This window comes from Pan troglodytes, chromosome X, assembly GCF_028858775.2.
Source record: "Pan troglodytes isolate AG18354 chromosome X, NHGRI_mPanTro3-v2.0_pri, whole genome shotgun sequence".
In the NCBI taxonomy this organism is placed as follows: domain Eukaryota; kingdom Metazoa; phylum Chordata; class Mammalia; order Primates; family Hominidae; genus Pan; species Pan troglodytes.
Genome location: NC_072421.2, coordinates 127,779,606 through 127,851,694, shown reverse-complemented (window position 1 = coordinate 127,851,694; position 72,089 = coordinate 127,779,606). Strand labels below are relative to the sequence as shown.

At 40.6% G+C, this 72,089-nt stretch overlaps 3 protein-coding genes across 7 annotated transcripts in view; 1 reads left to right on the top strand and 2 right to left on the bottom strand.

The window, feature by feature from the left end:
• The window catches only part of RBMX2 (RNA binding motif protein X-linked 2), an 11,098-nt gene extending 10,045 nt beyond the window's left edge, over positions 1-1,053 (bottom strand). Inside the window, exons 1-2 of one of the 2 annotated variants that reach the window (XM_016944012.3) lie at positions 937-1,053; positions 602-717 (exon numbers count right to left, since the gene is read on the bottom strand). In XM_016944012.3, the coding sequence (XP_016799501.1) occupies positions 602-717; positions 937-941 (121 nt within the window). In that variant the 5' untranslated portion in view covers positions 942-1,053. The remainder of the gene's footprint in view (positions 1-601; positions 718-936) is intronic. The other variant, XM_063804644.1, reaches the window with a different exon arrangement.
• Positions 1,054-17,131: 16,078 nt separating this feature from the next.
• Positions 17,132-22,999, top strand: GPR119 (G protein-coupled receptor 119). Its single transcript, XM_521262.6, has 3 exons — positions 17,132-17,213; positions 17,372-18,537; positions 20,421-22,999. Exon 2 carries the CDS (start codon positions 17,526-17,528, stop codon positions 18,531-18,533), a length of 1,008 nt encoding a protein of 335 aa, XP_521262.3. The 5' UTR covers positions 17,132-17,213; positions 17,372-17,525; the 3' UTR covers positions 18,534-18,537; positions 20,421-22,999.
• Positions 23,000-29,632: 6,633 nt separating this feature from the next.
• On the bottom strand, positions 29,633-63,258 carry SLC25A14 (solute carrier family 25 member 14). 4 transcript variants are annotated; one of them, XM_016944008.3, is made up of 11 exons: positions 62,989-63,083; positions 62,621-62,858; positions 57,695-57,788; positions 56,280-56,427; positions 53,624-53,718; positions 52,238-52,323; positions 44,239-44,334; positions 38,234-38,358; positions 37,310-37,445; positions 31,348-31,428; positions 29,633-30,084 (listed from the first exon to the last, which is right to left on the bottom strand). In XM_016944008.3, the coding sequence occupies exons 2-11, from the start codon at positions 62,684-62,686 to the stop codon at positions 30,043-30,045; spliced, it is 969 nt and encodes a 322-aa protein (XP_016799497.1). In that variant the 5' UTR covers positions 62,687-62,858; positions 62,989-63,083; the 3' UTR covers positions 29,633-30,042. The 4 variants fall into 4 exon arrangements, with proteins under 4 accessions (XP_016799497.1, XP_016799496.1, XP_016799495.1 ...); XM_016944007.3 differs by having other exon boundaries at positions 62,612-62,858; positions 62,989-63,074; XM_016944006.2 differs by having other exon boundaries at positions 62,585-62,858; positions 62,989-63,059.
• Positions 63,259-72,089: the final 8,831 nt, after the last annotated feature.

Below are 72,089 nucleotides of genomic sequence, written 5' to 3'. Positions count from 1 at the left end.
AAGAGTTAAATAAAACGATGTATATAAAGTGCTTAGCACAATGTTTGGTACAATAACCTCTTTGAAGCATCAAACTTGTACAATTACTGATTGTGATATAAAGTGAATACAGTAATGGTAACGTGGCCATGGACTAGAAAGCAGGAGCTAGAGGAGCAAAGTGAATTCTGGAAGGGAAGGGGAATGGGGGAGGGTGGTGGTAGCAATATGGAGCTGTGGCTAAGACCATGAGTTCTAGAATGCTATAGTTCTGCCTGTTGCGCTTACTAGCGATGTGACCTTAAGGAAGTCCCTTAACTTCTCTGCACCCCAATTTCCTCAGCAGTATAATGGGTCAGAGGGTGAGAGAGAAATAACAACAGTCCCTGAACCTTAGCACAGCAAATGGCAAACAGTAACTCTCATGAGCACTGATTTGGCAGGGAAGGAAAACTAAAAATGGGGCAGAAAAGAGATGTAACACGGATTCCCGGGCAGACAGCAGATGGATATGAAGGTGGGCGATGAATGTAAGCAGGAGTGAAGGGTGAAAATGCCGAAATAGTCGGAAACCGAGCAGGAGAATCTGGAGAGCACTGCGGAAGAAAGATGTGGCCCTCACCCAGGAAGATCCAGGCGCTGTCCTTGTACTCGGAGTGCCAGGACACCTTATCGGCCACCCCAAGCTGGACCTCTCGTTCATTCAGCTCGTTGATCAGCTTCACCTTAGTTAAAGGGCTTCACGGTGGCGGGGGGGGGGTGGGGAGGGTAGGCAGAAAAGCAGACAAGTAAGTGCGAACCGGCCGGAGCTGAGGAAGAGCAAAACTAGGGGACGAGCTGTTCCAGTCCCCGCGCCGCTCCCGCCCCTCGGCCCCGCAGACGCTCTACCACACCAGCCCCGGTGGACCACCCCCAGTGGCCCGCTGCTCCTTCCTCAAAAGGAAGCTGACGCCTTACTTCATCTCCTCGGGTTCGGGCTCAGCACTCAGGAATCAGCGCCCGGGAAAGGCAGCGCAGCGCATGCGCGGCCCCGGCGCCAGTGGCCAGTCGATCCGGTGACCTCGCGCCGGAAGAGCCGGGGCGTACCGGGGCTTGGCGCCTGCGCACTAGCAGCCTTCCGCGCTGCGTGCGGTTACCTCTTGGAGAGGTGGTTTTTCTCTAGTTTTTCGCTTTTTCTTCTCTGTGAAATGGGGTAAAGGCACAAGCCTGGGCTGTTGCAGGACCCCCAGCTCTTGAACGATATCTGAAACTGGTTAGATTAGCTATAAATATTTGCTGAGTGAACGGAACAAGCAGCCTGATGTGGCGACTTTAGTCTCAGCCCTCGCTCCCAGTCCAGAGTCCCACTTGGACCTTCGCTCCTAGTCAGTTGCTAACGCACAGACCCATCAAAGCATCCCTGTCATGGCAGAAAAGTGAAGAAGATAGGTGAAAAGGTAAATCTTCTGTTGTCCTTATCCCAATACATAGGCAACAGACCAGTGTGCCTCTATAGGCTGAATCGAATACCTACACATTTGCATGAGAGCTGCTGCCCTTACTCTTTTCCATAGGCTCTCTCCTAGTTGAGCAGGAGGCAGAAATTAATATTGTTAAATTAATAGCTAACAATTGAGCAGATGATGTACTATACGATGCTAGAGTATGTACTAAGCAATTTACATGTATTGTCTCTCCACCCTCACAACAACCCAATAAAGCAGAGAAAATTACAATCCCTAGCTGGGCACAGCAGCTCAGCCTGTAATCCCAGCACTTTGGGAAGCTGAGATAGGAGGATTGCTTGAGCTCAGGAGTTCGAGACCATCCTGGTCAACATAGCAAGACCCTGTCTCTAAAATAAAGGGGAAAAAAGCGGGGCCAGGTGTGGTGGCTCATGCCTGTCATCCCAACACTTTGGGAGGCTAAGGCGGGTGGAGCACCTGAAGTCGGGAGTTCAAGACCAGCCTGGCCAAGATGGTGAAACTCTGTCTCTACTAAAAATACAAAAATTAGCCAGGCATGGTGTCACACGCCTGTAATCTCAGCTACTCAGGGGGCTGAGGCAGGAGAATCACTTGAACCTGGGAGGCAGAGATTGCAGTGAGCTGAGATCGCACCACTGCACTCTAGCCTGGGCAGCAGAGTGAGACTCCTTTTTATTTAAAAAAAAAAAAAGAAAGAAAAGAAAAAAAATTTCCACCCTCATTTTGTAGAGGAAGAAATGAGGCTCAAAGGAATAAATTAACTTGAAAGGTATTCTACCTGCACCCGTCAGGTCAGGTTGATTTAATCAGTCCTTACTGAACATCTAGATTTGTCCTGTACAGCTAAGGTCTGTAGACAGGAGTATCAGGGTGGGTCCTCTGCCTTCAAGGAGCTAATATTATAATTAAGGGGACAAGATATATTTGCTTGATAGATTTCAACCAGAAATATCTAGAAACCAGTGGAAGAGATTATTAATGTATAATATGTGATTTAACCCATATTGACAGTTTGAATCCATTTTGCACGTGTCCACAGCAATACCTGCTCTTGGACTATGATGTTCTAAAAGTGAAAGTCCAGAGCTGTGCGGCCTAACTCAGAGCACCAGATATTAGGTCCTTCATAAAAGCATTTTGATGATGATAACAACTGTACCCTCAAGTGGCCCACCATGTAACCAATGTCCTGCCAAGAAGGAGAACAGAGGCTGCCCACCAATGACAGTTCCTCCTCATTCATTCTGTGTCTGTTCCCCCCTCCCCATTCCAACCCAGCTATTCATTAACTTTGTAAAATTATCTTGGCAATGAAAGCTAAACAGTGACAGATTGCACATGGAGTTTATCTGCTCCTAGGAATCTCAGGTTGCTTAGTTGTGGGTTGAAGTAGCCATTGCAGAGTGGTAAACTAGCATGCAGCATTATCTTGCTGACTTCTTCAAATGGCTGTGAAATGAGAGAGTTAAGACTATACCTGGGGATTAGTCATCAGTGTTCCGAGAGAAGCTGGAGCAAAAGAGTAGAATAAGACCAATTTAGATTGAGAACATGAGAAGGCTATTATTACTATGCAGCTGGTAGGTTCAGCAGAGGTATTCTGAAGGTGAGAGCGCTGAATATTGCTCCAGTTTTCCTGGAACTGAGAGGTTTCTGAGACTTCTGACTTTTGGAGCTAAAATTGGCAACCCCAGAACAAACCATGATGGTTGATCACCCTAGGAGATCCTGAAGTAAATAACGAAGCAAGGAAGTCGGATTTTCCATAGATGTACTTGCATTTGGCAGGAATTGGTAGGTAAGATGATGCCTAGAGATATCCATAAGTCTGAGTTGAAAAGAGGTGGGGATGCAGAGGACCCTCTGAACCTAACATCTGAAAGTAGAACGAGGGTTTGGCATCCAAGGTGGCTATAAGTGATCTCCACCAATAGCATCCATTTAGAAAATATTCTATGCAGTATTTAGTTCTAGCTTCTGAGGGTAATGCTAAGGTAGTCAAAGGCAGTCCCCACATTCAAGGAAAGGCTGAACTATCTAGCCAGAGTCATCTCCCGACTTCCCACCACCACACCACACCCCCAAACAGTTTTTCCTCCAGACTTCCCTATTTTGGGCAATATTATCACCATTTTCCTGGTTGCCCATACTCAAAAACATGGGTTTCATATTTCAGTCTTCCCTATTCTTCACCTCAACATATCCATTCACTCACCAAGTCCTAACAATTGTACTATTGAAGTATCTATAAAATGTGTCTCTTCCAGTCACAGTCCTATCTGAGCCATTAGTACATGCCTCCTAGCTCTTTCAGTACTCTTCTAGCTGCCCCAGCCCCTACTCTCCATTCTCTTCTGTCACTGCTCCCCCACTAAAAAACTCAACTTAAGCCAGGCTCCACTTCTATCCATTCCCTCGAAGGCCCCTTTCATCATCCCACCTAGGCACCTCTGCTGAGAGAGCCTCATAGCCCTGGACCACCCTCCTCTCTCTCACTGAAATCTGCCCAAGCCCCAAGCCCCCAACAAGTCATTCATCATGCAGGAAACCTTTCCTGATCTTATGTGCCCACAGTGATGGCTCTCACTTCTGAACTCTGTAACACTACAGAACTCCTTTATGTTCTTCTCCCATAAAGACCATGAAATCCTGGAAGGTAAAGAATCTGCATTTATAAGCCCCTCAGAACCTCAAGCCTCGAACATTTTCCTATATACATAGAATGCAACCAATATACTTACTGGTTAATGAAATTGAAAAATCACACAACTATGATTACCTTTAGGAAAACAGATGAGGGTAGGGGTAGAGAAGACTTTATTTTATTTTCCCTTTGTTCATTTCTATATGGTTAGAATTTTCCTTTTTTTATTTTTATTTTTATTTTTATTTATTTATTTATTTATTTTTTGAGACAGAGTCTCACTCTGTCGCGCAGACTGTAGTGCAGTAGTGCAATCTTGGCTCACTGCAACCTCCGCCTCCCAGGTTCAAGCAATTCTCCTGCCTCAGCCTCCCAAGTAGCTGGGACTACAGGCGTGTGCCACCACAGGAAGACAGCGAGGAAGCCATGTGAGTGTCTGGTAAAACAATATTGTTCTGAGACACTCTTTTGAGTGTATTTCAGAAACAGAAAGGAGGCCAGTGTGGCTGGAGAGGAGTAGGCAAGGGGGAGAATGATAGATTTTTGTTTATTTGAGAAAATCTTACTTAGTACCTACCATGTACCTGACACTGTTCTAGGTACTTTACATGTATAAATTCATTTACTTCTTGCAACAACCCTATGAAGCAGATATTATTATCCTCACTTGGTAAATGAGAAAAGAGAGGCACAGAGAGGTTAGGTTGCTTGCCCTAGGTCACACAGCTGGTAAATGGTAGAACCAGGATTTGAATCCAGGTCATATAGCTCCAAAGTCTGCACTCTTAACCCCTATACACAGGATAAGTTGAGGTAAGGAGAACAGATCAAACATGGCCATGCTGGGTACTGGCTTTGGAATTTACTCAATGTGAGGTAGGGAGTCACTAAAGAACTTTGATCTGATGTACATTTTAGTAGGTTCACCTTAGCTGCTGTGTTGATAACAGACCAGGGAGGGGGCAGGGGGTGCCTACAGTAGAAGCAGGAAGACCAGTTTGGAAGCTCTACAATAAATCAGACGACGGATGATGGTGATTTGTCTCCAGCAAAGAAGATGGTGTTCCATGCTGGTATTGTTCCGAACTAAAAAAAAAAATGTATTTTAAATAAAAATAAATAAGAACACACATGACACCAACATAAAGGCACATCCTTTGTTTGTCAGTGCCCAGACACTGGCCTAGATGCTGGGGATACTACAGTGAATAAGACCACATGACCCAGTACCTGCCCTTGAGCAGCTCACGGTGTTACAAGATAGTTACAGATATAAATAAGTACTTTGTATTCAAGGTGATGAATGTCGTATTGAATGTATGAGTGAAATACCTTTAGAACCAGCTGAGGGATAATTAATTCTGATGCTGGGGGTCAGAGGAAGCTGGGGGTGGAAAGTAGATTGTCAGGGAAAGTCACATAGAGTCAGGTGACTGTTGAGCTTGGCCTTGAAGGCAGTCACATGTAGATGGAAGACGCAGGATGGGTACCACACAGAAACAGCATTTCAAGCAGTGGAACCACCAGAGGCAAAAGCATCAAAGTGTGAAAAGCATATGATGTGACCAGGGGATGGGATGGGGCAGAGTGGTAATGGCTGAAGATAAGGATGGAAGAGTTCTGGCCATTTTGTTAAGGGCCTTGTAGATGAAGCCAAGAAGTTCTGATTCTAGCTAGTAGGCAATGAGAAGTGATCATATAGCTTAATCATTCAGTCATTCAACCAGTCAACCAGCTGACCACTTTTGTTGAGGACTTGCTATAGGCAGACACTGCTTTAGGTGCTGAGAATATAAAGGTGAACATGCTCACCCTATAAGGAAAACATATATGTGGGGACAAAAACATAATCCGAGCATGTTTCTTTGAGCCTGGGAGTGACATGGTCAATTTTCTCTTTGATCACTTTGGAACCAGTGTGGGGGATGGATTGAAGGCATGCAAGTCTTGATGCTGGGAGATCAGTTAGGATACCAGTTGGCTGTGATGAGCAGGAGCAAACAAATTCAACAGATTTCATAGCCACAACATGCTGATTCAAGTAGATGTGGGTAGTGAGGAAACATCTAAGGATGATGCTTAGGTTTCCAGCTTGAGACACTAATTGGGTGTGACACACTTTGCTAAGGTAAAACAGGCAAGAAGACTGGTTTGGAAGAAAACTAATGAATTCAATTGGTAAATCAGTTAAAAATACTGGAGGAGTCAATAAAGGAGACTGAGAAGGAGGATGACAGAGGAAGATGAAAAAGCAGGAGAACGTGTATTCTAAAAGAAAAGGGGAGGGGCCCGGTTGTTCACATCTGTAATCCCAACACTTTTAGAGGCCAAGGTGGGAGGTTTGCTTGAGGTTAGGCATTCGGGACCAACCTGGGCAACATAGTGAGGCCCCCATTTCTACAAAAAATAAAAAAAAAATCCAGGCATGGTGGTGTGAGCCTATAGTCCTAGCTACTTGGGAGGTTGAGGTGGGAGGATCACTTGGGCCCAGGAGGATGAAGCTGCAGAGAGCTGTGATTGTGCCACTGCACACCACCCTGGGTGACAGAGCAAGACCCTGTCTCTAAAAAAAACACAAAATTATATTAAAGTAAAAGGGAGTGAAAGGTGATCATTATTGTCAAACACTGCAGAAAAGTTCTCTTGGTAGAAGCACCTTTAATTTTTCAATGTTTTCACCCACTTATTTCAATTGATCCAAAACAACATCACCATCAGGAAAACTGATTTGAGAGGACCCATAAATCTAACCAGCATGCCATCGTGTACTTACCTTCTCCCATGCTGAAGACTTAAGTGTCGGATGGAAGCAAAACACAAGTCTAAAAGAATGGATGTGGGCCATACTTTCCTTGTGTTAAGAAAGAAGATTAAGTGTATGTGTTTATAAAGTCTGTTCCTTAATTGTAGGTTGCCTGGGAATAAGAAAATAAGAAATGATGCATTGTATTAACAGAAGATCTTATCAACTCTTCCAGGGATATTGACTTAAGATACATGCATGATCTTTAGGGAGTCTGTGAGGACCCTGAATTTGTGTGTACGATGTGTTTACATGTGAACATGTGCATTTTTAGAAAGTCCATAGCTCCCATAAGATTCTAAAATAGTTCCATAGTTCAAAAACAATAGCTAAGGACAATTGATTTAGAGCATCTAATGATTACCTATGAATTACCGTCAGATAACTGAGAGCAGTTTGCAAAGCTTAGCAAGCAGGTGTTGTAGTAGAATTCTCGTGAGTTATGTGAGTCAGAGATAGATAAATTGAAAGCACAGTTGCGCTGCCTTGAGCTCCCCCATGGCTCAGCACAGCTGCTTGCTCCCAGCAATCTGATGCTTATGTAGACTCTTGAGGGATTGGAAAAAGAATCCCAAACTCTTGAGGAGGAGGAGGCCAAGTTGCCTCCAGGGGTTAGTATGACTTCTAAAAGACGCACAACAGATGTCTTTTACCACCTGCCTGTTATTGTTCACCTTTCCTCCACTGCCTAAGCCAATGCAGCGATTTTCCATACCTCAAGCAGCACAACTTTCAGAAGCTGCCAAGATTCTTGATGAGCTGATTAAAAAGCAGAATCTAGTTCCAGGGAAGAAAGGGAGAAAGTAGAGAAAAAAAGTGCTGGAGGAGCATATGACTCTAGTTCTGGTAGAACCCACCTGTAATCACAAATCACATTTACTCTAAATTCATAATGTGAAGTTCCCATTGGCATGCGGGCCTAAAGGGCATGCTGGCTGGACTGAACCAAATGGGACAATCAGACCTGGTGGGAGGAGAAGTAGCACTGGGCAGATCTAACTGGAGCTGAATGTAAAAGTATTTTTCAGGGATAACAGGAACCTACCTAGAGCAAGAGTTCCCAAATGGTCATCGCAATTTCACTTAGGTAGGTCAGTCCTCCCAAGCCAATGACTAGTGCCCACTCCCTGTTCTCCAAAAGATTCCTTGCACGGGCAGCTTTTACCCTCCTCTTATTCATTTTCACTGTTCTGAGCCAGAGTTTTCCTGGGGTGCTCTGTTGCCTGAGGTGAAGAAGCCAGTTACCGGGAGTGCTAGATGAAACACTGATCCAGGGTATAGGAGATGGTCTACAAATTAGGGAAAGGAATGAGTGGGCCACAGCTCAAAGAAGCCAGATCACTGAGACATGACACTGTAAAGACCAGAGCACATGAGTGCTCGGGGACAAGCTGACGGACAATGCTAAGCTTCTAGAGAAGAAGCACAGGATGGGTCTGTCTTGGCTCAAATCACAATGATGTTGCATGAAGGCTGGCAGCATTCTACCCTGGAATGGCAGGAGGTGGCATCCTTTTTGAGGGTGGATGCAGGTTTTCAAGGCTATAGGATGATGCCACACAGCTTGCATTCCATCTCTGGTCAGCAACTTACATTCTGGAGAGAACAGGTGGGACACATAGAGCTTGGCAGACCTGAGTTCAAATCCCAGTTCTACCACTTGCTAGGTATAGAAACTTGGGCAATTTAATTAGCTTCAATTAACTTTTTTGTGGTAGCCTTCCCAAGTTATGAAATGGTGATAATATCACCTCTTAGAGATCTTGCAAGGATTGTGATAAGAGGTGAATGTTACTAATATTAATAATAATATTATATTCTTTTCACATTCCAAATACTCCCAGCCATTGTTACAAACCCCCTGACCCCTTCTGCAACCCACAAATCTTACCCCCTAGTGAACGAAACCAGTTCTTCCTTAGGAAAAAGGTGGAAATCGCTTTCTGAGAGTTGGAGGGCTGCTATATAAAACTCAGCCTAGCATGACCCCCTGACTGGTGTCTTTCTTGAAGAATACACTTCAAGAAAGATTTGCAATGAAAAAAGCTAGAAACATTAATTGAATATATATTTTCTCCCCTCACCCCACCCCATTCCACAAGCCATGGACATCGGCCAAAAAGGTATGTGTGTTTTTACTCAACTCTATTCTGCAGGGGACGGAAGGATTTCAGCCTACTAGTTGTAACTATATAAATCCTTTTTTTAATGGAGCAAGAAGGTTCTGAGTCCTGAGTGACAAATGAAAATGTCTTCAGGGACCATGCTAGGTCCCTGAAGAGCTACTCTGGCTTGCATGAATCCCAGATAAGATGCAGCAAATTCAGAGCAACCCAGAAGTGCGAAAAGTGTCCTATTTATCCAGCTAAACAGGAGCAGAGCCTTTCCAAGGATTACTTTCTCCCTGCAGAGTGTGCCCTCTGCTGGGCTTCCTGGCCACTGGCATTTTGGCATCTCAGGCCAACAATGCTGCTGTTTCCTGGCTATGTAGGAACACTTGTAGTATTGCAACCAAATGCCTCTTGGGCAGTAACCACCGCCAAGCAGCAATATAACCAGGACCTAGTTTTTGAATTGTCTCCACATACTAACCCTTGAAACCAATGTATTAATTTCCTATTGCCGCTGTAACAAATTACCCCAAACTTTGTGGCTTAAAACAACACAAATCTATTATCTTCCAGTTCTCGAGGTCAGAAGTCTGAAATCAGTTTCACTGGGCTAAAGTCAGAGTGTTGGCAGGGCTGATTCCTTCTGGAGGCTCTAGGACAGGATTCCTTGCCTTGCCTTTTCTGACTTCCAGAGGCCTCTTGAATCCTTGGCATGTGATCCCTTCCTTGCATCACTCCAACCACTGGCATCTGTCATCACATCTCCAAAACTGCCCACTCTGATCTCCTGACTCCCTGTTGTAAGGGCCCTTATAACACTGGGCTCACAGGGATGGTATCACTGGGTTCACAGGAAAAATCCAGGATAATCTCTCCATCTCAAGATCCTCAGCTTAATCACATCTGCAAACTAGCTTTTGCCAAGTAAGGTCATGTATTCATAGGCTCCAGGGATTAGGATATGGACATCTATGCAGGGGGCATTATTCAGCCTACCACACCCAGGCTTCTGCAACATGGAATACCAAAAAGACCATTGGACCAGGAGTAAGGAGAACTGGATTCCAAATCCCAGCTCTGCCACCCCTTTCTAGTTGGGTCACCTTGGGCAGGTCCCTTTATCTCTCCAAGCCTCAGCTTCTTTACTTATGAAATGGAGATGAGATAATAACCCATAGCTCACAACATGTTATTGAATGTATGAAAAGCTCTTTCCTATCATAGTAACTAACATAGAATAGGCACTCCATAAACCTGCTGTGTAGGCAATGTTTGTGTGGGGTGACAGGATGAGTGGTTAGAAGGCTACAGTAATAGTGCAGATGAAAGATAATAAAGTACTGAATGAAAGAGGCAATAGCAGGAATGGAAAGCAGGAGTGATAAGATAAATGGAGAGGTACACGTGAGTCCAGATTTATACATTTCCTTGGGCTCAGGGTAAAATGAGCCTCATTTTCCATGATCATTGGACTTTATTAAAAAAGAAAGGCTTCTACTACTTCTCAGCCTAACGACCTTAAAAAAACCCAGAGTATAAAAGTGTCAGCTTGAAGGCCAGTGTGATAGGATGTGCAAAGGCACAGAGACACAAACTGGTAACAAAAGGGGACAAGATGTAATCTCTGTGGTTGACATGAGACGGGATGAACTCTTGGTGGCTGTCCACAGGTCTCACACAAGCTGCTGGCCTGTATGTCGATTTCCAACATCTTCCACTTACAAGTGGTGTAGCCCTTTGGAAATAAGTCACCCTCTCTGTGCGCCTTGATTTCCTAACCTGTAAAATCAAGGCACGAATAGTACCTACCTTACAGAATTGTCGTGAAGGTTAAATGAAACTCCATGTTGTATATTTAGCACAGTACCTGGCACTTAAAGGCCCCATAAATGTTAGCTGGTATCATCCATTGCTGCAAGAAGACTCAGATGCCCCAGAAGGATAGGGCTATTTCCTCAAAGCGCCTCCCACTCCAAGAAGAGCCTCAAATACTGATTCTCTCACCCTGTCATGTCCTACATTTCTTTCAATCCACATACACCCCTCTCTTTACAGTTGTAGCTCAGGCTAGTAACAGCAATATGAATAAAAGGAAACACACATCCTCTCTGTCTCTGTCTCTGTCTCTCTCTCTCTCTTTCTCTTTCATGTATGTATGTATGTGTTATTTTAATATATATAATGTGTATACTATATAGTGTACATATGTATCTGTGTATTTTGTATATAACATATTACATACATAAAATAGTGTATATATGTATGTGTATATATAAATATATACAGTTCTGTGGCACATAATGATGTTTCAGTCAACAATGGACCACGTATATGATGGTGGTCCCATAAGATTATAATACTGTATTCTTACTGTACCTTTTCTGTGTTTAGATATATTTAGATACACAAATACTTTCTGTGTTTAGATATATTTAGATACACAAATATTTAGATACACAATTGTTACCATTGTGTAATAATTGCAGTATCCAGTACAGTAACAAGCTATAGGTTTGTAGCCTAGGAGCAATAGGCCATACCATATACCCTAGATGTACAGTAGGCTATACCATCTAGGTTTGTGTAAGTACACTGTGATGTTCACACAATGACGAAATTGCCTAATGATGCATTTCTTAGAACATATCTCTATCATTAAGAGATATGTGACTATATATATTTGCATGGGTGTGCACTCACACACACATGCACTTTTGTGTTGTTTGGAAAATCCCTTTGCAAAATGGTGCCTGGGTTGGAACAGGGAGAGGTAGTTAAGGGGCATGTTTGTTTCTTTTGAAATTACATAGATACATTCTCGCTGTGAAAATATATGACAAGTTATCCGGCGCGGTGGCTTACGCCTGTAATCCCAGCACTTTGGGAGGCCAAGGCAGGCAGATCATCTGAGGTCAGGAATTTGAGACCAGCCTGGCCAACATGGTGAAACCCCATCTCTACTAAAAATACAAAAATTAGCTGGGCGTGGTGGCAGGTGCCTGTAATCCCAGCTACTCAGGAGGCTGAGGCAGGAAAATCTCTTGAACCCGGGAGGCGGAGGTTGCAGTGAGCCAAGATCGTGCCACTGCACTGCAGTCTGAGCGACAGAATGAGACCCTGTCTCAAAATAATAATAATAATAATAAAATATTATATATTATATATTATATATATATGAAAAGTAAAAAGTATTCAAAGCAAATCGTGACTCTTCAGCCCCCACCAGTCCCATTCCCTCCTCAAAGTTATTCACTCTTTGTTAATAGTCTCTTTTCTATGCATTCTGTGTATTTACATCCACATATATTTGGGTTCAGGGGTTTTTTTCATAAGTGAGCCAAGACTCTAGAAACTGGCTTCTGATTTGTCAATCAACAACATATCTTGGAAGTCTCTTTATATCAGTACATATAAACCTATATCATTCTTTTCACACTGCTGCATAATATTTTATAGTAATATATGTACCAGTCTAGTCATTCAGGAAGAGGTATTTATTAAATGTCGCTACACCTTTGTCCTTAGGCAAGATGCAGCTAAATCATCACAGGCACATGGCTGATCGAGGCACCATGAGAAATTAGGCCTGGCTTATCCTGGCTACCTTCCTAGAGTTCCTCTCCCAGTAGCCTGGTTCCAATGGCAGACTGTTGAAGGGGGGTTTGGGAGGGAAGAGATCCATGCAGCAGAGAATACCAGCGTGGTAGGTAGAAAAATGTCCCTCAACACAGATGTTCGTGTCTTAATCTTAGGAACCTGTGAATATGTGACTTCACATGGCAAAAGATACTGCAGATGTGATTAAGTTAAGGATCCTGAAATGGAGGAGTTATCCTGGATTGTCCAGGTGGACCCAATGTCATCACAAGGGTCCTTTAAAAAGGGAAACAGGGGGCCGGGTGTGGTGGCTCATGTCTGTAATCCCAGCGCTTTGGGAGGCCACGGAGGGCGGATCACGAGGTCAGGAGTTCGAGACCAGCCTGACCAACATGGTGAAACCCCGTCTCTACTAAAAATACAAAAAAATTAGCTGGGCGTGGTGGCACATGCCTCTAATCCCAGCTACTCAGGAGGCTGAGGCAGGAGAATCTCTTGAACCCGGGAGGCGGAGGTTGTGGTGAGCCAAGATGGCGCCACTGCACTCCAGTCTGGGCGACAGAGTGAGACTTTGTCCCCCCCAAAAAAAAAAGGGAAACAGGAAGTTCAGAGAAGAAGACGTGACCATGGAGTGATGTGTCCAGGAGCCTAGGAGTGCAAGCAGCCTCTGAGAGCTGAAAAAGTTAAGGAAATGGACTCTTCCCTAGAGCCTCCCGAAGGAACACAGCTCAGCTGACACCTTGACTTCAGCCCTGTAAGACCCACTTTGGACTTCTGACCTTGATAATTGTAAGATACTACATTCGTGTTAAGTCAGTTTGTGGTAGTTCATTACAGCAGCAAAAGAAAACTAATACAGCTAGACACCTGAGAGTAGGAGAGAGGCAAAGATAAATGTGCATGCAGATCACCTGGAGATCTTGTTAAACTGCAGACTGCTTCACTAGGTCTTGAATAAGGCCTGAGATTCTGCATTTCTTCTTTCTTTCTTTTTTTTTTTTTTTTTTTTTTTTTTTTGAGACATAGTATCACTCTATCACCCAGGCTGGAGTGCAGTGGTGCAATCTTGGCTCACCGCAACCTCCACCTCCCAGGTTCAAGCAATTCTCCTGCGTCAGCCTCCCGAGTAGATGGGATTACAGACACCCATCACCACGCCCAGCTCATTTTCATATTTTTAGTAGAGACGGGGTTTCGCCATGTTGGCCAGGCTGGTCTTGAACTCCTGACCTCAGGTGATCTGCCCGCCTCAGCCTCCCAAAGTGCTGGGATTACAGGCGTAAGCCAGTGTGCCTGGCCGAGCTTCTGCATTTCTAACAAGCTCTCAGGTCATAACAATGCTTCTGATACACACTTTGATTAACAGTGTGTTAATTTGATTAGCAGAGACTAGAAGACACTGGATACCCATGTAACATTTTACACTTTATGAAGCCTTTTCATAACTATCATACCTCATTTTTAAAAATTTATTTTTATTTATTTTTATTATACTTTAAGTTCTGGAATACATGTGCAGAACGTGCACGTTTGTTACATAGGTATACATGTGCCATGGTGATTTGCTGCACCCATCAATCTGTCATCTACATTAGGCATTTCTCCTAATGCTATCCCTTCCCTTGCCCCCCACCCGCCCAACAGGCCCCTGGTGTGTGATGTTCCCCTCCCTGTGCCCATATGTTCTTATCATTATTCAGCTCCCACTTATGAGTGAGAACATGTGGTGTTTGGTTTTCTGTTCCTATGTTAGTTTGCTGAGAATGATAGTTTCCAACTTCATCCAAGTCCCTGCAAAGGGCATGAACTCATTCTTTTTTATGGCTGCATAGTATTCCATGATGTATATGTGCCACATTTTCTTTATCCAGTCTATCATTGATGGACATTTGGGTTGGTTCCAAGTCTTTGCTATTGTGAATAGTGCTGCAATAAACATATGTGTGCATGTGTTTTTATAGTAGAATGATTTATAATCCCTTGGGTATATACCCAGTAATGGGATTGCTGGCTCAAATGGTATTTCTGGTTCTAGATCCTTGAGGAATCACCACACTGTCTTCCACAATGGCAGAATTAATTTACACTCCCACCAACAGTGTAAAAGCATTCCTATTTCTCCACATCCTCTCCAGCATCTGTTGTTTCCTGACTTTTTAATGATTGCCATTCTAACTGGTGTGAGATGGTATCTCATTGTGGTTTTGATTTGCATTTCTCTAATGACCAGTGATGATGAGCATTTTTTCATATGTTTGTTGGCTGCATAAATGTCTTCTTTTGAGAAGTGTCTGTTCATATCCTTCACCCACTTTTTGATGGGGTTGTTTTTTTCTTGTAAATTTGTTGAAGTTCCTTGTAGATTCTGGATATTAGCCCTTTGTCAGATGAATAGATTGTAATAATTTTCTCCCATTTTGTAGGTTGCCTGTTCACTCTGATGATAGTTTCTTTTACTGTGCAGAAGCGCTTTAGTTTAATTAGATCCCATTTGTCAATTTTGGCTTTTGTTGCCATTGCTTTTGGTGTTTTAGTCATGAAGTCTTTGCCCATATCATACCTCGTTTTATCATCCTCACAACCTTGTGATATAACTATGACTGTCCCCATGTTACACATGAGGAAACCAAGGATAGTGGTTCTCAACCCTGGCTGAATATTAGAATCACCCAAGGAACTTTTAAAACTCCCATTGCACAGTTACCACCCAGAATAATTATGTTAGAATCTCTTGGTGTGTGGCCCAAACAGCAGTATTTTTTGGAATCACCAGGTGATTCCAATGCACTGCTAAGGGTAAGAACCATTGCACTAGAGCAGTGCTTCTCAAAGTGTGGTCCCTGAGCAAGTAACAGCAGTATCTGGGAACTTGTTAGAAATGCAGATTCTGGCCAGGCACGGTGGCTCACGCCTGTAATCCCAACACTTTGGGAGGCCCAGACAGGTGGGTCACCTGAGGCCAGGAGTTCGAGACCGGCTTGGCCAACACGGTGAAACTCCGTCCCTACTAAAAATACAAAATTAGCTCGGCGTGGTGGCTGCACACCTGTAATCCCAGCTACTCAGGAGGCTGAGGCAGGAGAATTGCTTGAACCTGGGAGGTGGAGGTTGCAGTGAGCTGAGATCACACCATTGCACTCCAGCCTGGGCGACAAGAGCGAAACTCCTTCTCAAAAAAAAAATAAAAATAAAAATAAAAAAGAAAAGAAAGAAAGAAATGCAGATTCTCAGACTCACCAATGACCTGAAACTCTGGGAGTAGGACCCAAGAACCTGGGTTTTAAGACACCCTCCAGGTGATTCTGATACACTCTCAAGTTTGAACATGGGTTTGAAAAGGGCTAACTTCACTCCGTGGAGTCAAGAGCTGGGGAAACCCAAGCACACCTTAGGTCCAGGTATAAAATTAGGCTAGGTTCTAAGCAACTGGAATCAATCTCCTAATGGACATACCAAAGAATAAGAACTGTTTTCAGGATGGCAACTAGAATACTGAATCCCCACAACACAGTCTTTCTGATCCTTTTTTAGGAGAGACACCTGCCAAAGGCCCTCTCAGACTGTCAAAACATCCTGGAATATATTTGCGTCCAACTCTGCACCTTGCTCTCTATTCCCTCACTTCAAACACTAACCTTTCCCATTTGTGCTCTCACCTGAACTGAGTAAATAAGCTTCTAACCACTCTTCTCCCCACCCCTCTCTTCTTGGTATCCAAGATGAGAGTGGCAGGCGAAAGGGTGGTTCTAATGTACCCAAGCAAATGGATACACATCCTAAAACAGGAGTGACTTATGCAGCTGCCCCTCCGGAGTGCATCTCACCTGCTTCAGCAACACAGTTGCCCTTTGGTCTAACCTCCCCCCTTCAACCGCCCCCACGTTCCTATTCCTGGAAAATGGAAAATTCCATAGCCAAACATCAAGCAGACACTTCCCAGAATGCAGCTCATCTCCTCTTCTCCTCCCGCAGAGATACCTCAGGTCTATAGGATTAAGAAAGGCAAGCCCAGCAGCCACTACTCACTGACCAGACCTGGCCCAACATGCTGCAGAAATAATTATCAATTAGTATACTTGAGAGACAGCAGCGTGAGGTGGAGAATGGGTTCTAAACTGAATGACAGCTGTTAACAGTTTTTGGCCCTGTTTTTCCTGTCCTGAATCCTCAACTGAGATCCTAGGGATGAGAAACGGGGGAACAGCACGCCCTACTTGAGAGAATTAGAATTTGAGGCGCTAGGAAGCAAAAGGTAAGAAACAGCTTAAATGTGTGGTAGCACTCCTGAAAATATGCTGGGGCCCCTCAAAAAGCTCACCTGCCCTCACTTCCCACTTCAACTGATTATGAGCATCTTGCTTGATTAAAAGCAATTCATAATAGTAATTGAGAATTAGTAAGAAAAAGCTTAATTAAGCTGAGATTAATTATTTAAGCTGGTACTCGAGGTTTTGGAAGAAAAGTAGAAATTTAATGTCAAGGTATGGAGGAAGAAAAAAGTATGATTGGAGTCAATTATATCTTTTGACAGGAGACCTGATGAATGTCCCTGTCCCTCCAGAGTCCCTGAAGCACCAGTGAAGGGAGAGGGCCTGGCGAGACAGCATGTACAGGTACTTGGGAGTTGTCTAGTAACTTGCTGGTTGGAGGGGGAGGGACTAGCTCAGGGCCCAGGGGGAGGTCTATACTGAAGTTGCTGCCTTTAGAGAGCTGGAGAGGCAGGAGGCTGAGGACTGAAAAGAGAGGGTGAGTAATTCTTCATGACCTGTAGGATCCCAAAGATGGCGACCTGCCAGCCTGGACTGCCAGTGAAGGCCAGAATCATGCTGTAGCTCTGAACCCACAGCTCCTCTGCCCCTGGCCCATGAGAATTTCAGCTGGAGAGACAGCATGCCCTGGTAAGTGAAGTCCTGCCACTTCGAGACATGGAATCATCTTTCTCATTTGGAGTGATCCTTGCTGTCCTGGCCTCCCTCATCATTGCTACTAACACACTAGTGGCTGTGGCTGTGCTGCTGTTGATCCACAAGAATGATGGTGTCAATCTCTGCTTCACCTTGAATCTGGCTGTGGCTGACACCTTGATTGGTGTGGCCATCTCTGGCCTACTCACAGACCAGCTCTCCAGCCCTTCTCGGCCCACACAGAAGACCCTGTGCAGCCTGCGGATGGCATTTGTCACTTCCTCCGCAGCTGCCTCTGTCCTCACGGTCATGCTGATCACCTTTGACAGGTACCTTGCCATCAAGCAGCCCTTCCGCTACTTGAAGATCATGAGTGGGTTCGTGGCCGGGGCCTGCATTGCCGGGCTGTGGTTAGTGTCTTACCTCATTGGCTTCCTCCCACTCGGAATCCCCATGTTCCAGCAGACTGCCTACAAAGGGCAGTGCAGCTTCTTTGCTGTATTTCACCCTCACTTCGTGCTGACCCTCTCCTGCGTTGGCTTCTTCCCAGCCATGCTCCTCTTTGTCTTCTTCTACTGCGACATGCTCAAGATTGCCTCCATGCACAGCCAGCAGATTCGAAAGATGGAACATGCAGGAGCCATGGCTGGAGGTTATCGATCCCCACGGACTCCCAGCGACTTCAAAGCTCTCCGTACTGTGTCTGTTCTCATTGGGAGCTTCGCTCTATCCTGGACCCCCTTCCTTATCACTGGCATTGTGCAGGTGGCCTGCCAGGAGTGTCACCTCTACCTAGTGCTGGAACGGTACCTGTGGCTGCTCGGCGTGGGCAACTCCCTGCTCAACCCACTCATCTATGCCTATTGGCAGAAGGAGGTGCGACTGCAGCTCTACCACATGGCCCTAGGAGTGAAGAAGGTGCTCACCTCATTCCTCCTCTTTCTCTCGGCCAGGAATTGTGGCCCAGAGAGGCCCAGGGAAAGTTCCTGTCACATCGTCACTATCTCCAGCTCAGAGTTTGATGGCTAAGACGGTAAGGGCAGAGAAGTTTCAAAGTGCCTTTCTCCTCCCCACTCTGGAGCCCCAACTAGATCAGCAGGAGCTAGGGGGATGAGAGCACTTGCTTCAGGCAATTGACCCCTGTCCCAGCATCCCCCACCCCCAGACTGACAGGTAACTGAGGCAGAGTCCTGACTTTCTTCTATAATCAGTTTCCCCATTTTCAAGTCGCCACTCCTCCCTGTCCTTCTTTTGAAATGAGCCTGTCTCTGGTGTACAGGTACACTTACTTAAAGCAAGAAATGTACTGCTAAAAAGATGCTTATAGATCAAATTCTATTTTTGAGTATACCAGAGCAGCACTGTCCAACAGAAATATAATGTGAGCCACACGCATAATTTTACATGTTCCAGTAACCGTTTTATAAAGGTAAAAAGAAACAGGCAAAACTAATATTTTATTTATCCCAATGTAACCAATATATTGTTTTCAACATGTCATCAATATAAAAATTATACTGGTTTTTTTTTCATACTAAGTCCTTGAGATCTGGTGTGTATTTTGCCCTTACAAAACATCTCAATTTAAACTAGCCATATTTCAAATGCTCAGTAGCCACATGTGGCTAGTGGCTCCCATACTGAACAACACTAGAGAAATGAGGTTCTGTTATTTTAAAGTGTTTACTATAGTGACTTACTACAGTAATTGCTTTGGCAAGGTGAGGAGTCCCTCCTCCTCCTGCCCTTACTGATATTAATCAGAGATCTTATATGGTGAATGTGCCTAAAAGGTAGAAACCTCAATTCCTCTAAAGCTTGTCTTTTCGCACACCTCATGATGTTTAAAATAGGCTATTTCCCAAAGAAACACTATCTTGTGATTATTTCTGCTGTTACCGGTCCCAATCCACCACCTTTTAACTCTCTGCTGCCCCTTCCCTTAAGATGGCCTCATATGTCACTTGTGGCTACTTGCTGATGACAATGCTGGATCACAAATTCTGAGGCACTGGGAGGGAAGAGAGAGAAAACATGTGGGTACCAAGGCAGGCACAGCCAAGCTCTCCAGACTGGAGCCACTTTGCTCCTCAGGGCTCCTTCCACTTACTCCCAATTTTGCATTTTCCTAAGAAACTGTTGCACAGGAGACCAGCTGAGGAGCAGGTGCCTCATCCTCCTTTCCGTGGGGTACAGAAAATGACAAGGTTGGCAGATGGGAACTATGCTCAGTTTCCCTCTGGGCAACCTGGCAGCAAAAAATCAAGAACAGAATAGCGAAGACACTCAGGAACCACTCTCTGCCTTTCTGAGTTTCCCTGTAACCCTCTCCAAAACCTCCTGGTCTCCACAGTGGATTGCTAGAGAGTTTGGCTCTCAAGACCTTAAACTGTAATATTGCCCCAGAAAGCTGCCAAGTTGACAACAAAAGAGGGCAAGAAGAAACCAAAACAGTATGGATTAACTTGCCTAGGATTTTGTACTGAATTAGGTACCAAATTAGGTACCAACCTTAGGTTGGTTAATCCCTCAATATCCCTAAATTAATGACCTGAGGATGCATTTGAATCCAACGCGTAATGGCTAATTCCAAGAGGCCCTTGAAATTTTTCATTCTAATCACAAATTATAATGTTTAGACCTGGATGGAATCCAGCCACCCTCCTTTCAAAGGATGTCACCACACCACTATGCTTTGCACTCGGATTTTCTTAATTCCCCTTAGTCTTAGATTAACTCCCAGCTTTCTTTCCTCAGTCATTCAGAGGATAATGATCATCCCTTTCGGTTTCCCTACTCTTGAAAATTTCCTTCTCCCTACCTTCACCCTATATCTTCTTCAGCCCAAATGGTCTGTTTCTCATTGATCTATTCTACTACATACACATCAACCCACTTTTGGTAAATTTTTTGCAGTCGCTTTGCTTACCAGTCTGGCCCAGAGGAGAAACATGCTTGCTTTCACCATAGCAAGCATCGTGTTCCTACAACTGAAGAACTTTTTGACTCTCAAGTGGATGATGGAACCCAATATGCCTTGAAATGCTGAGCATCCAGCAAGTACCAGGCCAGCAATAAGGCACATTCTTGGATTGTATTGTGAGTTACTGGGAACTAGGTAAAATACGAATAACTGGATTTTGGACAAAATTGAAAGCAGGCTCAAACCAATGCCCTCCTTACTGGTGGTTCAAAGCTTAAATCCTGGCCTTGCTACAAAGGACTGATCTTGCCAAGATAATATAAGCAAAGTGGAATGAAAATTAAAGTTAATTCTGAAGCCAAGGTCCTTTTAGAAAAAAAAAAAGTAAATTAGCCTGATTTAATCATTCCACATTTTAAACATATATCAACATCACATTGTACCCCACGTAATATATACAATTATTTGTCAATTAAAAATAAAAAATATATATTTTTTTAAGTACAGAAAAGCAGGAGGGGAGGGGAGGCCAGGTGATCAGTGTGTTATTAGGTTCAATCTAAGAAACTCTGCTACCCCTGGGAGTCAGTATGTGCAATGGAAAAATCACAGGTCTTGAAATCCAACAGACCAGTGTTCAAATGATAATTCAATCATTTAAATTCTCAAACTAGATCTCTCATTCATCAAACTGGGGTAATAATGCCTACTTTACATGGTTATATTGAAGATTAACTCAGATAATGTATATGTAAATATCTAGTAAACTACAGCACATTGTTAGTGCTCAAAAATGTCAGTTCTCTTCCTCTTCTTTAAACACCCTGGACTAAACAGTCAGTTGACCCATTTAAGGGAGTCCCTCATATTCAGATATTATGACATATAGGACAAGGACAATTGGACTCAGAACTGTAAATTCCTCAACCTCTGAATAAGATTTTTAAAAATGAGTGATGAGAGGTGATTCAGGTTGAAAAAGACAAACAATAAATCTAATACCTTAGCAGTATCAAGACAGAGCAGATACAAACAAGGCACTGGCACTAGTATGGTAATTGGATTTAAGAGTAATCACAATTAAAAACACTGTGTTTGGCCGGGCATGGTGGCTCACGCCTGTAATCCCAGCATGTTGGGAGGCTGAGGCAGGTGGATCACGAGATCAGGGGTTCAAAACCAGCCTGACCAATATGGTGAAAACCTGTCTCTACTAAAAATACAAAAATTAGCTGGGCACGATGGCAGGCGCCTGTAATCCCAGCTACCCAAGAGGCTAAGGCAGGAAAATCGCTTGAACCTGGGCGGCAGAGGTTGCAGTGAGCCAAGGTCGCGCCACTGCACTCCAGCCTGGGCAACAGAGTGAGACTCCGTCTCAAAAAAAGAACAAACAAACAAACAAACAAACAAAAACAGCAACAACACTGTGTTTAATAAGCCACCAAGAGCAGAGATACAGGATGCTACACAAAAGTCTAATGGCTTTCTTTGATGCAAGCTCCTTCACAGATAAGGGAATGTACCGGAAACGTTTAGATTTCATTCATACATCTGATGTTGTTTCCTGATAGGCTTACCAAGAAACCAGATTCAGTTCAGCAAGGTGATCAAAACATCCCAGATATTAATACCTTGTAGGATGCAATGTAGGCCAATCAGTCCCATTTATTATTTCCATGAACAGCTTACTGTGAATTTGTGGTGTTTTTGTTTTAAGAGACAGGGTCTCGCTCATCACCCAGGCTGGAGTGCAGTGGTGCGATCATAGCTCACTGTAGCTTCAACTTCCCAGACTCAAGCAATCCTCCCACCTCAGCTTCCTGAGTAACTGGGACCACAGGCACATGCCACCATGCCCAGCTAATTTATTTATATTTTGTAGAGACAGGGTCTCCCTATGTTGTTCATGATAGTCTTGAGTGATGCTCCCACCTCAGCCTTTCAATGTGCTGTGATTACAGGAGGAAGCCACTGCACCAGGCTGAATTTGTAATTAAAATTGTAACATGACTAAGTTTTATATTAATTCCTTAGGTAGGAAAGGTTATACATATCAACACCTCAATTTCAGAGGACTATTCTCAAAGAACATAAGGACACTATAGGCCTCTGTACAGAGGTGTTTTAAGTGGTTTCACAAGTGTTAGAGGCAGGTTACCCTGACCAACACACTCCTGCTTGTCCATATGTCCAGTGTCAGCCAGAGATAGCCTTGGGATATCTTCTCCCTAGAAGGAGAAGTGTTAACTGGTTCAAATGGGAATTGAACTCATGACCTTGATTTCATTCCCACCATGCTCAGTCACTGGCCAAACTGAATAGAGACCAGTGAAAACAGCAGGCACAAGATACTTAAGGACACACATAGAATCAGCAAAAACAAGAACAGCAATGGACCCAATGACAGACCACAACTCCTCGGCTACTGTCAGCCACTCAATTCTGTGGCTCCTTCAGTATTTTCCACGTCATCCTTCAAACTGCTGACAGGTCTGGAATTTTCTCCTTTTAATTAAAAAATCTTCACTTGTTATTTCTGCAATCTTATAAATTCAATGATGGTGCCTACAAATGCCAATCGTCATTCATTCATTCGTCTGTCCACTTACCTATCTCACAAACATTGAGAGCTATGTGCTAAAATTGCCCCAGCTTTGCTGGGATATCTTCTAGAGGTATAGATTGATATATAAATGATGTTTACTATTTCTTTTACGATTATAAAAACAACTTTTGTTCATTAAAAAAATTTTGCAAACATAGGAAATCACAAAGTACCCATAATTATACTATCCAGAGATGACCACTGTTATTCTCCTTCATCTGTTTTTTTCACTTAACATTATATTGTGTATATTTTCCTATGTCGTCTTTTTCAAAAACACAACTTGTAATGGTTGCATGCTTTTTCAACAAATGGTATAATACTTTAACTATTTCCCTATAGCTGTGCTAAAACTTAGGTTATTTCTAATTTCTGTTATAATAGCATGATAAATATCCCTGTGTATAAATCATTGGCATGTCTCTGTCCCATTCCTTAGGATAAATTCACCAAGCAGTATTACTAGATCAAGGAGCATTAAATATTTATAAGTATTTGTTTTTAGATGGAGTCTCACTTTGTTGCCCAGGCTGCAGTGCAGTGGCACGATCTCGGCTCACTGCAACCTCCACCTCTTGGGTTCAAGCAATTCTCCTGCCTCAGCCTCCTGTGTAGCTGTGACTACAGGCGCACACCACCACACCCAGCTAATTTTTTGTATTTTTTAGTAGAGATGGTGTTTCACCATATTGGCCAGACTGGTCTTGAACTCCTGACCTCGTGATCCGCCCACCTCGGCCTCCCAAAGTGCTGGGATTACAGGCATGAGCCACTGCACTGGGCCAAGAATTTTGATTCACATTTGTGCTAGCATTTCTTGAAGTGTAATATTTCCCTGAGACACCTGCTAAGAGAAGTCATAAGTGAGCCATAAATGAACAGACCACACTGATAGGAACATCCCAAAGAGATGAAAGCACACAGCTTCCTGAAAGAATAAATCATACTGAGGAAGTTAACCAGTTGCTTTTTTTTTTTTTTTTTTGCAAAAGGAAACTTTTTGATATGGCCTACTGCCAGGGTTCATCTGCCTTCTGCAAATTCAGAAATCTGAACTAACAGAACATAGTAGTTTAAGAATGCCTCTCACAGAGTACAACTTCATCAATACAGTGCAGTGTGATACCCAGATATCAATTTCAGTGTTTTGGCTCTTAAAATTTTCGGACATAGTTGCTCCATAAAATGCTGAGTAGACATGAGAATAAGAAAACATCTTCACGCAGAGCTAGGAAACCGTTCTTGAATCTGCTGAATGAAGCCTTGAAGCCATAGTCTTGCAGTTTGCTGAAAGGGCAAGATATGCTTCACCTAATGGATCAACCATGGCAGGGTAAAGTGCATGAGAGCTTAACATGCTACTACTCAGCCATATGTTCCCTGCATTTACAAGCTGTTGGGACCATAATCAGCCACTGGGCTCAAAGAGCCCTCTCATGAGAAGTCCTAGAAACGACTGATGCAGCTGCTAAGAGCCTATGAGTCTGTTTTAATGCACAAAGCAGTTCCTGTTTCTTTCAAAACGCCTTGTACACAATGGGGCAGACGGGATTCAGTTGCTACCAAGCACTGGGGAAACTAAAACCCCGTAGGGCCAAGAGCCTGAGGGGCTCTCTTCATCTGCTTAGGTTTGTTTTTATTTGGTGTATGTTGCCCAACAATCCCACGATTGAATCACAGTTCCCATTTACCATGATACATCCATATCAGTTCCAGTTCTGTCTCAATTGTGTTGACATTAAGGCACTAAAAAGCTGATAAGCTTGCTGAGATAACACACTCACAGGCCCAGTAAAATGCCATGCTGTATAACAAAACTGTTCAATGTGCTTTCACCCACCAACCCCTCCTTAGTATTTTTGCAGATGTGTCCATTGAGCCATTCAACAAATATGAAAGCATTTCCTATAGAAAAGCAAATGGGTATCATATCATCTCAGAAGTAGTTAAAAAAAAAAGGTGAGAAAACTAAACTAAGAAATTGTAGCTGAATGGCTCTGAGATTATTTCAAATGTGAAAAACAGACTCATAATCCAAACATTTCTTATTCAAAATTCCAACCACCACTTTAATATTGCTAGGTCCCTTAGTAATCTTATACAATGAAAGTGTTAAATGGTTTTTCTTATTTACAAAATAAATGGAAGAGACAAGGATGCATGAAGTGTTTATGGTAAGTAAAGCACAGCCCAAAATACAACTGAATTCTGATGCTGAGACACTGAATGGAGAGAAGAAATATCCTTTAATAGTGAAACCTCAGAAATAAAAATTATTGGCCAGGTGTGGTGGCTCACGCCTGTAATCCCAGCACTTTTGGAGGGTGAGGTGGGTGGATCACCTGAGGTCAGGAGTTTGAGACCAGCCTGGCCAACATAGTGAAACCCCGTCTCTACTAAAAATACAAAAATTAGCCAAGTGTGGTGGCACATGCCTGTAATCCCAGCTACTTGAGAGGCTGAGTGAGACAGGAGAATCACTTGAACCCGGGAGGTGGAGGGTGCAGTGAGCCAAGATTGCACCACTGCACTCCAGCCTGGGCGACAGAAGGAGACTCCATCTCAAAAAAAAAAAAAATATATATATATATATATGTATATATATATGTATATATATACGTATATATATATGTGTATATATATGTATATATATACGTATATATATATAGAGAGAGAGAGAGAGAGAAAGAGAGAGAGAGAGAGAAATGGCCATTTTGAGAAGACATGAAGATATTTATTTTTTAATACCCAGCAATTTTATTAACCTACATGCAATATCCTGACTAGATTAGGCTAATAAAAATACTACCCCTTAAGTGACATGCTTTGGTGAATAGAGATTTAATTTATAATCAGGTTCATAGTAATCCTTCCTCCTATAAATTTGTTTATAAGTGTAACAAAGTTCTTCTTTCCATTGGAGGAGAAAGGGTGGAAAGCCTAGCCCCATGTCCAAATTACTAAATTTCAAACTAGTGGCATCTGTATCAATAATTCCACATTCTTCAACAAATGGTCTTACATACAACAGGAACAAGTTCATGTTGTTCTGGTGTGCCATCTCCGACTGCAAGACCCTCTTTTTGAACACTGTTGTGCTACCCCTAGTGAACTGTCCTCAGACTGGAGGAAGAAGGGGGTGGAGCAGTGATGAAGGAGGTCACAGAGAAGAAAGGCCAACAAACGGAAGAGGGAGAAGCGGGAGAAAGTGGAGAAAGGGGAAATGATGTATTTGCAGTCACAGGTCTCCAGGAAAATAATCTTAATCCAGTGTTACTGTTAAGTGATAAAGAGTGACCAACCACAAAAACTATTGACCTTCTTTCTCCCACGGCGCTATAAAGATAGGGGAATTAATGAAATCAATATTTACTGCTCACCTGCCATAAACTTTAAGTGACTCTGGACAAGGTTAAGTCAGTACACCTCAAGCATAGTGATTGTAATTACGGGATCGTGAGTCAGACTGCCTGGGCTAGAATCCTGACTCTGCCATGTTTAAGAGGCAGAAGTATTTCACCTTTCTGTGCCTCAGTTTCTCATCTGAAAAAGGAGAATTGTACCTACTCTCATAGGGCTGGTTGTAAGGATGTAGACAGAGTATAAACACAAAATACTTAAACAGTACCTGGCACATAATAAAACCCATACTCTGTATTACCTATTATTAATAGCTAATAATTATTAAGCTAATTATTAATTAGCTATTATTATCTGGGTTGTTTCATTCTCCAGCCTCTCAAAAAAAGGGGAAAAAAGTGGAAAGTTTTTGCATCTTACAACCTACAGATTTTGGTTATCATTTTATCCCTTCAAATATGACTTCCTAGGGAAAAGGATGTGGGTTGTGGAAGAGAGTAAGCAGAGTTAAGGATTACTTCAAGGCCTGAGCCACTAAAAGGGTTTTTAGGGGCAAATCCAGAATTTTGTTTTGTGAAGTGTCTTTCAGACTTTATTTCTTAGAGACAGGGTCTTGTTATGTTGTCCAGGCTGGCTTTAAGCTCCTGGGCTCAAGTGATCCTCCTGCCTCTGCCTCCTGAGTAGCTGGGGCTACAGATGTCTGCCACTGAGCCCAACTTGTGCCTATTAGACTTTAAGAGTGATGTAGAATAAGCAGTGGGACATAGAAATATGGAGTTCAGGGGAGAAGTATGGGCTGAGGATGTATATTTGGAAGTCACCAGCAGATATATGGTACTAAAACCATGGAAAACACTGCCCTGCTACTTGGTCATACCTTTAGTAATCCTTAGCTTACAGCCATTTTCCTAATAACTCAAAATTTATTTTATTTTATTTTTGAGACGGGGTTTTGCTCTGTCGTCCAGGCTGGAGTGCAGTGGCACCATTGTGGCTCACTGCAACCTCTGCCTCCCAGGTTCAAGCAATTCTCCTGCCTCAGCCTCCCTAGTAGCTGGGATTACAGGCCACCACGCCCAGTTAATCAAATTTTAATTTAATTCAATTTAAATTCCACAGTATTTGTTGAACCTTTCCTATGTTTTAGGCATTTAATCAGATCCTTTGGATACAGACCAGTTCATTTACTCATTTAACAAATGTGTACTAAGTGCACATAACTGTATAAAGCACTGAGAACCCAGTAGTAAACAAAACTGACATAATCCCTATTTTCATGGAGCCCCAAATGATGGGAGATACAGAAATTAGTGAAATAATCACACACATATAGTACATACATATAAATTCTGATATGTGGTATATGAAATTATAATGAGGAAAGTTATTTACACTGGGGGAGAGGAAATCACTGGAAGGTTTTTCTGAAGGAATAATATTTAGGTTGAGGTGAACTAAAGCCATTTTGCAATATATATAAATCCTTCAAGAAACTATTTTCAGGCGGGGCGCAGTGGCTCACACCTGTAGTCCCAGGACTTTGGAGGCTGAGGCGGACGGATCACCTGAGGTCAGGAGATCGAGACCAGCCTGGTCAGCATAGTGAAACCCCATCTCTACTGAAAATACAAAAAAATTAGCCAGGCGTGGTGGCAGGTGCCTGTAATCCCAGCTACTCAGGAGGCTGAAGCAGGAGAATCGCTTGAACCCAGGAGGCAGAGGTTGCAGTGAGCCGAGATCACACCACTGTACTCCAGCCTGGGCAACAAAAAAAGAAACTATTTTCAGCTGTACTATTGTGAGCAAAAAATATGTTCCCTTTTGCTAATTTGGGGATGAGTAGGGTATCTGATGGATATAGTAAATGTTTTAAAAAATAATAATATAAACAATGAGATACCACTACATACCTATCAGAAGGGCCAAAACCCAAACCGATGACTGACAGCACCAAAAGCTGGAGAAGATGTGGAGCAACAATAGCTCTCATTCATTGCTGTTGGGAATGCAAAATGGTGTAGCCACTTCACAAGACAGTTTGGCAGTTTCTTACAAAACTAAACATTCCCTTACCGTACCATCTAGCAACTGTGCTCCTTGGTATTATATTTACCTAAATGAGTTGAAAATGTCTACACAAAAACCTACACACAAATATTTATAGCAGTTTGATTCATAATTGTCAAAACTTCGAAGCAACCAGATGTCCTTCAGTGGGTGAATGAATAAACTGGTACATCCAGACAATAGAGTATTATTCAGTGCTAAAAAGAAATGAACTATCAAGCCACGAAAAGACATGGAGGAACCTTAAATGCATATAAGTAAGTTAAAAAAAAAAGCCAATCTGAAAAGTATGATTCCAACTATATGACATTCTGGAAAAGGCAAAACCATGGAGACAGTAAAAAGCCTCAGTAGTTGCCAGAGGTTAGGCGAGAGGAAGGAATGAATAAGAGGAACATAGAGGATTTTTAGGGCAGTGAGACCATTCTATATGATTCTATAATGATAGATACATATTACACATTTGTCAAAATGTATAATGCCTTATCCTCATGGTGACATAGACTCTTCCTCTGTCTCACCTCGAGTGTCATTTGTGCTATGAAGCCTTTGGCAAATCCTCTAGGTAAGGCTGTTCCTCCTCTGTGCTCCCACACAGCATTTTGTTCATCTCTCACATAGTACTTAGGTCCTACTGTAATTATTTACTTACAAATCTGTTCTTCCACTATAATGTGAGCTTGAAAACAGACACTATGTCTTAGTCATTTTATAGTCCTAGACATAATAGATACATAATAAATGTTGAACAAATTAATGAATGGATAAAGATGAAGAACTATTAATTCCACAAATATTTGAGTGCCTACAATGAGCCGGGCTCTGTTCCAGTACAAAAAAAGTAGCCAGAACTTTGTACCTGTAAGATGATTAGAACCCTGGGAACAGGCTTCTATTTTAAGCCTTTTTTTAGCTTTTTACCTGTAGAAACTTCCAAATGAGCCACTTGCTTGTTTATTCATGTTTAAGAAAGAACCACCTGCCCAACGTTTAGCAGTGGCATTATGACAATGAATGGCAGTGGGAAAGCACAATGCACTCATTCTCGTCTCATAAAAGTGCACTTTAAGAGTCCAGTCTCAATTTCATAGTTATCTTCCTTTATTATTCTCTGGAGAATGTAACTTCAAGAGTTGGCAAAGGAGAAAATAGTAAATGAAGACAAAGCCAAAGTGATTCTGCCAATAAATACTTTAATGAGAACCGAGGTCTGTAACACATATAGCAATAACCACCCTGGCCTATGCCTTCTGCTCTAGCCCAAGTCTGGGGCTAACCAATTACATTTAACCACATTTGGAAAGCAGGCCGTTTTCAATGTCACCCATCAGTATCCATCTTCATAGAAGATACCAATCTGGGGCCAGAGTCTCAATGTTAACACTTTCTCTCGGGGAAAAGTTAACATGGTAACACAAACATAGAAATAACTTTGAACCACCCCACTGTTCTTCCATCAGGAGGCCCTTAGGAGACCAACGGCTTGGTAAACACTTACAACACTGTCAAAATACATTAGAACACGGTAAAAGGGCAAAGGAGTAGAAAGGCTGGCAGGGCTGGGCTCACATATAATTCAGTTCTTAGATTTGAAGCCTCTTTAGCTGCTCGTATGTAATAAAAAACTGAGGAGTAAGTCAAGGAAGATCACCAGGTTGATATCGAAAGCCAAAGCTAGTTTTGAAATTAGCATCGCATTCTCTTAAATTAAGGTAGTCTATGCTATTCTAAGCTGCATCTGCTTTAAAATCTTTTCTAAAACACCACCTGACAGCCGAGCGCGGTGGCTCACGCCTGTAATCCCAGCACTTTGAGAGGCCGAGGTGGGTGGATCACGAGGTCAGGAGATCGAGACCATCCTGGCTGACACGGTGAAACCCTGTCTCTACTAAAAATACAAAAAATTAGCCGGGTGTGGTGGCGGGTGCCTGTAGTCCCAGCTACTCCGGAGGCTGAGGCAGGAGAATGGCGTGAACTCAGGAGGTGGAGTTTGCAGTGAGCCGAGATCGCGCCACTGCACTCCAGCCTGGGCGAGAGAGCAAGACTCCATCTCAAAAAAAAAATAAAAATAAATAAATAAATAAATAAATAAAACACCACCTGTCAAATCAAGCATGCGTTGAGTGCCTACCATGTGCCCATTCAGATCACTGGCACCGAACAACATAAACAGAGTAAAACTCTAATATATTTATAGTCTTCAGGGGGAAACAGGACAAACGCACACACGCACACACACACAGTAACCAAGAACATCAGTGACGACATATAATTAGATGATCAGAGTGATTCCAAGAGGGAACGAGATACCCTCTCTCTGTCTACAGACCCCACAAGGGCAGGGAATTACTTTCCAACCCTGCGGTGCTTACCATTATACACACAACACCACACACAGTATCCAATACATGGCTCTGCACTTAGGAGGCACTCAAACACAACTGGAAGAGACAGATTCACCCATGAAGAAAGAAGCCTGCTTGGCTGTGGATTCCTTCACCCCATGAATGTCTTCTGTCCTGTTTTTATTTCCCAGCTATTTTGGTCCTATAGTTAGGGGTAGGAAATCTGAACCACCTCAGCATGGACTTTCCTGTAGGCTTCGTCCATCAGGGTTTCTAAAAACTTCATAGCCCCTTCCAGATTAGCTGTGTTTGTTGTCATTTTGTTTTAAAGAGTAAAGTTTGACATATCTTTTCTATCCCTTTTAGTTTGTATTAGCCTCCAACTGAAAGCTGTTTCTCTACTTAATTTGATTCTCAAGGGTCACCAATGGGATGCTTGAGTTTCTCACTAGCCTAAAAGGCTTTAATAATCAAATTTTCCTTCCCATAGCCTAGAATTATCTGGGAGCTTGAAGCACTTGCTTTCATTCTCTCAAAGGATACAATGATGTTCCAGGGTCCAAGCCGAAGCCAGTTTGGCCAAAATCCTTTATAGAGTGCAAAAAAGCCCTCATGTTTCCACATCTGCAGGAAAGATATAACCAAAAACAGAGTGAATTCACCTTTCTCTACATTTGACATCACCTTCCACTCCCACCCCAGGGCAACTTACGGCTCCATGAATAGTCTTTTCTCTAACGGTCCATTTTAAATTCATCTGTAGTCTAAATCCATCCACCCACTTAATCAATAAATATTTACCTACCATACATATGCAAAGCACCATTCTTGATGTTGAGAATATACTAATAAACAAGACAGAAAAAGTGTCTATGGTAGCCAGCCTCCAAGATGGCCCCCAATGAACCCTACCTCCAGTTATTTGTACCCTTGCGTAGCCTCCACCCCATAGTATTTAGTCTGTGTCACCAACAGAATATGGTAGTAGTGAACATATGTCACTTCCATAGCTAGGTTATAAAATATATTTTATATATAATAAAGCATCTGCCTTATTCTCTCTTGGATTCATTCACTCTAGAGGAAACCATCTGCTATATCATGAAGAGAGGACTACATGGTGAGGAACTGAGGGCTCTAGCCAACAACTGCATGAGTGATCACTGAAGCAGCTATCCCAGCCTGTCAAGGCTTTAGATGGCAGCAACCCTAGTTGCCATATGAACTACAACCTCAGGAGACAGCCTAAGCCAGAATCAACTCAGCTAAGCTGCTTTGCAATCCCTGGCCCACAGAAACTGCAAAATAACAAATGGTTTAAGGCAATGAGTTTTGGAGTAATTTGTTACACAGCAATAGGTAACCTATACAGCAGTTTCTACCCTCATGGAGTGTATATTCTAGTGGGGCTGACAAATACACAAATTGATATATATTATATCCAAAAATAAGTGCCACAAAGAGAACTAAAGCAGGGTAAGAAAATAGAAAGTTGGGCAAGTCATTATTCTTCTCTGAGTCTGTTTCATCATTATAAATTCTATATAATGCCGTAGCCTACCTCATGTGAATGCTTTGAGGATTACATGGAGAAAAATGTGAAGTGTTTTGAGTTTTGGTTTCCTACTTTATACAACAGGGGTCTTATATACATGGTTATGAGAATTAAATGATAAATTATGCATAAACGTTGTAAACTGGTGGCACATGCTGAATTTAGCCAGCAGAAATGGTTCGTATATAATGGACAAATATCTATTACGTAACTACAGTGTGTTAGGCATTGTGTTAGACATTGAAAAATGTTATTTTGCCTTTCCAATAGTGAAGTGAAACCCACCACAATTCTAAAAAAAGGATATATTTGGATAAGACAATAATATGAGAAGCCAGAGTTGTAAATATTCTTTATCCCATCCTGTACATTAAGTATACTAGAGATAATTATCCTTACTAACTACTTTTGGGAACAAACAGTAAAATAATAAGCACAATATTTATGAAGATATAGTGGTAATATGTTTCCCCCAATGGATCTTCAGCAAATAGTAAAGGTCTGAGACCAAAACTGATGTTGGAAAATTGTGAAAATCACCCCAAATAAAGCCCAGATGTGAATAACCTAGAACCTAGACTGTTAAATGACAAGAGACCTCTGAAAGACCATCCAATCTCATAATCTCTTACCTGGACTACCACAATGGACTTTTAATTGGTCTAAAATCTCTACCTAGAAGCTAGAACAATCTTTTAAAATTATAAATGAGAGCATAACATTTCCTGCTTAAAGCTCTCAAATGGCTTCCTGGTGGATTTCATTCTAATTACAAAGTCTCTGCAAAGACCTATAGGATCCCACATGATTTAGCTGCTGCCTTTCTCTCCAGTTTCATTTCCTACTAGTTTCTCCCTTCATTCACCACACACTCAGCCACACTAGCTTTCTTTCTAACCCTTGAACATGTCCAGCTTATTTCCAACTCAGGCCTTCAGTAACCTGTTCCCTCTTTATGAAATGGTTTTCTCCCAGCTCTCATGGCCAGCTCATCATCATTCAGATCTCAGCTCAAATGTCACCTCCTCAGAGGCTTTTCTTGACCATCCTTGCTGAAGTAGTTCCCCACTACTGAGTCACTATTGCAATATGCTGTTATTTTCTGCATAGCATCTATTTCTATCTAAAATTATACTGTGCATTGTGTGTTTATTGTCTCCCTCAACTAGAATGAAATCTCCAAGAGATTAGAAACTAGCTTTGTTTGTTCACCATTGTGTCACCACCACCTAACACAGTGTCTGGTGCAAGAAATTTTCCCATAAGTATTTGTTGAAGAGGTGAACACAAAAACAGTAAGGGTCTCTAACACTCTTGTGAGCCATCTGGATCTTTTTTTTTTTAATTAAGAAACATGGTCTTGCTCTGTCGCCTAGACTGGAGTGCAGTGGCAAGACTACATAGCTCACTGCAGCCTCAAACTCTGGCTCAAGCGATCCTCCCGAGTAGCTAAGACTACAGGATGCAAGCCACAGCACCCGGCTTGAATCTTTATAAATTTCCAAAAACAGTGACCAATTTCTTCACAACGTGAGAACTGGGAGGCACCTTTTGTCATAAGGCAGTTGTGTGAAAACAAAGAACTTCTATAGATAAGCATAGACAAAATAATAAAGTCTGATGCTATTACATAAATGGCAAAATAGAACAAAGTCATTTTAAAGAATGACTGCTATTAAAATTTTTTAGTAGCAAGTGAGTAAATGAGTGAGCAAATGTAAGTACTTAAAGGTTACTACCAACATAAAAACATGTTTCTGCAGATTCAGAACAGCATAGTGGCTGTAAGTACAAACTTTGGAATCAGACAGATTGTGGATTAAGTCTCAGACCTGCCTCTTATTAGCTGTGTAATCTTGTGTAAGTTATTACTTAGCTACTCTGAACCTAAGTTTCCTCCTTTATAAAATGGGAAAGATAATATCTACTCCACAAGGTCGCTGTGAGAGTTAAAGGATATACTCTATGTACAGTGCCTGTGATAGAATAAGCATTCAATAAACATTAGCTATTACTATATTATTGTATAGTAAATCTTACAGTAAATCTTTTAGCCAATCTTCTTGAAACAGTGCTTTACATTTGTCTATTTATCATTACTTCCTGTGTTTATCTCCTTCTATTAGAATCTAAGTGTCATAAACACAGGGACATTTTGGTTTACCAGTACATCCTCAACAACCTAGAACAGTGCTTAGCACATAAGACAAACATTTCTTTCTTTTGTGTGTGTGGGGGGGGGCCTCTTCAAGAGTCAGCTTGATATTTTCTTTTTTATTACTTGAATGAATAATCAAACATATTCCTCAATGCACAGCAATTGGCTTTTGCAAACACCAATTCACCAAACCTTCTAAAAAATATTAAATCCAACAGACTCTTTGCACTCCTTATCATATTAGATCGCTATTGCATGTGACATTAAGTAACCACTCATTCCTTCTTGAAACTCATTAACTTCTTTGGCTCCCATGACACTACTCTCTAAGTTTCCTCGTCTTTGGTGTCTTTCCTAGGTTCCTCATCTGCCAAGACCTTAAAAATTGGTATTCCGGTCAGGGCACGGTGGCTCACGCCTGTAATCCCAATACTTTGGGAGGCCGAGGCGGGTGGATCACGAGGTTAGGAGTTCGAGACCAGCCTGACCAACATGGTGTAACCCTGTCTCTACTAAAAACAAAAATAAGCCAGGTGTAGTGGCGGGCACCTGTAATCCCAGCTACTCAGGAGGCTGAGGCAGGAGAATTGCTTGAACCCGGGAGGCAGAGGTTGCAGTGAGCAGAGATCGCGCCATTGCACTCCAGCCTGGGCATAAATAAATAAATAAAAATTGGTATTCTGCAGTGTTCTTTCCTTGGCCCAGTGCTCTTCCCTCTACACCAGTAATTGTCAAATGCAGAAATACCAACGGGGGCTTTTGCCAAACTATACTTTCCAGGGTCTGAGAATTGCTGCCCCAGTCAATCATTATTACGGGAAAGAATTTTATAGTACTCCAGTATGCTGGGAAGGCAAAAAGGTTGTGAACTCCTCTACCTACTCTCCTTGGTCAACTCTCTCCACAGTTATATACCACCTGTGTGCTAATGACTCCACGGGCTTTTATCTATATCCATGAACCCTCTCGAGTCAGGGCTAGAATATCCAAATGTATCCACTGGATTTTCCTCATGCACATCAAACTGAGTATCCAAAACTAGGATGTCTCCCCCAAGACGTGCTCCTCTTGTGATGCCTCTGTCAATGAATGTCACCACCTGGTCACCAACTCCAAAAACCCAGAACTTATCTTTGACACCTCTTTTCTCCCACACCTCTCCACATCCAGTCAATCAAATCCTGCTGACTCTATCAACTAATTCTTTCTTGACTCTGTCCCACCTTCTATATCTCCATTATCATGCTCAAGTTCAGGCCTTCATCCCCTCTTTCTCAGATTACAAGAGCCTTCTAATCAGCTTCCCTATCTGTAGGTCAGTGGTTCTCCAAGTGTGGTCTCCAGACTAGCAACATCAGTATTGCCTGGGAATTTATTAAAAATGCAAATTTCCAGGTCCCACTCTATACTTACTAAATCAGAATCTGGAGATGGCTCCAAGTGAACTGCAGTTTAACAAGCCCTCCAGGTGATTCTGATGCATGTTAAACTTTGAAGAACCATGGCTCCAGGCTTATCCCCTTAGTAGTCTTCAACCTTAGGTGAACATTGCAGTCACCTGATATAGTTTAAAATATTGACACCTGGACCTTACTCCCCAGGTTCTGAGTTAATTGGTCTAAGGTAGAGGAGGGAGCTGCGAAAGTTCTCCCAAGTGATTCCAATGTGTACCCAAGATGAGGAACCACTGTGGTAGATCCAGTCTCCACAAAGCCAAAGTCATCTATTTAAAATGCAAAGCTAATCTGATTAAAAACTTTCAACAGCTCCCTGACAAGTTAAAAAAAAGTCCAAGCACCTCAATATAGCATTCAGTATCCTTTATAATCTAACCCTTGGCCACCAATATGAGGAAAGCACCATAGTGGAGAGGTAAATGTCAGTTTGAGGTCAAATGATCTGAGTTTAAATTCCAGTTCTCCCACTTAGTAGCTGTGAAACCTTAGGCAGCTTACTTAATCTTTCAGTGCTTCAGTGTCTACCTCGTGGAGTAATGGTGAGGATTCAATGAACGAATACACATAAGTCTCATAAGGACAGTTCCTGACACACAAAAAAGCACTCAGTGGATGTGAGTTATTGTTATTCAAGATGCCACCATCTACAGGGAGCCTACCTCAATGCTTCCAAATTGAGAACTCTTGAGTTTATCACTTATCAGGCTGTACTGATGATCTGTTTGTATACCTATAGTACTTTTGTAATAACTGTAATTTCTCTCTAACTACTAAAATGGTGTCTAATATGTAATAGTTGTTAAACAAAACTGATAACAGGAGAGAAACCATATGGCAACATCATATTTTAGCCTCAATTTGTTTTCAGTAGCAATAATATCACCAGTAATGATGTAATACTTTTAGAATATTCAGTTCCCACAAACACAACAGCAGGAACTTTCAAAGCCAAAGTGAACAACAGCATAACCGTGAACTGAAATAAAATACAGGCTTTTTTCCTTAAGTATTGAGTTTTCTATTGCAGGGTCTCTGTGTTGTATGAAGTAGGCAAATGGGGGATATATTGTCTTTTCTATCAATAATTCTACATGATACTATTAATAAAAGCATCCTGTATTTTAAAGCATTCAAATGGGAATCATTATATTAAGTACCACTGCAAATTAGATTGCTAAGGAGACAGCTTTTCTACCTGGGAATAACTGAGAAGCTACTAAAAAATATGATTCTTTCATCTTCAAAATGGTATGTAGCAACTAATAATAAGAACTGAAGGAAGGTCTAAGACATCAAAGAAAGCCAAATTGTAACCCAAATCCACAATGTACTTACCTTTAAAATACCATCAACAGTGCCCTTATAGAGATCCACATGTCCCACGATTGCCCTCTGGTTCATCATGCGAGTTCGAACCACATCAACCGGGTTGGAGGCCAGAGCCCCAGCCAAACCACATGTAAAGCTGGAACTAAGAGGAAAAGTTTAAGTAGATCGACCCCACTTTCACTCCCTGCCCACTTAAACAGAAATTAGGCCAAACGTAAACTGTACAATATAACTCAGACCCATCAGATAAAACCTGGCACTTGGCCTTTCGTTACAATCTAAAGAGACAGGAAATTTTTCTGAAGAGACATCATTCAAAGGCTGTCCCTTCAGTTTTCAATCTGAAACTCAGCCTTTTTTTTAAAGGAGAGTTTCTAAACCTAACAAGATTCCTAAGTAGAAAGTATCATGCACCATGTATTAGTTACATAAATTTTTCAAACCACAGCATCACATGCCAAATGCATTTGAGTAACAAAATTATCATAAAGGTTGCAAGACAAAGAAAATGTAAAATGAGATCAGTAACAGTCTTTAGCCAAAAAACTGTGCTTTAGTTTCACAGACCTTATTTACCCCTTTTTTTCTGATTCCCACTGAGAAAAGTTTGCTTTCTCAAACAAAATTAACCAAAGCAAGTAATACATGTGCTTATTAGATATAGAAGCTGTGTATGGATAAATGTAAATCAAATAGACCTCTGATAGGCTGCTGTATTAGACAATGTTCCCAAGTACCCAAGCCCCCAGAGCACCTGGCATTTCTGTGAAGTACAAAGTGTTCATAAGGCTTGAAGTTCTGATAATAGGAGAGACAAGGGTATTTAGGCCATACGTACCAGTTATCAAATTCCACCTGAGGATTTCAGTAAAAGAGGCTTTTTGTGCTCAAAATGCTGGAAATAAAATGAGCACATCCCATCCTACTTACACGAAGTGAGTTAAAATTGTATCGCCCATCATTCCTGACAATATTAAATGCTTCTTAGTAATATCATAGACTGGTAGCTCTACTCCCACAACGATGGCAGCACGCTGAGCAGTTGGAACCACACCCTACGAAACACAAGTGACATTAGGCACCAAGGAAATACAAAGGGAGTGATGTCTTAGAGTGAACAAAATAGGTCAGGAGTTGAAAAGTAACAGAAAAATACAAGTCTGAAGTACAGACGTCACTCTTTCAAATCAATGACTAATAATGGAACATATACAAATTTCCAATTCACTTGCTATACTAAAAATAAAATAATTGATATGACACCCAAAGCACAAAAGACAAAAGAAAAAAAAAAGATCAACTGGACTTCATCACAATTAAAAACTTTTATGACTCAAAAGACACCACTCAGAAAGTGAAGAGTCAACATACACAAAGGAAAAAAACATTTGCCACTCATATATCTGATAAGGGACTAGTGTCAAGAATATATAAATAACTCTTACAACAAAAAAGGCAAACAATCCAATTTTAAAATGGCCAAAAGACCTGAAGATATTTCCTTCAAAAAAGATACACAAATGGCCAATAAGCACACGAAAAGATGCTAAACATCATTAGTCACTAGAGAAATGCAAATCAAAACCACAAGGACATACCACTTCATACCTACTAGGATGGCTATAATGATTTTTCTTTTAAGTAAAAGAAGGCCAGGCACAGGGGCTCATGCCTGTAATCCCAGCACTTTGAGAGGGTGAGGCAGGAGGATCACTTGAGGAGGAGTTCTAGACAAACCTGGGCAATACAGTAAGACTCTATCTCTTAAAAAAAATTTTTAAATTAGCCAGGCATGGTGGCATGTGCCTGTAGTCCCAGCTACTTGAGATGCTGAGGTGGGAGGATCACCCGAGCCTGGGAGGCTGAGGCTGCAGTGAGCCATGATTGCACCACTGCATTCCAGCTTGGGCAACACAGCAAGATCCTGCCTCAAAAAAAAAATTTTAAAAAAATAAGAAAGAAAAAGTAAAAGAGCAAGTGTTGGTGAGGATGTGAAGAAATAGGAACCCTTATATGCTGTCAGTGGGAATGTAAAATGGGGCAGCCACTGTGGAAAACAATTTGGCACTTCCTCAAAAAGTTAAACACAGATTACCATATGAGCGAGCAATTCTACACCTAGGTATATACCCAAGAGAACTGAAAATAGATGTTCATACAAAAATGTGTACAGAAATGTTCATAGCAGTATTCATAATAGCCAAAATGTGCAAAGAACCCAAATGCTCATTAATTGATGAAGGGACAAATACAATGTGGTATACCCACACAATGGAATTAATATTCACCCATAAAAAAGAATAAAGTACTGATACATGCTGCAACATGGATAAACCTTAAAATCAGTATGCTAAATGGAAGAAGCCAGTCACGAAAGTCTACATATTGCGTGATTCCATTTACATGAAATACCTAGAACAGGCAAATCTATAGAGACAGAAAGTAGAGTAGTGGTTGTCCACAGCTAGGAGGGCTGGGGGAAATGAGAAGTGATGGATAAAGGGTAAGGGTTTCTTTTTGGTAATGAAAATGTTCTAAACTTAGACAGTGGTAATGGCTGCACTAATCTGTGAATATACTAGAAACAATTAAATCGTATACTTTAAAGATGGTGAATTTTATGTGAATTATCTCAATAAAGAATTTGGGAATTATCATTATAATATGTCAATTTTCCCAATAAAGCTATTATAAATAAAATCATGAAGCAAAAATCAGTGGGGAGAAGAGAGCTTTCAGGTTTAATTCACAGAATTTTCAGATGTGCAGAAAGGACAAACACTAAGGTGACAGCAAAGGTATGAAGAAGCAAGAGGAAAAGCCAAGGGAAAGTGGTCCTTCGCTTACAAGTCCTGCTGTGGTAACATTACCAGGGTTTCACTCACTAGCATGATGCTCCTATCACAGCTCACATTACAACACAGGGTTGCTAGAGCATTAAAAGTCACATTTTTGAAGAATATTAATGACACAAGAAAACGCTTATGATAGCATGATAGCATGTTAAATAAAGCAAGGCATAAAATTATATATAGTATTATTCTATCTTCAGGGGAAAAGGTATACACACCAGGCCAAATTCTTAGGATTAGAACGAAATACATCAAAATACTTTTTTCCTCTGGTATTAGGATAAGAGATGTTAATTTTCATTTTTATGCCTATTTCTTTTTACATTTTCACAATGAATGTTTTACTTTTATAACTGTGTTTAGGTGTCAGTTAAAATTGAAAATAACATACCATGAGGACATCTGCTTTCTGGGATAACTACTATATTAAAAAGTTTTCAGTCATCTCTAAGTTCCCAAACTCAATTTATAAAGTGGGGCTGCTCTGCCTATGGAGTAGCCATTCTTTATTCCTTTACTTAATAAACTTGCTTTCACTTAAAAAAATAATAATAATAATCCCAGCTACACAGGAGGCTGAGGCAGGAGAATCGCTTGAACCCAGGAGGTGGAGGTTGCAGTGAGCCGAGATCGCGCCACTGCACTCCAGCCTGGCAACATAGCAAGAATCCGTCTCAATAAATAAATAAATAAATAAATAAATAAATAAATAAATAAATAAAATGAAGTGGAAGTGACACAGCTATGCCAAGATGTTTGATTGTGCTGATATGGCTGGCTAGGCGAAGGGTGCCTTCCTTGCTGGCTCTTTGACCTGCTTCTCATAAAGAGGGTACCCTTCACAGAAGACTGCTTTGGTGAACAGTAAGGCCCCAAACTGGAGCCCACAGGCCAAAATCAGGCCATAGGCATGTTTCGAGTGGCCCACAGTGTTTCCAAAAGACTGAATTGGCTGTTAATATGTAAAAATCAGGATATTTCACACAGAAATGCAGATTTCCAGCTTCTCTTGAAAGGCCAGAAAATTTGACCACACTGGGCTCACCATCAACGCATGGCAGCAATGGGCTGGAGCTAAGGAGTAGCTGTCCTCTCTCAACGGGGACTGTGCTCTCCGTGCTCTCCAGGACCACAGTCCCCACCATGCTACTCTCTCTCCAACTCTGTGGTAAGTGCTAGTTATACTTTGTTATTGTGCTCGTGCTATTTTTTCTTACAATGAAGTTAGGAAGAAAGTGAAATGTTTTCAGTATTCATGTTACAATCAGAGCAGGAAGATAAACAAAGATGAGCACGTTTGAAGAAAAATGCAAACATATTTTCTTGTTGAAATGAAAAAATAAGTCCTGTATTTTTAACATGCAAATAAAACATGTCTGTCTCAGAAGAATACATTCAACAATGTACTTTGCTTCTTTATGTTAGGTGCCTAGATCATGTAAGTAGCCTGGATCATAAAAACAGTTATGTTCAGTTTCTCAAAAAATAAACATAGATTTACCACATAATCCAGCAATTCCACTTTTGGCTATATAACCAAAAGAATTGAAAGCAGGGTCTAAAAAAGATATTTGCACACCCATTTACCCAGCAGCATTATTCACAATAGGCAAAAGGCAGAAGCCATTCAACTGTCCATCAATGGTTGAATGGATAAACAAAATGTGGTATATACATACAATGGAATATTATTCAGCCTTAAAAAGGAAGAAATTCTGACACATGCTACCACATGGATAAACCTTGAGAACATCATGCTAAGTAAAATCAGCCAGTCACAAAAAGATAAATATTGTGTGATTCCACTTACATGAAGTACCTATAATAGTCAAATTGATAGAGACAGAAAATAGAATGGGGGTTGCCAGGGGCTAGGGGAAGGAGAAATGGGGAGTTGCTTCATGGGTATAGAGTTTCAGTTTGATAAGACCTAAAGAGTTCTGGAGATCAGTTGTACAACAATGTGAATGTACTTAATTAACACTACTGAACCATCAAAAATGGTTAAGATGGTAAATTTTATGTTATGTCTACTTTTTACTACAATAAAAAATAAAGTAGCTATGCTCCTGTGAAAAAATCTCCAATTCTATTTATTCCTCTGTTTTTGTTCCTTGTCATCAGTTTGTGAGAAAGTTCTAGTTAGTTCTATTTTCTGGCTCTAAATTAGACATATCAAGCAAGTGTACCCTGCTGTTACCAAAAAGCAAACCTCAAGGACCATTAATGGATGCAAAGACCATTAGTTAGATGAAAGGTGATTAGATATTAGGATATAGGCATATTACTAGAATATTATCACCCCACAGATTACTTGCTAATTGCAAAGGAGGGGGAAAAATCTTATGTTTTACAATGGCGAGATCTGGTGGACGTCATCTTACCAAATAATCAAACTTGGCACCACTAATCATGGGACAAACTAATATTATGTGCCTCCTGCTGTGATGCAGTATGAAATACACAGCATCACCTATGAAGCACCCTTACCAAAAATGTTTAACATGAATCTAATCAAGCCAATGGACCCTATTTACAGTTTATAGGAAATAAACTGTAAATATAAAGATATTTTCTCTATAAAGATAGAGAAACAAACACAATGAGGAAACACTTTATAAGAAAACTAGCCTGGCCAGGCATGGTGGCTCACATCTGTAAGGCCAAGGCCAGAGGATCACTTGAAGCCAGAAGATCAAGACCAGCCTAGGCAACAAAGCGAGACCCTGTCAAAAAAAAAAAAAAGAGGAAGGAAGAAAATAAATTATAAATTAGCCTGGTCTCATTAACAGGAAATTCTAATATGGGCTAGATATTAGGTATTAGGGACTTGTTCATTTTCTTAGATATGATAATGGTATTATTATTATGTAGAAGACTATCCTTATTCTTAGGAGATGCACAATGAAGAATTTAATTGAGTGTCATGATGTCTGCAACCTACTTTCATTTAGCTTAGCTAAAAAGAGTGTATGTCTGTATACACGTAAACAGATAAAGCAAATACGATCAAACTTTAACAGCCATCAAATCCAGCTCATAGGTATGTATTTCATAGTTCTATTCTTTCAATTTTTCTTTATGCTTGAAATTTTTGTTATGAAAAATTATAAAGAAAAATACCAAAGCTCTCATTTTTATTTAAAAGTCTATTAATAGATTTCCCATTCCACTCTCTCTGTATATTCTACTAATAATATTATTAATATTACAATAATTAGGGATTAAAAAGTTAGAGCAACAATGACGAAAAGCAAAGTATAGATAGAAGACTGAAAGATAATATGACAAAAAGTTTAACAGAAATTATCTCTAGGCAGTGGGACTACTGGATTTTTTTTCTTTTTACTTTTCTATATTTTCTCAATATTTTACAGTACATGTTATACTTTTTAGGTTAAAAAATTGTTTAAGGTAACAGCTTTTTTTTCTTATTCTTTTTTTTTTTGTTGTTGTTTTTTTTTTTGAGACAGAGTCTCACCCTATCACCCAGGCTGGAGTGCAGTGGCATGATCTTGGCTCACTGCAACCTCCACCTCCAGGGTTCAAACAATTCTCCTGCCTCAGCCTCCTGAGTAGCTGGGACTACAGCCATGCACCACCATGCCTGGCTAATTTTTGTATTTCTAGTTGAGATGGGGTTTCACCACGTTGGCCAGGCTGGTCTTGAACTCCTGACCTCAAGTGATCCACCCGCGTTGGCCTCCCAAAGTGCTGGGATTACAGGCATGAGCCACAGCACACGGCCGGTAACAGCTTTTGAACATAAGCACTACAAAGACATACATCATCGTGTTAGTACAGAACTTGCAAAAAAATACACTGAACAACTACATTCACTGTGAATATGATCAAAACAGCCATCTCAAATAATGTAATAACTTTCCCCACCTATATAATCCCCAAACATTATGCAGAAATAAAAGGCCAATGATAAGTTTTGGGCCTTTCAAGGGAGATGAGGAGTTTCTTACCTTAGTTTTTGGATTATAATTCACGATTTTATGTCTTTATATAAAAAAAAATTCTCTGCAAATTGTAGGAACTGAGAGTGTAGGATAATAGCAGGAAAAGAGTACTTACCCTCCACAGACCCCTGGTGCCTTCTTGTTGGTATATATCGATAAAGCTTCCAATCATGCTCCCTTGGAACAAGCTTCCTTGAGCCTGCATTCGAATCTAAAATGAAAAGAGGTGAACATCTTATTTTGTCAGAGAGAACCAAAATGCTAAATTCATTTTAAGTTCATTTAAATTCATTTTAAATTCATCTAAAATTTAAAAAGAAGTATTCAGGAATCCCAGAAAAATATCTGCTATTATGATAAAGTTAATTAGTTAAACTGTATAGAAAAAGAATTTGTGTCAAAGTGTATTTTATAAAAATGGTTTTCATCGGCCTCACATTCCTCACACTAAGTCTATTATTTCTGGAGCTAGAAGAAAATTTGGAGAAAAGAAAGATCAAGTACTCAGCAGGACTAAAAAATGACTCATTTAGTGAAAAATTAGAAACAACTTAATATCCAAAAACAACTACACAGATTGGTTACAGAAATTATACATTCATTTAATAGAATACTATGGAGCCATAAAATTTTGTTGTACAATGGTATTTGCTGACACTGAAAGATATCAAAAATTAATTGCTAACCAGAAAAAAATATTGCAAAGTACTATATCATTTTTATAAAAAACATGTAAACTTAAAAATATCCATAAGCACAGCAAAGAGACGGGGTGAACATGTAAAACTAAATACTTACAGTGGTTTATGTCTGAGTGGTGAGGCTACAAGTAAGCATTTTTCTCTTTTGTGTTTTTTCTGCCTTCCATATTTTTCTACATTAAACATGCATTGCTTACGTAATTATAAAAATGAAAAATGTGTTTTAAAATATAATTTTATGTTTATGAGACCTTAAGTTGAGTTCTATTTATAAAAAGCATAATATTATATTCTGCCAAGTGGCCTTTGAGAGCTGCAAGAAAGAAAGATAGCATTAAATGGCCATGTAAAAGGTTTGGTACAATTTCCCACAGACTCTGCACACATACAATCCTAGTAGTCAGTCACTAAATACTAGCGGCCCAAATGTAGGCCTGATTTTTATGAAGCACCATGCTACCATTCTAGGTTTCAACAAATGTCTTTAGTAAGTCATGTAATGGCAACATGCTTTTATGCAGAAAGTTAACTGTTACTACTAAGAGTTTTCAAATATTATAATTATAAAAACCTAAACCCATTAAATCAAGATACAACCTATCACAAAGACAAATGAAAACTACTAATACACTGTGGTAAGTAGAACACTTCTTTAAGGAGGTGATTCCTGACAACAGAGGGGCTAGCGTGAGGCAAGTGAAGTACTTTTCTTAGGCATGAAATGTAAGGGAGTGCAAGAAAAACTCAGTAATCAAGATAAATGATGTCTCAATATGATATTTTTTAACCAAAATTAATCCACAAAAAGCCATGATGAATCAAATATCAAATTTAACTAAAGCTAGGACTCAACAGGGCCAGGATTAGGGTAAGGTGAATGAGATGAGTTATGTGAAATTTTGGTATTTGGTTCATCATGAATTTTTTGCATTAATTTTGATTGTTTAAAAATACTACATACAAATGTTGTTTATATTGATTACTGAGTTTTGTGGCACCTTCTTACATTCTGCATCAAAGGGGACTGCCTTACTTGTTTTGCCCTAGTCCTGGCCCTGTTTATGAGCCTGGTCTTGAAGGACAAATTCACCAGGAAAATGAGAAAGACGTTTCAGGAAGAAAGTGTTACGTGCACAAAGGCAAAGAAGCAGTACATAGTAGATCAGATATGGATTTCGATAGATCTCTCCAGCTTCATCTGGAGATGGGTTGAGGGAGTGGGGTACACACTAGAGTGAAGGGACAAGTTAGGAGGCTACTGAGATGAGGTCCTACAACAGGAATGGTGGGGAAAGGACAAAGTTGAGAAATACAGATGAGGCAAAATCTGTAGAAACTTGATACCTAATCCAATACTAGAAGGAAGCAAAGATATAGAAGAATCAAAGATGATCTAGGTTTCTAGTTTAGATGACCCAGTAGGTCTGGGTAGTGTGGTAGATTATTGTCTCCCAAAATCTACTCTCCTTTCTTGAAGCTAGATGTAGCCATGGAACCAAGTCCTTCAGAATGGAACGTGAACAGAAATAATGGTTGAAACTTCCCAGTGTCTTGCTTAGAAGGAAATTGCCTATATTTCAGAACAGCCAAACAGCCCTACTAAATGAGAAAAAGTTGTCCTTGGCCAGGCGCGGTGGCTCACGCCTGTAATCCCAGCACTTTGGGAGGCCGAGGTGGGCGGATCACCTGAGGTCAGTAGTTTGAAACCAGCCTGGCCAACATGGTGAAACCCCGTCTCTACTAAAAATACAAAAATTAGCCAGGCGTGGTGGTGTGCACCTGTGTAATCCCAGCTACTCGAGAGGCTGAGGCAGGAGAATTGCTTGAACCCAGGAAGTGGAGGTTGCAGTGAGCCGAGATCACGCCATTGCACTCCAGCCTGGGCAACAGAGCAAGACTCCATCTCAAAAAAAAAAAAAAAAAAGATTGCCCTTGCAGAAGAATTCTAGCTAAGAAACATGGATGGAATGATGGAATTAGAAAATCACCACTTTGCGACCTTAAATGAAACAATCGATTCAGGTAATGGCCACCAATGGATGAAACCATTAGATGAAGGATTGACAGGAAACTACAAAGGAGAAATCGGGCTGTCATGCCTGAACCCACTGATCAACCTTAACATCCCTATATTGGGACAACCAAACACTGTGTGCCTCCTCACATGACTTGGTATGACCTTTACAGAAACCTTCCCTTTTACAGAGAGAGAAGATTTAGAGAAATAAGTTAAATGATATCACAAGGAAGCAAAAAGACAAATCCAAAACTTGGGAATTCTAAAGGAGAGCTGATCCCATTTATTTGACAAGTTAATGGCAAAAAGCAAATAAATAAATAAATAAATAAATAAAAGGTATATGGACAGGAGTGGGGTACTCTAGAATATAAAGGACTTAAGAAACATAACTATTAAATATAATGCATAGGCTTTGGAACCCAAGTTAAACAAATCAACTGTAAAATATAAGACAGTCTGGAAATGTGAACATAGATTATTAGATGTTACTAATGAATAAATGTTAATTTTGTTAAATGTAACAATAGCACCATGGTTATATAGAAAAATATTCCTTTTATGAGATGCACATCGAAGTATATGGGGGAAAATGACAATGTCTGGAATGTGCCTTAAAATAATTCAGAAAAAGGGAATAAAAAAGCACGTGTAGCAAAATCTTAGCTACCTCCGTGATGTGTACAAAGACGTTCACTGTACTATGTTATTTTCTACTCACTCATATGTTTGAAATTGTTTCTCCAAAACTACATATTTAAAGATTTAAACTGTTAAAGATAAAAATGGAGGCAACAATTGAGATAAACCCCAAGACCAGCCACCCATCATCAGGTAACCGAAACTTAAGTCATCCTATTTCCTCGGAACTGCTATCTCTAATCATAAACACAAAACACAAGCTTTACATCTTTGTCAGAATGCTTCAGTGAAATGAAACCAATAACTATAGACAATCACCTTAAACAGCTGCTTGCCTTTAAAAGAACGATAATTTATAACAGCCAATCACAAAAAAGGTCAAAGTGTTTCTGCCCTTCTGCTTTATAAACTGTACTGTAAGATAAGTTTGTTATCATTTGGTTTGAAGTATCCTGGATCGAGACCCGTACTTTCTCTTATTGCATACAATAAACTTTAAAATTTTTCCTAACTGACTTTATTTTTGACAAATCAAAAGGAAACTGCTTTCCCTTGACTCTCTTCCCATGGGCTGGAATGTAGGTTTGATAGTGGTCCAACTTCAACTATACAGACTAAAATAATACCATAGGACAGGGGTCAACAAACGTTTTCTGTAAGGGTCCAGACAGTAAATATATTAGGCTTTGCAGGGCTTATGACCTCTGTTGTGACTACTCAACTCTGTCACTGAAGCACAAAAGCAATTATAGACAATAAATTAAAAAATGGGGTGGCTGTGTTCCAATAAAACTTTATTCACAACAGGGGGTGGGCCAGATTTGACCCACAGACAGTAGTTTGCCAATCCCTGCCCTAGGAGATGGCAGTGCAACAAAAATGAAGAAACCTGGATCCTGGATGACTACATGAAGTAGTTCTGCCTTACCAGCATTAACTGCAGTCCTCTAGATGGTTACATGAGAGAGATAAATACTTGTATATGGAGACCTTTTATTTTTGAGTTTCTTTGTGACAGTAGCTTAGCCCATAACCTAACTGATATAGTGAGAGCTAAAGTATTAAGAATGAAAAAGGTGGTCGGGCACAGTGGCTCACGCCTGTAATCCCAGCACTTTGGGAGGCCAAGGCGGGTGGATCACGAGGTCAGGAAATCGACACCATCCTGGCTAACACGGTGAAACCCCGTCTCTACTAAAAGTACAAAAAATTAGCCAGGTGTGGTGGCGGGCGCCTGTAGTCCCAGCTACTCAGGAGGCTGAGGCAGGAGAATGGCATGAACCCGGGAGGCGGAGCTTGCAGTGAGCCGAGATCGCGCCACTGCACTCCAGCCTGGGAGACAGAGCGAGACTCCGTCTCAAAAAAAATAATAGTAAGAAAAAAAAAGAAAAGAATGAAAAAGGCCACCAAGGAGAGACTGAAGAGGAGAAAAGGGCTAAAGATGGAACCTTGGGTGGGAGAAGAAAAAGATTTAAAGTATATGCATAAAAAGGAAGCCCATGAATGAAACTAAGGAATAGGAAAACTAGAAGCAGAATCTAAATAGTGTAGTAACAAAACCAAAAAAGAACTTCTAGTAGAAGGAATTAGTCAAAATAGGTTAAGTAAGATGAGAACTAAAATGTCCACTGGATTGGATAATGAGGACATTACTGCTGACCCTGTGGAGAGTGATTTCAATCAAGTAGCAGGAGTGATTACAGCAGGTTATGAAGGAAATGGAATGTAAAGATTACTCTTGTAAAATCTGGATGAGAAGGTAAGAAAAGAGATACCATGGTGTTTTGAGGTCAGAAGGTCAAGAAAATATTTTAGGATAGAGAGATTTGACCATATTTATCATTTGAGAGAAGATAACCGGTAAAGAGGAAGACACTGAAGATAAGAGAAAGAGGACAAATGATAAAGGTCTCTGATGAAACAGAAGTGAATAAAAGTAGAGTAACCAGGTTTTTTTTAAACTTGAGCATGTATCAAAATCACTTGAAGGGCTTGTCAAACCAGACTGCTGGGCCCCATCCTACCCGTTCTGATTCAGTAGGTGTTGGATGGGGCCTGATAATTTGCATTTCTAACAAGTTCCCAGGTAATACTGGTCTGGTCTGGAAAACCACTACAGTAAGACAAGATAAGGATGGGTATAGATGGAAGTAAGTTTACACCTGTAAGGTAGAAAGGACACGAAATTGAGAGGTATAAGGCCAGGCCATAGGAGATGGGGTTGTCTGCTTAGAGTAAGAGGTACAAGGAGCTCTTCAATTAAATTCTCTTCATAAATACCTGTTCTAAGTCAACAAAAATAAGCATGGGGAAAGGACTCCCTATTCAATAAATGGTACTGGGACAGCTGACTAGCTATATGCAGAAGAATAAAACTGGGCCCCTACCTTTCACCATATACAAAAATTAACTCAAGACAGATTAAAGATTTAAATGTAAGACCTCAAATTATAAGAATCCTAAAAGAAAACCTAGGAAACGCCATTCTGGGCATTGGCCTTGGGAAATAATTTATGACTAAGTCATCAAAAGCAATTGCAACAAAACAAAAAATTGACAAGCGGGACCTGATTAAACTAAAAATCTTCTTCACAACAAAAGAAACTACCAACAGAGTAAAGAAACAACCTATAGAATGGGAGAAAATATTCACAAACTATGCATCTGATGAAAATCTGGTATCCAGCATCTATAAGGAATTTAATTCAACAAGCAAAAACCAAATAACTCCATTAAAAAGTAGGCAAAAGACATGAACGGACACTTCTCAAAAGAAGACATACAAGCAGCCAACAAACATAAAAAGATGCACAATATCACTAATCATCAGAGAAATGTAAATCAAAACCACAACAAGATACCATCTCACACCAGTCAGAATGGTTATTATTAAAAAGTAAAAACAACAGATGCTGGCGAGGCTGCAGAGAAAAGGGAATGCTTAGACACCATTGGTGGGAATGTAAATTAGTTCAGCCACTTTGGAAAGCAGTTTGGAGACTTCTCAAGGAACTTAAAACAGAGAGCTACCATTCAACCCAGCAATCCCATTACTGAGTATATATCCAAAAGAAAATAAATAATTCTACCAAAAAGACACATACACTCCTATGTTCATCACAGTACTATTCACAATAGCAAAGACATGGAATCAACCTAGGTGCCCACCACCATTGGATTGGATAAAGAAAATGTGGTACATATACACCATGGAATACTATGCAGTCATAAAAAAGAACAAAATCATGTCCTTTGCAGTAACATGGATTGAGCCAGAGGCCATTATCCTAAATGAATTAATGCAGGAACAGAAAACCAAATATAGCATGTTCTCACTTATAAGTGGGAGCTAAATATTGCGTACTCATGGACAAAGATGGCAACAATAGACACCAGGGAATAATAGAGGCAGGAGAGAAGGAGGGGGACAAGGGTTGAAAAACTGTTGGGTACTGTGCTCACTATCTGGGTGATGGGATCATTCATATCCCAAACCTGAGCATCATACAATATACCCATGTAATAAACCTGCACATGTACTCCCTGAATCTAAAATAAATGGTGAAAAAAAAACTTGTTCTGTAAACCTAAAATGATATAAAAATTCTGTAAATTACTATCATTTTAGTCCAGAAAGACTGTCTCATATTTTTATTCATCAACCACCAGTGGTTTATTTCATGTGTGTTGTTTTTCATGTCTTTCTCTCTGTTCTCAAACCCCTCTCTGAATTGCAATAAATAGATCTCTCCTTTGCTAACCTAGCCACTTGTGGTTTCACTAGTGGTCAAATATAAAAAAGCATGTGTCCTCTTACTTTTTTCTCGCAATCCCCTTAAAATAAGTTAAAACTTTGGGTTCCCCTCACTTATTTTAATCCTATATTTAGTGCTTTTAACTAATCATAAGTTTAAATACGTTAGTAAGTAGAAAATATTTACCATTTTATGAAATAAGATGAAAATTTATATTAAAAGAAATGTTTCAGTCTGTGACTTGAAAAAACCTTAAAGAAATCCAACTATACTCTTAACAAGTCAGCACCACCAACCTATACTATTCTGGTTCTGAATTCAGAATATTCCAATACAGGCCAAAATATACCATTTTTAAAGCCAAATCTCACCCTGAATAGAAATATTAATAAGACAGGGAAAGACAGAGGCATTACAGACTTAAGATACCCAAATTGGTTACTAAAATAGGCTTCTCCAAAAACTGTATTTCAGTTTACCCCTCTGTTTGGCATCCCAGGTTATACCACAGGTCAACATACCATACCAAGATTTAGAATAGGTGGGGACGTACATTTCTTTTGTAAAATTGAGTAAGGGCTATTATGAACAGATTCATTCTCGTACCAGTTTTAGGATGGAGTACAAATGGATGTAAGAGATCTGGAAATTGATTCCTATAAAACTGCATAGCCCTTGGAAAGAACCTATAGGGTCTTGCATACCCCAGTGTGAGGACCAGTGGATTAACACATATCATAATAAATTGACTGCCATTTATTGAGCATCTACTACACCAAGTACAATGATAGGCAGTTTATATATATATTATCGCTAATCCTTTACAACTCTATGTTATAAACACTGTATTATATTCATTTTTCAAATGATGAAATTGAGGCTTAATGCAGTTAACTGATTTGCCCAAGGTTCTACAGCTGGCAAGTGACAGAGTGGGAATCTGAACCCAAATCTGACTCAAAGTTATGCTCCTTTCAAATCACACTGTATCTCTCTTACCTTTAGAACATCGGTGGGATTGGCTATAGTGGAAGATATCACTCCTGACACTACCCCACAGATCATATTAATTAAAAGAGTTTCATCTGTGAAAAGGAAAAGAAAAAGAAAGGTCTGCTTGTATTAGGCACCAGTTTGAGAACATACTACTGACCTACTGGAGGAAGGGAAACTTGGTTAGAGAGATGACTTTAGAAATGAACCAAAAAGCTTAGGAAAATAAAGAAACTCAAATATTTCTAGATCTCAATTCAGTGCTAAAATATATTAAAACTTGTAAAATATAAATCATTTCTAAAAACATCATTATTTCTAAAGGACACTGGAACACGTCCTTTTCTTCTACATAACTAACAGTATCCCACACACGAATTCAGAAGGTGGTATTTCCCCTTCGACCTTTTCAAACATCTAAAGAACATACTTTTTAAGTCTTTTTCTGGGTAATCATCAACTCTAAAGATTCAGGAACTGAATGTTAAAAGAGAAAATCTTATGTCTAATACAAAAAACTTATTTGAATATTAATTTTGATAGGCCTGAGATCTCTCCTAGCCTCTGTTAATTTACAAAAGATTTCTGTAGTCAAATATGAAAAAGCAATCATTTAGAAATAAATCTCCTCAGTGAGAAAAAAGAACAAAGAAACCACAGAGCACATTGTTCTATAGTGAAATTCAATCTTTACCGCTCCTTCACACCATGAAGACCCCACAAATAGAAACTAAATAAACCCAAGTGAAGAATCTATGAAAGAAAAATATTTCAGAAAGAGGTGGAAGAGAACCCTTCACAATCCCCAAAAAAAGGCTTCAGAAAAAGTTGACTTTAGGACAATAAAGTGATTCAAAGGACATTACTAACCGAAAGGCTTTCCAGCTGTCCCCAAACATCCAACAGCCCCAGGCCTGTGGTAAAATAACCATTTAGTGTAGTATCATGATGGAAAATGCTACAGCAGCAAACAGACATATGATAATGCTGAATATGCATAAGGTAGCCATAGGTACATCAGAATTTAGAAAACAGCCTAAAATTATTCTGCCTAATAAAAGCTTATCAAAATTGCCAGCTAGAAAATGCCTTACAGTTGAAGTCCTCTTATTGATGAAGATAGCATTAATTTTCTGGACAAGATTGTTCCATGTTTCTTTTGGGATGATCACATGCCTTTTTTGTTGATAGGAAAAGGGACAAATTTGAAGAACAGGTCTCTCTAATTCATATATCACCTCTGCAAAGATTTATTCCAAGTTAGAACAAGCTCACTTTGTCTTTGCAGTGACTCTCCTCCATTCTCAGGCACCTCATGACCAACATTTCTCACTAAGCATGATTTCAACAATCCCTTTGAGTATCACCTCAAAAGAGGGTAAGTATACTGACCTTCTAAACGTTCTACGAATAAGCGCTTCAAGCTTTGGTAAATCCCAATTTTAATGGTGCCATATGATGCTTGTCTTAGCAACGCAGGAGCAATTCTGAAAAAAAAAAAAAAGTAAAAAGTTATTCTCAACATTTTCAGATTTTACATATCTAGATAGCCTACTTATTTGGACTACCCATCTCATTCCACCCAACAACAGCAGAATATGATTTTTTTCAAGCACTCATGAAACACTCAGCAAGAAACTGAACATTCTGGGTCATAAAACCAACCTCAACAAATTTAAAAGAACTGAAATCATATACAATATGTTATGTGACAATAATGGAATCAAACCAGAAATCAATAAGAAAAATCCTCAAACATTTAGAAATTAAACAATATATATCTAAATAATCTATTGGTCAGACCAAGTGTCTGTCAAAGGAATTTTTTTTTAATTCACAGGTCTAAATGACAACAAAATTCAACCTATTAAAATGTATGAGATGCAGCCAAAGCAGTGCTGAGGGAAATTTACAGCATGAAATGCTTGCATTTAAAAAAAAAAAAGGGGGGGGGGTAGAGTCTCAAATCAATAATCTATGCTCCTACCTCAAGAAACTAGAAAAAGAAAAGCAAAATAACCCAAAGCAAGCAAAAGAAAATAATAAAAAGCACAAATCAATGAAATTGAAAATAGGAAAATAGAGAAAAATCAATGAAACAAAAAGTTAGCTCTTTAAAAAAAAATCAACAAAATTGATAAACCTCTAGCTAGACTCACAAAGATAAAAAGACAGAAGATGCAAATAAGAAATGAAACAGGGACTAGCACTACAATTCCTGCAGCCATTAAAAGGACAATAAGAGTATGGTATAAACAACTTTATACTCATAAATTCAACACCTTAGAAGAAATGGACAAATTCCTTGAAAACCAGAAGCTACCAAAACTCAACTAGATAAAACAAATAATCTGAATAAAACTCATACCCATTGCAATGGACTGAATGTTTGTATCGTCCCCAAATCAAGATCTTAAAATCCTAACCCGCAATATGATGGTAATAGGAGGTGATTAGGTCATGAGGGTAAAGCCCTCATGAACAGGATTAGTGCCCTTATAAAAGGGATCCCAGAGAGCTCCCTCACTCTGTCTGCCATGTGAGGATACAATAAGAAGTGTTGGCAGTCTGCAACCCAGAAAAGAGACCTCAGCAGAACCTGACCAAACTGGCACCGATCTCAGATTTCCTGCCTCCAGAACTGTGAGAAATAAATTCCGATTGTTTATAAGTCACCCAGTCTATGGTATTTTGTTATAGCACCCCAAACTATGATAACCTTAAAGAATTTGCATTCTGAATTTAAATGTTCCCCAAAAAGAAATAGTCAGCCCCAGATAATTTCACTAGGGAATTCTGCAAAACATTTTAAAAATTAACACTAAGCTTACACAGTTCCTTCCAGAAAACAGAAGAGGGAATGCTTCCCAACTAATTTTGGCTAGTATTACCCTGATACCACAACCAGACAAAAACAGTACAAAAAAGGAAAACCACAGACTAATGTCTCTCATGAACTTAGATGCAAAACTCCTTAAGAAAATATTGGTAAATTGAATCCAGCAATGTATAAAAAGAATTATACATCATTGCTCACCTAATAAAGATTTTTTTTAAAAAATCAACCTCTACTTCCTAACAGTTGCAGATACGTCTTTAATCACATCAACAAGGAGGTACTAGAGCCAAAATTCCACCCTATTTAAGTTCTCCTTTAAACTGGAGACATTCTCATTCATACCTCCTTTGGGATTCTTCCAAATTGCAGAACTATACTGTAGGAGGTATAAATAGAAAGACAGCAGCAGCTCAAATGGTTAGGATTTTTAAATGATGACTAAATATGCATATTTCTGACTTTATTGCTTGCTATCAGAAAATATCTTGTGATGATCCATGCTGATGAAAGAGCAAGGTGAAACAGATGATCCACAAATCAGGATGGTGGATCATCTTCAGGATGCTTCAGGATACACTACTTGATTTTTCCCCCAAGAAAATTACCTTTTAAATTAAGTCTAACATAGTTTAACGATGTAACATAGTTTAACAATAAAATTGATGTCTATTCTCTGAGTAATAAACTGGTAGCCTAGATGCAGGAGTGGCCTAGGAAACTGGCAACAGATAAACTACAAACTAGACAGTAAACCACAAAATTATGGCTAATCAAAAGGTGATGATAAAGATGGGTCTCCCTCTCTCTCATTATGCACTTTCTGTTTAAACTGCAAGAATAATATTTTTTCAAAGAGGAAAATTTTAAAGGAAGTCAGAATTTGCCAACTCAGGAGGGATATCACAAAAATATATATAATTAATTGGTGCTGTTATTAACAGTGGCTATTAGTGACTCTCGGGAAATCCACAGAAAGTCTATGCTGCAATGACATATCCATTTTAAAATGTTATTATCACTTATAACCAAATGAACACAAAATCCAAAGCTCAAGACTTACAAGCAGGAGAAATATAAACTGGCATATCAGTACTGAATTACAAGTTGAAATGGTGAATATGAAACGGACACAAACTATCAGACAGCTGAAAACTATGGCTTCTTTAAAAAGCATTTCTGTTAATGATATAAGGAAAGAACCAGTCTCACCCTGAATAGAGAGCCAATACACCTTCCTCTTTACAGATGCGAAACAGCGCATGGAACATCCCTCTATATTTTATCTCTTTGAAACGGGCATCAATGCTTTGGCCTTGAACCTGAAGTCGTGTTTTGGTAAGGTCCACAGGGAAAGTCCCTATAAAGGAACACACTTATTTATAAGTATGTCCAAAGAATCACAGTTAAGTTGTTGCTAAATATAAGCCAAGGACAATATTTGAATCCTAAGACAAAGTCCTTTTCATAACACATAGAAGAGCTCTAGTAGAATACCACTGTCAGAGGACATGAGTTGCATGTGGTAAGTGAAATGCATTATGCTATACATAGGCAGCACCAATTGACCCACAATATACTTCAAACTGTAATATAATAAAATGCTTTCAGATTGCCCTATTATAAATGCAAAATAATTAAATGTTGTTTTTTATTTCATCTGTAACATATAATCTGGCATTTATCAGTCTCCCTCCTGCCCCTTCCCACCCCAAGTGTCCCCACCTCTGTGTCTCATAAAATCTCCCTAAATTTTCACAAAGATAGGAAAGCATGGGATTGCTGCTCCAGATGCTCTTATATAGTGTTACAAAGTTTTGTGGGGTTTTTCTTTTATCTGTTTACAAGAAACAAATAGTCCCCTAATATTATGAAAGATAATGGCAAAGTCTTATTTGGTTCTACTCATCCTGGTCCCTTAGGTAATTCAGGACTAATACCAGCAGAGTGCTTGGGGGGGAAATTTCTTTAACCAAACCTCTTACATCAACAAACAGAAGTGGTCATCACATTGACAAAATATATTTCAGGGTGTAAAACTAACAAGGTGATTAGGTAGCTCTGGTCACTGATGACCCGAATATCACAACACCACAGGATATGCCAAGAACGTCAGTAGTCACTCATGAATAGTTTAGAAAAGAGAACATCTGGAAGATGAAAAAACGACAATCTAAAAATATTTCAAAATCAAAATCATGTAGAAGAGAATCTTGTTTGATCTTGTTAGTACATTTTCTTCTAAAATGGGAAAGAGGTTTGAAAAAAAGGACTTTCAGTACAAATAAACTTATAAATAATTTAGCATAAAAGACTATTAATACAGAAATATAGCAAAAACCCTTATGACATATCAACTCCCTCTATATATTCATGTATTTTACTTAAGCCTAGCAAACTAACAAATCACTAAACTACCAAAAAAGCTTTCCTTAGTTTGACTTTTCTTAACTCATCTGCCATATCATCAGTAGTACTTTCCCTGAAATATTACTTCATGGCTTTGAGACAATTTTCAAAATAAGGCGAGCTTCTTATTTTTTACCTAGCTTTCACCAAAAATAACCATCATCATAAGCTACCATCTATACCGTATAATGCAGATTTGTCATTTCTCACATTCTTACCAAACTCAGCCACGATAGAGGCAAGGCCGCCATATACAAAGGGTTTCCAATTCAGACCAGACATCTCATGACTTACAGTGGTACTTTTCTGGTGCTAAAAATAAACACAAATCAGAACAAGGCACAAGAGTGAGGAGCATTTGTTAGCATCTGATCATATAATTTAGATAAACAAAATTGGCAAATAAAATAGATGTAGAGGAAAAACCCCACCAAGTGGAATGACGCAAAATGGGGGATCCTGTTTTATGTGCTGGATGATCATGAGTTTGTTCTTTACTGACATTTTGTAGGGGTAGGCGTGTGATTCACTCAGAGATCAACCTGTGCCCTTCATTCTCTCCAGTTTCTTTAATGTTATATTCGTCCCCACCCAGAGAAGAGGCTTCAGTCCATCCAGCACACCCAACTTTGACATTCAACTAGATAATTACAAATGAAGGAACCCGGAATTCAAATTATATAGGCTGAGGCATCTCATAAAAGCAGTTCATGGTATTCAGTTAGCTTGATTCAGGTGCAAAGCACAGGCTCACACTACTACTCTCTCATATTCTTAGCCCTCCTATCTCTCTACTATAGGGTTTCTAGCTATATATAACTTTGTCCCCCCAACTAGGCCCAGGCTGAGCTAAGAACTTTTTCACCTTCCTTCTAGCGCCCAAAGGAATGATAGCAATATGATGTCTATCTTCCCTCTGACATTTAACGTACATCCATCTAGTGGATCTCCTTTTCCTTCCTCTTGGCCTTTTAAAACACACACATATAAATACTGTTCTTCTTTTATGTTCTAGTTCTTTAACAACGTATTCTGCTCCCAGCCTCCCTTTTCTCCTTCCCTATCCCACCCCCGTTAGACCTGTCATCATCAATCTTTTCAGCTTTACTCTTTTTCTGCCACTTTCAGCTTGTTCTCTCTTGGATTTTATTTTTTCCACAGCTCTGGCCTCTAGGTTTTGCAAATTTTAGCATGTATTAGAATCATCTAGAAGGTCTATTAAAACATAGATTGTTGGGCCTCTCCCCCAGAGTTTCTGATTGGTGGTATGGCCCTGAGAATTTGCAAGATCCCAAATAACGCTGATACTTCCACACTTAAGAACTGCTCTAGGCATTGCCTACTAAATCCTGGTCCATCTGAAAGTAGTATCTGTTCTTAGCATGGACTCCCAGATTTCTTTCTAATATTCCTTTTTCAGAGCTTCACAGTATGTATACTTCTGAATTTCAAAAGCAACTTCCAAGTGGTTTATGGTGAGGAATGCAGACTCCTGAAGTCAGACTGTTAAAATTTAAATGCTAACTCCAGATTCATTTCCTGACTCCACCACTTACTAGTTCTGTGACCTTGGGCAAGTTATTTAATCTCTCTATGCCTCCACTTTCTGAACTGTAAAATGGAACTAATAATAAAAACTATATCATAGGGTTGTTGTGAAAATTAAATAATATATGAAAAACACCTTTAAAAGTGCCTGGCATGTAGCTCAATAATTGTTAGTTAACTATCATTATTACATTTTTAAAAATTTAAGTACCCAAATTTACATCTTAACAGATATTACTTGCTGCCCACCCCTCCCTCCCATTGCCCAATCTGGGGTTAGCAGCTATGAGTCACAGTATCCCTTTAAAGGTTTTGCTTTGTTTCCACATAAGGAATTCTCTGTAACTAAGCAAAATACAATTTTCCAGAGAAGATAGCAAACACGCTGATTAAATGTTTTAGTTACAGGCCACAAAAATCATTATGGATGCTTCCTTTCAAGCATAGCACATATAGAGTCTGGGATAGATAGCCCTTTTGAGGGAAAGTTGTTGAAAAGAATTCTAATGAGCAAAGTAGGAATAGCCACTTCAAGTATCAACTGCAGCTGGAAATAGGAGTCTTGAAGACTAAATACTACCTTATCACCATTTCTAGCTATGCCCACATTTTCCAATTAGAATTGATAGTAAAATATGACACATATGGTGAGAGTAGAGATGGAAAAGCAAGACCATGGCATATCCCCTCTTTGAGTTTGTGAGGAAAAAATTAACTCTCCATTCACAAATTTATCGATTGCCCCAAATAGTCTTAAAGGTTTCAGACAGCTACTTTTACTTAAAGTTGTCTCTCCAAAACTTTCTCCTTACAACTTTTTTCAACTCTTTGTATTACAGAGAAAGCCTCTATCGGAACTTCACAAGCTGCTACCAGCCCTTGAATAAGGAAAATGTGCTCAGGGAGCAATGATGAATCAGTGAAAGGCAAGGAACAGGGAGGACATGGCAGGAAGATGAAAGACCAGTCGCTGAATCTTAGGCCAGTTAGCCCAGTGGTTCCCTAATGAAGTTCCCACAATTCTGGGGCGAAATGAAAAAAATAAGGACACTTAGTTCTTTTTTTTTTCAGCTAAATGTATTTAATTTAGGGACTGTCTATTATTAACAGATCAGATTCTTCTTACGCCTGGAGCACAGGCTAACTAGCCTGTATTTGTGTACCCTTCCCACATTTTCATTTACATTTTACTGGCCCATGAAATCCAAAAATCTGGAGACCACAGGCAAAACCCACCATTGCCACAATCACGACTTCCCTACCCCCATCTGATAGTAAAATCTCTTTCACTCCAATGTTAGGAAAAAATCTTATGAAGAAATCCTGGATCATCTTTGATTAGATCTGTTTTTAGACACTCCCTCCTCATATTGAGCCAAAAGTCTGTCTTCCTCTAATTTGTACCCAGTCTTTGGAGGTAATATTCAACAAATGCATTCTTTTTTCCCTAGGCAAGCCCTTCAAATATTTAAAGACAGCTATGATGTTCTCTTACATCTCATGTTTCTCGAGCTAAATATCCATGATCTTTCTCTTCATTTGACACATTATACTTCAATTACTAGAGCTTAAAATTGCACTCACTTTTTTGGGAGCCACATCACACTATCAAATCATTAAACTGTCAGCTGAAACCTCCAAGTCTTTTACATAAAGTTGTCTACATGCATGCGTGTTGTGTCACACCTATTCTACAGGTGTGCAATATTTTTTGAACCTTCTTTTATCCCTTCTATATCTTAATCTCAGGCATAAAAATAATGACTAGGATGAGGGTCAACTTCAAGATGTCCAATGTTATTTCCTCTCTTAACTAAGTAAGATCCCCAAGCGAAGATACTATATCTCACAGTACTTTTTATAACCCCCATTATAGCTTGCATAGAATTGAATACATATCCATTCAATACTTAGTTGGTTTTGCAGTGTGACATTCTTTACCTATGTATGCAGCCTGTATATAAAAGATTGCAGAGGAAACAAGGAAGGTAACTTGCTGGACCTGGCCAATGCTACACACCCTGTGTATGACACTATCTTGATCCCCAGATATTCTCTGCCTGCGAACCCTGTTCCCTTGCTTTTGTTCCAACGAATTACTTATGTAAAATACCCCAAGCCCTCTAAAAATTATTTTAACTTGTAGGGGCTAACCCCAGATATGTGTAAAAGTAGTCATATCTAAGGTAAAATAAAAATATAGTACCCTAAATATTTTTACTGTATAAAGAAACCAATGAAAATTGTCTTCAAAATGCCAACATTTATTCTGAAGATCTGACTTCGGAGAATTTGATAGACTAATGAGTGAAAGTAAGAATGTCCTACAATACAAGTTACATTGCCCTATACTACTCCCAAGATCTGGTCAGGAAACTCTGGGTGCCTCTCCTGCTTTCTCCTTTAAGAAAGAGTAGAAATTAGAGATTCTCAGATTCAGAAGGTAACAATGGAGAGCCAAGCAGATATTTATTGAAGGCATGCTAAATGCCCAAACCTGCAATGCACTTTGGGTATAATCATATTTGAAAAACACAGATATTCGTTCTAGCACCAAGACAATATTTACCACTCAACCTGTCTTTTCTGAATAACCAATGAGATGGGACAGAGAAAAAAGTACGAAATACAGTACTTGCCTTTCAAGAGCTTATAATCTGGTGGAAGAAATCAAAGTAGTGCGTTAGAGAAAAATTAAGTACTAAACTGTGTAGTACAAACTTTAAGAGCAAGAGGAGCATAGAAAAGACTACAACCAGCATGGGATTGACTAATTTGAAAATTGCCGAGGTGAGAGAACCTAAATTGAACCTTGAGAGACGGTAGGTACAACCTGGTTAGGTGCAGGTAAGGGAGAGGGGCAGGGAAGAGACAGAATGAACAGAAACACAAATGTGGGAACAAGCACAGCATGTAGAAGCAGGCATCAGTATGGTTTGTGCTAAGAAGAAAGGAACCTAACTGGAACAGAGAATTCCCTTGTTGACTGAAACAGTATCAGACAAGAAGTGTGATAAGGAGCATGTTATGTTGAAAGGCTTGAAACCAAGGGGTGGGGGTAGGGGGTGTAGGAGGGGGCTGCATGTTTTGTGTGTGTGTGTTTAACAACGAAGTGACTTGAGGAAATCCACCACATTTTAGCCTATTAGGGCTGCATCAAACACAGTGGATTACATTACAAACGGGAGAGGCAGGGAGACTAGCTTAGGATGGTGCAAAGTACAGCAGACAAAGATGCTTGTTGGCACTGAGGTTAGAGATAGACTTCCCCAATGAAGACACAAAGAACTCGATGATGTAGGGAATGAAGACGAGGGAAGAGTTCATGATAACGCTAGGCATCTCTAGGCTGGGGGGAAAAACAACAACAAGGAATCACTGACAGGAAACCATAAATGTCCCTGCTGTTATCCTGTCTGAGAAACTAATTCATGTTGATAACAGCTGTCATGCCAATCAAGTAACTGAACTGCATTTTAATAGATGCCTTCAATGCCTTGACCTCAGGAGTGACAGGGGGTAGAAACCGAAGGGGAGCATCTTTCAACAGTATCCCTTACACTAATACAATGGAGGTGTTTGCTTACTCCGCTTACAATCACGGCCGCCGTTGCAAACTTCACCCTTAGAAAAATTAGGATTATTCCGGGAAAGATACCCATTCACCCTCTGGGTAGCAGGATCTTGCCAGTTCCTCAGCTGTCAGAGCGAGCTCGTGGAGAGAAGGGAGGCGCCTGAAGAAGGCGGCCTCCCAGGGGGGTCGAGGAAGCAGGGTTCAATCGAAGAAGTAAAACCACCGATGCCAGAAGAGTGAAAGACAGGGAAGGGACTCAGCTGAGGGGAGAGAGAGACCAGAGGACCGTTAAGCCCCTCCCAGGCCGGGAACCAGGCCAGCCCGGCCCCGCGCGGCCTGGCGCGGCCCAGCCCCGCTCCCCAGCCTGGAAGTCCAGGAGCTCCCCCTCACCTGCTCGGGCTCATCGGACGACTGGGAAGCTGAGGCTCCCACAGTCGGAAACGCCACTGCAGCGCCAACCCGGAAGCATTGAAACCAACGGAAGTAACCAAAGCGTTGCTTCGGCAACCGCGGCGCAGCCATTTCAACTCCGCCCCTTCCAAAACTAAAAACAAAGGCGCGAAATAAGAGGCGGAAGCGGCAGAGTTCTAAAGGCGAGGGTCAGAACCACTGCAGGCGCAGAAGCCTAGAGGGGCAACCGGACTTGCGGGAGGTGGAGGCAGGGCAGCTAAGGCGTGAGAATTTGGTAGCTTCCCCAGTTAACGTGCTCGCCAGAGGGGAAAGAGGTGTCGCCTCGTCACCGCGAAACCCACCCACCTGGCGCGTGGAAGGACTAGAAAAGGAAGGGGCCTCGCCCCGGTATCAGGGCTTGAGGAGTGGGTCAAGGGGAGTGGTGGGCGTAGTGCCCTGCGCGCTCGGTACGAAAAAGGCGGCAACGTGGAGGGGGTGGGGCAAAGGCTTCAAAACAAAAGTAGGAAAGTGAGACATAGGGGTGAGCCGAATTTAGTGAGGTGCCTGGGCTCAATAAGAAAATAAAGTTCAAGGCCAGGCGCCGTGGCTCACGCCTGTAATCTCAACACTTTGAGGGTCCGGGCGCATCACTTGATGCCAGGAGTTTTGAGACCAGCCTGGCCAACATGGTGAAATCCCGTCTCTAGTAAAAATGCAAAAAAATTAGCTGGGTGTGGTGGCACGCACCTGTGGTCCCAGCTACTCGGGAGGCTGAGGCAGGAGAATCACTTGAACCCCGGAGGTGGAGGTTGCAGTGAGCTGAGATCACGCCACTGCACTCTAGCCTGTGTGACAGAGCAAGACTCCATCCAAGAAAGGAGAGAAAGAGAAAGAAAGGAGGGAGGGAGGGAGAGAGAGAAAGAAAAGAGAAAGGGAGAGGAAGGGGGGGGAGGGAAAGAAGGGAGGGAGGGACGGAGAATGATCCAGACAGCACCTACTGGACGTCAGACATTAACCAGTGAAAAATTACGGTCAGACCCCTTACTCGAAGCTCTTGCTTTAATCAGAAACTTCACTTAAGAAAGAGCAAGTTGGATACCAAAAAGGGGACCACAAAAAGCTAAACAGATGAGGCAGAAAAACACCAACGGGAAATCCCAGTTAATCCAAACCTCATAATCCACCAGAAGATGCCAAGAGTCCGACCCCCAGCTTCCGACTCTGGCCCCTCTGTCTGCTGGAAGGGGAAACCGCAAAGCCCCTGGGTGATTCCATTAGCCAATGTGCTATGACGTCCGATTTTTGAGCTATGACGTCCGATTTTTGAGCTATGACGTCCGATTTTTGAGCCTCTTAACAACGTTCCCTAATCACGCGAGAGTACGCAATAATAGGGTTTATTGCTTATGTGTTATAAGGAAAAGTCAGTGCAAGGTAGTTGGCCCTAAATGGTTATTTGTTGAATGAATAAATATTTGGAACTATGTTCTTCCAAAAGGATATTTCTCATTTTAGTTCACCTTGTTTTATTTTGTTGGGTTTTGTTTGGTTTTTTTTTGGACAGAGTCTCACTCTGTGGTCCAGGCTGGAGTGCAGTGGTGCAGTCTCGGCTCACTGCAACCTCCACCTCCCAGGTTCAAGCGATTCTCCTGCCTCAGCCTCCTGAGTAGCTGGGATTACAGGTGCCTGCTACCACACCCAGCTAATTTTTGTATTTTTAGTAGAGACGGGTTTCGCCATGTTGGCCATGCTGATCGCCAACTCCTGGCCTCAGGTGATCCACCCGCCTTGGCCCCTCAAAGTGCTGGGATTAAAGGCGTGAGCCACCTCGTCTGGCCTGTGTTTTTGTTTGTTTGTTTTGTTTTCCACTTAAAAATGTCTCCAGGCAGCACACATGACGATAATATTAGCTGACATTGTGCAGTACCTGCCATGTACCAAGGGTGGTGCCAAGAGCTTTTTGTGTTCCTAACTACCCTATAAGACAGGTACTATTATTTTCCCCCTTTGACGGTTGAGAACACAGGCCATAAAAGGTTAGGAGAGTAATTTAGAAAATGGCAGAACTGGGATTGCTCTTAACCACTATGCTATGTTGCTCTCATCTATACTATAGTTGGGAAGCCGAGGCAGGAACATTGTTTGAGCCCAGGAGGTCGAGACCAGCCTGGGCAATATAAGGAAACACCCGCCTCTACCAAAAATTTAAAAATTAGCCACGACTGTAGTCGCAGTTACTCCGGAGGCTGAAGTGGGAGAATCACTTGAGACCGGGAGGTCAAGGCTGCAGTGAGCTGTGATCACGCCACTGTGCTCCAGCCTCAAATTTTTTTTTGGCTGGGCACAGTGGTTCACGCCTGTAATCCCAGCACTTTGGGAGGCCGAGACGGGTGGATCACCTGAGGTCATGAGTTCGAGATCAGCCTGGCCAACATGGTGAAACCCCGTCTCTACTAAATATACAAAAATTAACCAGGTGTGGTGGCGCACGCCTGTGATCCCAGCTACTCGGAAAGCTGAGGCAGGAGAATCGCTTGAACCTGGGAGGCGGAGGTTGCATTGAGCCGAGATTGCGCCACTGCACTCCAGCCTGGGCGACAAGAGTGAGACTCCATCCCCCCCACCCCCCAGAAAAAAGAAGTCACCATTAAGAAGAGTGAAAACGCAAGCCCCACAATGGTAGATTTTTAATCCATGTATCCTACAAAATTTCATATCCAGTATATGTAAAGAACTCCTAAAACAGTAATAAAATGATAGGCTACTCAAATTTTTAATGGGAAAAATGCTTGCGGGGCACTTCATAAGAGAGTATATCCAATAACCAATAAGCATATTAAAAAGTGTTCAACATTATTATTCATCAGGAAAATTAAAATTAAAATCACAATACACACCCACCAGCATGGCCAAAGTTAAAAGGACTGAGGATTGGCAAGGATGTAAAGTATCTCAAATTCTCACATACTGCTAGTAGGAGTGTGTGTTAATTTTCTATGCTGCATTAAAAATTTGCCACAAATTCAGCAGCTTAGAACAACACACATGTACTGTCTCACAGTTTCTGTAGATCAAGAGTCCAGGCATGACTTCACTGGGTCCTGTGCTCTGGGATCTCACAAGGCTGCAATCAAGGTGTCGGCCAGACTTGTATTTTTATCTTAAGACTTGACTGAGTGAAAATCCACTTCCATGCTCACCCAGATTGTTGCAGAATTTATTTCCTTGCACCTGTAGCACTGAGGGCTTCAGTTTCTTTCTGGCTGTTGTCCAGAGGCCACTCTCAGCTGCTGAGGCTGCCCCCGTTTTCCTGCAACGTGACCCTTTCCACAGACAGCTCACAATATGGCCACTGCTTCTTCCGGGCCAGTAGGAGAATGAGAGCCTAAGATGTGATTTTATCAGTGCAGTGTACATTGGGACTATTAATTTCTTTGGTGAAGACTATATATAGTTTTCAACATTACAATAGCTTTACTATTTTTTCTGATTATAAAAAATACATAGTTATTATAAATCACTAAACTATACACAAAAGTGGAAGGAAGGTAGCAATTACCTGAAATCCAAACATCCACTGCTACTCTTGATAGTCAAAAGCCTCCTTCTAGTCCTCACCATGCATACACACATGCTTATCCTATAATTCTTGAGATAGGTGTGTTCATGTCATGTGCTTCTGGAGGGTGGCCTTATGTCCTTGTGTGCTGGAGTCAGTGGGCTGGCTATCCCTAACTTATGGTCCTCCTACATCGGGAAGCAGATTTTCTGCTTTTGTTTTCATAATAAGTAATACTCCCCCGCCCGGCCTCAATTTTAAAGTGATGCATCTTCATGGAGGGGAAAGGAAAACACAAAAGAAAAATTTTAAACACACACAAATAAAGATAAAAACACAAAAGAGGTTGGGCGCAGTGGCTCACACCTTTAATCCTAGCACTTCGGGAAGCCGAGGCAGGCCTGAGGTCAGGAGTTCGAGACCAGCCTGGCCAACATGGCGAAACCCCGTCTCTACTAAAAATACAAAAAATAGCCGGGCATGGTGGCACACGCCTGTGATCCCAGCTACTCAGGAGGCTGAGGCAGGAAAACCGCTTGAACTCGGGAGGCAGCAGTTGCAGTGAGCCAAGATCGAACCACTGCACTCCAGTCTGGGCAACAGAGTGAGACTCCTTCTCAAAAAAACAAACAATACACACACACACACACACACGAAAGTAAGTAAAATGTAAGCGTCATCCCCACTACCCAGATACCAGCATTAACATTTTTCCATCTTTTATATGTTTATGTAAATATTGCATAAACCCAGTCTTACCTATGCCTCCTTGCAGACCTCACTCACTCCTCCTTGCTGCTCCTGGAGAGCCACCTTCCCTCTCCATTTATCTTTCCTATCAGCTTCATATTCTTCCCAGGTTACCACAAAAAGAAAATCTTCTAACCCTGTGTCACCCTCTAGATTCTGCTTTATCTCCTTCCATTAATAGCCCTTTAAACATTTTTTTTTTTTTTTTTTTTGAGACAGGGTCTATCTCTGTCACCCAGGCTGGAGAGCAATAGCACTATCATGGCTCACTGCAGCATCAACCTCCTGGGTCCGAGTAAGTCTCTACCTCAGCCTCCTGAGTGGCTGAGACCATAGCCATGCACCACCATACTCGACTAGGCTTTTATTTTTTATTTTGTAGAAACGGTGTCTCCCTATGTTGCCCAGGCTGGTCTCAAACTTCTGGGCTCAAGCGATCCCAATATTAATATTCTTTGGCTCATGCCTGTAATCCCAGAACTTTGGGAGGCCAAGGCGGGCAGATCACTTGAGTTAGTTGTTCAAGACTAGCCTGGCCAACATTGTGAAAATCCATCTCTACTAAAAATTTTTTAAAAAGCTAGCCAGGTGTGGTGGTGGGTGCCTGTAATCCCAGCTACTTGGGAGGCTGAGGCAGGAGAATGGCTTGAACCCGGGAGGCAGAGGTTGCAGTGAGCCAAGATCATGCCACTGAACTCCAGCCCAGGTGACAGAGCAAGACTCCCCCTCAAAAATAATATATATATACATATATATATGTATATATATTCTGAATATTGTGTTTAGCCCAATACATCCAAAAATATCACTTCAGCATGTAATCAATATAAAAATTACTAAGTAAATATTTTAGTCTATTCCATACTACATTTTTGTGTATTTTACATTCACAGCACATCTCAATTTGGACTAGCCACATTTCAAATGTTCAATAACCACATGTGGTGAGTGGCTCCCGCAGTAGGCCGCAGAGATCTATCTCATTGCTCCATCTGATGAATTATCACATAGCTTCTCCAGCATGCCCCTAAGGAATCATCTAGCCTCCTGCTACTCAAGTGCACTCAACTGGCAACATCAATATCACCTGGACCTTGCTAAAAATGTAGACTCTCAGGCCTCAGCCAGACTCTATTTAAATAAGAATCTCCATTTTAACACTATGTCCAGATGATTTCTTTGCATATGAAACTTTAAGAAGTCTGTTCTGCCCCCTGTTAAACGCTTCCAGTAGCAGGGAGCTCACTATTCCACCCCCAAAGAAGGTCATTCTATAGTTAAATGGTTCTACATTATTAGAAAAACATTTATCTTTCCTTTACTGAGTATTCCCTATGATCCTGGCACTGTGCTAAGCACTTCATGCAAATTATCTCATGTAAGCCCAGCAGTCTATGAGATAGAGGGTAATTTTGGCTCCTTTTGTTACCGTTGTTGTTTTTTTTTTTTAATTTTTCATTTTTTTGAGACAGAGTATCACTCCATCACCCAGGCTGGAGCCCAGTGGCGCGATCTCAGCTCACTGTAACTTCCGCCTCCCAGGTTCAAGCGATTCTCCTGCCTCAGCCTCCTGAGTAGCTGGGATTACAAGCGTGTGCCACCATGTCAGGCTAATTTTTGTATTTTTAGTAGAGACAGGGTTTCACAATGTTGGCCAGGCTGGTCTCGAACTCCTGACCTCAGGTGATCCATCTGCCTTGGTCTCCTAAAGTGCTGGGATTACAGGCATGAGCCACCACACCTTGCCCGTTGTTGTTTCACTATAGAAAAATGTACATTACAGCCAGGAGCAGTGGCTCATACCTGTAATCCCAGCACTTTGGGAGGCCAAGGCAAGTGGATCACTTAAGGTCAGGAGTTCAAGACCAGCCTGACCAACATGGTGAAACCCCATCTTTACTAAAAATACAAAATTAGCCAGGCATGGTGGTGCATGTCTGTAGTTGCAGCTACACAGAAGGCTGAGGCAGGAGAATCACTTGAACCTGGGAGGCGGAGGTTGCAGTGATCCGAGATCGTGCCACTGCACTCCAATCTGGGCAACAGAGTGAGACCCTGTCTCAAAAAAAAAAAAAAAAAAGGACATTACATAAAATTTACCATTTTAACCATTTTTAAGCATACAATTCTATGGCATTAAGTACATTCCCAATGTTGTGCAACCATCACCACTATCTATTTCCAGAAATGTTTCATTTTCCCAAACAGAAGCCTATTAATCACTTCCCCTCTCCCCTCTCCCAGCCCCTGGTCACTACTATTCTACTTTCTCTATGAATTTGCCTATTCTTGGTACCTCATTTAAGTGAAATCATACAACATTTGTCCGTTCGTGTCTGGCCTATTTCGATTAACATAATGTTTTCAAGGTTCATCTACGTTGTGCCCTGTATTAGAATCTCCTTATTAAGGCTGAGTCATATTCCATTATATGTACAGAGCACGTTTTGTTTATCTACTCTTCTATAGATAATATTTGGGTTGTTTCCACATTTTGGCTACTATACATGTTATGAACACTGGTGTACAAGAATCTGTTTGAGTCCTTGCTTTCGATTTTTAGGGGTATATACCTAGGAGAGCAATTGCTGGATCATATGGTAATTCTATGTTCAACTTTTTAAAGAACTGCCAAACTGTTTTCCAGAGTGGCAGCATTGTTTCATCACAGCCTTTTAAAAATACAGCAGTTATTGTGGCTACTTTTCTGATCAGAAAAAATGTTTAAACATTCTGTTTTATGAAAACTGAAATATAGACAACTTTTTTCCTTTATTGGAAATATTTATTTACCAAAAAAAACAGAATAAAAAGAATGGTCCTAAGAAACTAATGGTCTATTAATTTTTAGTGGCAATCCATATTTCTAGTGATGCTTTTAGAAAACAATGTAACAAAACATTTAAAAGTCATGCTAATATTACTAATATTTACACCTTGCATCTCAATTGGGTAAGTATCCAATTTGATGCATATCCTAGTAAATTTTTAGGTACCAAACAAAAATTGAACTGATATTCATAACATAATGGTTTATTTATCTATTTTTCCTGGCTATCATGTGCCTTATATTTTCATAATGAAAAAGGGTACCAATTGTTTAAATGTCTTTAAAAACTACCCATCTACCTATATAGCAAGTTTTAACATGATTCTTCGAGTCATCCCTTACCCAAGAAATTCATCTGATTCTCTACCCTGTAATGTATACTTCATATAAACGTCTATAATCCTTTATTCATCACCTTCTATAACGTTATCGGTAGCCTCACTGGCCTCACTTTGGTGTTTTCTTCTTTAAATCTGCTACTCTAAAACAAAGTTCAGCCATTTTTTTCTTTTAAATGGCAAGACATTAAATATTTTAGGCTGTACCTGTCATTCGATCAGTCACAACTACTCAAAGTTGCCACTGTAGCACCAATGCAACCACAGATCACATGTAATAAGTGAACATGGTTGTGTTCCAATAAAATTTCAGGCCAGATATGTTACCAACCGCTGCTCTAAAGAAATCCTAAACTAGTATTGTTTAGGTAGAACTAGCAGTTGAGACTAGAATAAAATAGGATATAATTAAATATCAGAAAATTAAATGGTCCTACTTGCAGACCATAATGTATGATTTAAATATTATACTTAGAAATTTACAAGATGTGAACTGAACTGATAAGCTAAAGAATTTCTAGGTTAAAAAAAATCAAATGTACCCACCTATTCAATGAAAAATTGTCTTACTCTTGGGGAAGAGCTTGGGACAATGATCAGATTCCACCATCTGCTTGCAACCAAGCCCATGCAATTACTAGAAAATGTTGGATACTGGCCAGGTGCAGTGGATCACGCCTGTAATCCCAGCACTTTGGGAGGCCAAGGCAGGCAGATCACCTGAGGTCAGGAGTTCAATACCAGCCTCGGCAACATGACAAAACCCCATATCTACTAAAAGTACAAAAATTAGCTAGGCATGGTGGCATGCACCTGTAATCCCAGCTACTTGGGAGGCTGAGGCAGGAGAATCACTTGAACCCAGGAGGCGGAGGCTGAGGTGAGTCGAGATCAAGCCACTGTACTCCAGCCTGGGTGACTGAGTGAGACCCTGTCTCAAAACAAAAAAAACAAAAAAAAAACAAACAAAAAAAAAACTGAAAATGTTGGGTATAAATGATTCAACAAAGGAGAATTTCTCAGAAATTTTCTGTTTGTCTCCTTGGATTTAAACTCAAAATGGTGGCATAAATTGGCCTAATTAATTCAAGTTGAGGGGTAATATTGCAAAAAGACATAAAGAAAAGCTAGAAGAGAATTTATCAATAAACCCCCTTCCTCTCTGCTCTTATTTTATAAAAAGTAAATAGTAAACCCTCAGAAATGAGAGCATTCTAATCTTAAAGTCGAAAAAAAGAAAAATCCCAAAGGAAAAAAAAAAGTAATAAATCAAAATCAACCTTGTAATAGCCTTTTCCTAAAAAATGAAAGCAGCAAACATAAAAAGACAGACTAAATGAATCTACATCACATTGAAAAATTACAGATTGTATCTTTATTACATTGACTGGTTTTTCCTTGGAATCAGATTCCTTGCTGTTCCAATACGGCTTTAACCACTTCTTGATGTCTCAGTTAAGAATGCTTGTCTCAGTTCAGCCTGGAAATTCACCACAGGTGCTTGCTGCTGCTGAGAAGCCTCGGGTATAACTGACATTCTTGGTTCTCAGGAGGTGGTCCTTTTGCGTTTAACTTGGGACTTCCACCTCTGGCACGTGCTGGTCTGTAGTCCATCTCAGGTGTT

Bases quoted from the DNA above. Each gene is read 5' to 3' on its own strand.
- GPR119 (XM_521262.6), top strand. From the start codon at position 17,526: ATGGAATCATCTTTCTCATTTGGAGTGATCCTTGCTGTCCTGGCCTCC.
- SLC25A14 (XM_009439620.3), bottom strand. From the start codon at position 63,120: ATGGCTGCGCCGCGGTTGCCGAAGCAACGCTTTGGTTACTTCCGTTGG. The intron at 37,446-38,233 runs GTAAGTAGGATG...TTTTCCTCTTAG, and splicing joins ACAATTTTAACTCACTTCGT to TTCCAGCTTTACATGTGGTT. The intron at 30,085-31,347 runs GTATCCTTTGAG...CTTACTCCTCAG, and splicing joins TTGGACCCTGGAACATCATT to TTTTTTATTACATACGAGCA.